Source organism: Spinacia oleracea, chromosome 4, assembly GCF_020520425.1.
Source record: "Spinacia oleracea cultivar Varoflay chromosome 4, BTI_SOV_V1, whole genome shotgun sequence".
Lineage (NCBI taxonomy): Eukaryota > Viridiplantae > Streptophyta > Magnoliopsida > Caryophyllales > Amaranthaceae > Spinacia > Spinacia oleracea.
This window is the reverse complement of record NC_079490.1, coordinates 26,003,638-26,075,726: the sequence shown is the minus strand read 5'-3', so window position 1 is coordinate 26,075,726 and position 72,089 is coordinate 26,003,638. Positions and strand designations below refer to the sequence as shown.

The following is a 72,089-nucleotide window of genomic DNA, read 5'->3' as shown; positions in this document are numbered from 1 at the left end:
CAGCGCCCAGGGCTGGGTGCTGGAATTTTCGGCGCCTGGTCCTGGGCGTTGAAACTGCGCACCAGGAACCGTTTTCTTTTATTATTATTTTTTTATCGTGCCCGTTTTTTGCAGATTTGGCTCGTGGAACGGCTTAGACTTTTGGAAGCTCCTGCCGATCCTAAACATTATCGCCCTATAGCCTTGGGTAACCGAAAATACTTGCACCAAGGCCAGGACGAGGCCGAATGGACCTCCTTTTTTACTTATGGCATTTTTTCTATTAAGTGGGTGGTACCATGGTGGGGTTTGACTACTATGACAGGGGGTTTTGATGTATCGGTTTATGTTTCTTTGTTGGGGCTATCTCGTCCCATTTATATTTACCCTTACCGAGTCATGCGTCAATATGGTTTAAGGCAGACTATCCCTTTTTCTGATACGGTACCACCTAAGGTAGCGGCCTTTTCACAAGCACGGGTTCTAGCGTGGGCTAAGTATTATGATGGTCTCCCGCGTTGGGCCGTAGCTACAAATGGCTTTGTGGGTCTTTCTGAAAATTACAAGTTGAGGATGAGCTCCGATGATAGAGATGTGAGGACCGAGGCTCGAAATGGGGAGCCGGCTGAGCTTTTGATACCTCGTATTCGTGTTAAGTATGAGGGTCCTGATTCTGCCAAACCTCGTACCTATAGTATTAAGACTGTGAAAGCTCGTCCTGATCGAAAGCGAAAGGAAGTTCCTCCCCGTTCCAGTTTCAGGCCTAAAAGGATGCCTAACATGAAGGGGCCTGCTGTTGTTAAAAGAAATGCAAGCTCTCGCGGAGATCGTCGCCGGAACAATGTATGGGTTTGGAAGGCTCAGCCGCCTGTAGAAACAGTGGCTAGTCTAGTTGATGATAATAATCCTTCTCCCACCATTGTCTGTGCCCTTGAGGCTGAGCGGGCTATAACTGAGAATGTTTGTGAAGCCTTGGCATCTTTGGAAGTTAGTGTCCAGGAGCCGGTTCTTATGGAGATTGATATTGGGGCAGCGCAGAAGACTGTGGGGGTGGATCCTGCGAACATTGCCCTCTACAAGACTTTATTTGATGATCCGGAAGAACTAGAGTAGTGTAGTTCTTGCTAGGGTGTAGGTGCCCTTTATTTATTGCAGTTGTGTTTGTTTTTATTCTTAGCACTTTGTTTTCCTTCTTATTATTTTTTTCAATAAAGGAGTATTTTTAATTTTCATTTTCATTTATTTTTGTTTCTCCTCTTTTTTATGTTTTTATGTGTCTAACACTTTGCACAAAGAATATGTGTTTTTTTTTATTGGACCGAATCCTTGGTCAGGATTGCCTACGTATCTTGTCAGAATCAGGTCGCGCGTAGTTCTAGCTTTAGAATAAGTTCTAGTATGCCGGATTTCGGTAGATATGCCCTGAGGTGGAAGCATATTACTTAATCGGTCAAATGAGTGAAGTATTATCATTATTTTCATTTGCCGTTTTTCGCCATAAGTCGCGTAAAAATGAAATTTGACTAATTTGTAGGGCTATATTTTTGGTAAGCCTATTTGGATACGTACTGTACCCCCCAAGTGTTCGTTATTTTTCCGTTGTGTGCGGATAAAATGACGAGCACTTCTGAAAAGAAAATTTTTGGCAGGCAGAGAGTTTCAACGCCCAGGCTGGGGGGTCAGAAATTTCGGCGCCCAGCCCTGGGCGCTAAAAATGATTTCTGGCGGTCGTTTTTGACGCTTTGCTTCACATGTTCTTGCATTTATTTATTTTTTGGGCCTTGATTTTTGCTCGTATTTAAAGTCAATTTCGAGACTATTTTGGAGGCTTTTTTACTGTTAGCGTGAAATGCATTTTTGTCCGGATTAATTTTTTCTATTCGTGACTCGAAACAGTTTTGAAAATGGAGTTAGGGTGCGGAAGTTATGAAGATCTTTGTGTAGGCTTTTGAGGTGGGTTGAGGTGCGTGTCGTTTTTGAAGGATTGGTGGGGGTTATATTTTATTAATTCCCCTTTTAAGCAACATTTGCTTTCGTTTTGGATTTTGATTTCCTTTGACTTCTTTGGGTTGTATGGGTTGATTTTTATGGTTACACTGGTTGACTTATATGTTTTGGGGATATGAATGGGATGGTGCGGTTTATTTTGTGGGTTTCGGGAATTGGCTCCCATGACACTATTTCAAAACCGAGTGGGCTTTGTTTGTTGGGCCTAGAGTGGGCCGCCTCTTTATTTTTGTATTTTGCAAGTACATTAGGTGCTTTATTTAGTGTTAGAATAAAAATTTTAGGAGAAATATTACGCCTTTATTGATTCGGAAAGTAAGGAAACACACTGAAATAAAACTGACCTATATTCTAAGGGGCCTTAGGACCATCTAAAGTCTCTATTATTTTTTTCTACCAATCTAAAGAACTACTAGGCGCTTTTTAATAATGGTGCTCTATGTGGCTCAAGCATGGGGTTTAGTCTCATAAAACTTCGGTCCTTCACCGGTACTCATCTTGAATTCTATTCCTTTTGCATTGACCCACTGATATGTCTTTACCCATCCGTTCTCGATCTCTTCTAGTGTTGATGCAGGAGAGATTAACCGGGTCGGATCGAAACCTTCATCTTGTAAAGCTAGGGTAGTCATCACAGTCTCGTCCTCCATAGGCCTCGATTCGTTAAACAATGTCCATAGAGCCTGGTTGTCCAATATTTCAGCTGTTTTAGTCTTGGTGAGGTGGGGTGCCTCATCCAAGGTGTGGCAGTCATGGAAAATTTCAAATCCGGGTTTTAGCAAGCCATCCTGAACGAAGGGTTCAGGGAAATCGCAGCATGGGTGTTCTTCTCCTTCCCGAACGAACATCCCGTTAAGGGTTCTTTGATACGGGGGAAGGAGGGTGGTTTGTTTGGCTTTGTTAAGGCGTAGCCCAGACAGCCGGTCAGCAATATCTTCCTCCGTTGGTTCATAGCCTAAGCCAAAGGGAGTAGATTTGTTGGGTAAAGGATGGAATGTGCATTCCTTCTTCCTTATGCCCAATGGGGTTTCTGGGAAATAACCTTGAGTTAGCAGCATTCTAGGGATGACCCGGGATGCATGCGGGTCTAGGAATGCTGGATCATAGTCTTCAATGAACTGGATTGCTTCTTCCATTTGAAACCCATAAAGGTCGTCTGCAGTTTCGGCCGTTCCAACCATAGTACAACTGATGTCGAGAGGAGGGGCGCGGATTTCTAGTATTATCCCGTTATGGTTAAGTTTAACCATTTGGTGCAGGGTAGAAGCCACACCTCCTAAGTCATGGAGCCAAGGTCGCCCCAATAGGAGGTTGAAAGTGGGCTTGATGTCGATTATTTGAAACTCCGTGGTGCGTGCCACAGGCCCGGTTTGTATGGTAAGGTTGATCTTTCCCAACACAGGCCTTCGAGAGTTATCATAGGCTCGTACCCCTTGTGTGGAGGTTTGGAAGTCATCGCTTCCTAGTCCCAAGCAATGAGCGGTTCGCAACGGGCAAACGTTAACCGCCGAACCATTATCTACGAGTGCTAGGGGGATGTTTTGCCCTTTGCATCCAACTACTAGATAGAGGGCTTTGTTATGGGCACCCCCCTCTCTGGGTAAATCTTTGTCAGTGAAAACTATGGCCTTTTCTCCAGCGTCTCTCGTGACGTGGTTAACCAATGAGTCAGGTGTGATATCTGTAGGCACTTAGATGAGGTCAAGTGAGCGAATAAGCTTTTCGCGATGTTCTTTTGAGGTACACATGAGATCCCAGATGGAAATTTCAGCCTTGGTTCTTTTCACTTGTTTCAAAAGAGGATTTTCAATGACTTCTGCGACGGTGGTGTGCCGTCCATTCTCAGGAGCTTGTCTGACTGGGATATCGTCCATAGGAGGTGGGCGAATGTCAGGCTGGTATATTCTTCCTGATCTGGTGAGGTTGTCGACTTCGGGTTCTTGGGTGGTGGTGTCGATGAGAGCATACCCGGGCCAAGTTTCAGTAAAGAGGTCCTGGCCCGACACTTGAGATAGGTAGATATCTTCGGCATCATCATCCCACACACCGCACACTTCTCTCTCGATTCGATCCATAGGGACCACAGCGAGTGGTGCACCTTGAGGTGTAATGTACACCGTAGGGTCGAAGTTCTCATTTTCTGGTTGGTCGAGAGAGATGTGACAAGAGCCGAGTGGGGTCTTGTTGTTGTTGGGTTTGCCAACGTTAGGGAGAGGTATCACTTCATCCTCTATCATGTCCTGGATGGTATTCTTTAGGTTCCAGCAGTTTTCAGTGTCATGCCCATTTCCTTAATGGAATTTGCAGTAAGTACCTTCGACCCAATATTTGCTTTTGACAGGAGGGTCACGGGTGGGGCCTATAGGTCTCAACTTTCCTTGATTGGTTAATCTTTCAAAGGCTTGTACCAAAGTCGACCCGAGTGGGGCAAACTTTCGGTCTCGGATCCATCTTCCAGGGCTTCTTCGGGCAGGAGTCTCTTCTACAGCATGGACTTCTTGGGCTTGGGACGTGTTACCCCGATTATAGGTGTTGTTTTTATATGTGGGTTTGCTTTGTATGGTTTTGGCGAGGTCGTCCTCGATCTTTATTCCCACATCATAAACTCTTTTGAAAGTGTCAAGTCCCAGGTACCTAAGGTGTTGTCTGTAAGCTGGGTCCAGGTTGTCAATGAATTTTTGGACCAATTCTGTTTCGGGAGGCCTATTGATTAGCTGGGCCGCCTGGTCCCTCCATCAAGCAAAGTAGGTTGTGAAACCCTCATTTTTCTTTTGGAAGAGAACTTCCAGCTCGCGCATGGTGACTTGGAAATCCATGTTCGACGAGTATTGCTTGATGAAGACATTGACAAAGTCTTCCCAAGTGGGGAAGAGCTTAGGGTCCTGGTGATAGTACCATTTGAGCGGCACAGGTTCCAAGGACAAAGGAAAGGCAGGTAAATACATGGACTTGTCCAAGCCTTTCAAGTTCATGGCATTCACAAAGCTCAGTAGATGATCACAGGGATTGTCCGTGGCCTTGAACTTTGGTAAGTCAGATGAACTGAACTTTTCTGGTAGTTTGCCAAGAAAAGGTTCAGGATCGAGGGAGAAGTATTTGCTCCCCATGGTTTGCTGTAGGACCATTTTTTCATTCCTCTTCTCGTTATCGAGGTCATTTTTGGCTTGGCAACCGCTAAAGTTTCATTTTCCATTTTCAATTGGCCCATAAGTTGGGTCATTTGGACCATCTGGTCTCGCAAATCTTCGATGGACATGTTTGAAGGTGCGAATCGAGGTTGGGGAAGCGGAGATCCTTGGAATGAGGGACGACGGACGGAGCTTGGAGTCACTAAACCTGATGTTGGCGATGTATCTTCGAGACGCACTAACCGTTGATTCCCTGATCGGCACCAAGTGGTAGGACCAGTCCTGGGCATAAGATAAGTTAAAGTTTAGGTTCCCAAAGTTTCAAGCATTACTTAGTCTAGACTTCGACTCTCTCTATTGGTTTTTTTTTGCTCTTTCTTTTATTGGTACACTTTTTGGTTTTTTTTTTGGTCATTCTTTGGATTTTCGAAACACTTGCCCGTGTGACATTCATAGTTATTAGCGTGTTCGGTTCTTAGTGCCGAGCATTGTCGTCGTAGGAGGCCTAACAACGACGCAAAGAGTTATTAATTTTTTACGAGTCGCTTTTGAAACCGAGTGCTTTTCTTACGCCCTCGTAGAAATTCTTTTTACGAACATTTTTTTTGTGCTACGTATTTTCCTTTTGCGTGGGCACCGAGGCTGCTACGCCTGACCAGAAGGCCAAGCAGCAACTTCAGCGCCCAGCGCGGGGCGTGAGAAATTCTGGCGCCCAGCCAGGGGCGTTGAAAATGCGTCCCTGGCTAGTTCTCGTTTTCTGTTTGCGTCTACTTCTGTTTACGCGACTTCGATTTTGCGTGTTTGCCTAATAACGTCCTTTACGCGTTGTGCAGCGTTCGTGGGATTCGTTACAGGCCATCCTGAGCGTCGCTTATTTTTGTGGCGATCGTTCGGGTTTGCGGAACACGTATTTCGGTATAACTCTTTCGCAAATTGGTTTATGAATGTTTGGGAAATTTTTAAGGTCGTTGGTTTTCTAGGATAGTTTGTCACACACAATCACATATTTCGCTACACATAACTAACATTCATCATGAGGCGATAATAACATGTCATGTAGTTTATGATAGGCTTCTATGGGTAGTTATTTGCGCCTGGCTTGGTACCGCTTCTATCGTAGATCCAACACATGCCCCGGTCGAGGTAGTGTCTTCAACAGACGAATTTCGCTCAAGAGGCCAACCCGCAAGTGCAAGCCAAGGGGCCATGCAGGCGAGAGGGACCTAATGAGCGAGCGATTGGGTTCGGGATAGGTGTACTACCTGCACAAGTACCGAGTGGGCAACATGCGCGGCGTATGCACCCCCCTATTGGCGAAAAAAGGTATCCTTAGTCCCAACTCCCGAGGGAGCCGAGATTCGTTATGCTGTTCTGCCCGTTCACATTAATATGTTGATTTTCTGGTCGTCCCAACTTGATGGGGAAATAAACGCGGGATAGGATCGTTTCACCCTTCGGCTATTTTGATTACCTACAAGCACGAGTATTTCCTTCACTATCCCCAGTGGAGTCGCCCCTGTGAGGGGGTCGAAAAAGCACGAGGCTAATGCGTGACCTCGTCCCTCGTGGGTGTGACGATTCTTTTTATTCAATCAAATGTAATTGGATTTCCTGTGAGTTTACACCCAATTGACTAGTAATATAGGAGTCGCCATTCAGTTTTTAACGACAATGAGAAAAACTGACAAAACCCGATTATCGTGACATAAAGGGAGTGCAATTATGTTTGACCACGACGGCCGTAGGTTCCCTTGTGATCCCTGGTGTGGGGATCTCTCAACATACACCCGCAGGGTAGAGATTGAGGGTTCGGGGGACTGTAACTACCGAGAGGAGTACTCGCTCGACAATAACTCCAGAGGCAGGATATCCTTACTAGCTCAGCATAAATAATTGAAGGGACATGCGTTAACTATTAAACTAATCTGAGTTGTTTTTAGCAATATGCAACATATAATACTAGATCGATCGCGATTATCTGATTTAAATAGCATTAAGGGACCTAGCATGATAATCCAATTTCCCAAAAATATTATATTTGTTAGGCGTGATAGAACAATCAGATTTAGTTAGTTTAACAGTTCATAAAAAGGGCGAGGAAAGCAATTAAATCATCGAAAAGGGACACATTACGACGCACCCTTGAGAGGTGCGTCACGGTTCTCAGAAAACTAACCACTTTGACTTTGTTATTTCTCCTTTTATTTAACGAATCTTGAATTATGGGACAGGATACGTTCTGTTCGATTTATGGATCGATTGCGACAGAACGCGTGAGCAATTTCACAACGTGAGGCTTAGGCTAGGGGTTTGGAGTCAATACTCAGAATATGAATTGTGTGTTGTGATTTCACGTCGAACTTTGGCAATATTTATAGAAAAGAGTTTGTGGAAAGATAGAATTGCAGAGCTCTAATCCATAAAGAATTAGGAAAAAACACGTACCCAGGTAATTCCAGCGCCCAGGCCTGGGCGCCGAAGATTTTGGCGCAAAGAGCCAGGCGTTGAAAATAGGGTCTGGGCTGTTTTCTTAGTCAGATTCGGATTCTTGAAATCCATAGTGTTTGAGACTTAATCGAGTCTTTTAGTGCGTATCAATTTCTTGACGGAATGCGTCTGGGCCCGTTACGAACTCTAGGCTCGTTAGGATTTTAATTAATACGTAACTCTTATTTCCGAATCATATTAGGAATAGGATTCTCGCAGTTTTCTATCTCATTTAGGATTTATGTTGGAGTGCAACACCTAATTCTGACAGGTTTCTATCTTTTATGACTTGCCACTTTTAGAAGCTACCCTTTACGGCAGTTACTATTTTTAGCAGGTTTCCATAAATAGCAGGTTTCTATAAATAGCAGGTTTCGGGTGACACGGGAAGGGTGATTAAGATTCGTTATTTTATAGGAGATGCGTTGTCAAGTGGAGATTTATGTTTTAATCATCGAACCTTTCCCTTTCGGGAATGGGGACAAAAGTAGGTGTCTACAACTTCAACATGTGACTACCTTGACCATGGCAATGTCGCACAACAAGACATTTACAAGAAAAGTAGCAAATCACTATTCGAACGTATCTCGCACTAAACGAGTCTGGTTCAAACTATTCATGATCCATGTCACCATGAATGCATAAAAAGTATGCAAAGCATTATATCACCAAGCCAATCCCGTAGCTACAATTGGGGGCTTGAGAAAAACACTCTAAAAATGCTCGAAATGACGATTTTATCGCAAATTCTCGACGCTAATGCTATACATACATCATAGGGGCACAATCCTAAGCTTTAATCGTGTAAAACGAACCCTAGAATGGCTACAACCCCTCCCAAATTCTAAGCACTACTTAGGATATACAAAGTCACCCCACTAACAAGGGTAACTAAAAATCGCGAGTCACCAAAACTCCGATCCAACTACTGCACATAACGATCGCCCTACAAGCGCCCGTTACACAGTCTACGTCGTTCCAAAGCAAAAGCGAAAGAAAAATCAAGGATATTTAAAAAATAAAAAGAAAGAAACAACTATGAATCCTAGCATCGAACGAACCCACGCAGAAGGTGCTACACTTATTCGAGCACCTGAACGAGGCGTGATGAAGTACTCCAATGCAAAAAATAATAATGATATCCCAACACCTGGAGGAATGTTCTAAGACACGCCCTTAGGCCACACAAGCCTACGTCGCACCATAAGTTCAACCGTCCCACGGTACAAGTCTAAAAAAGAGTAAGGCATATTGCACTGATACGGGCATGACCAAGAGCATGTGTAAAGGAGGCAAAGACTACTTATCGCCCAAATTCAAAATGCAAGCCACACGACTTCTACATTAAGGATTGAAGGTAGCAAAATATTACCTACCACGGAAGGGGTAGCTCGCACCTACATGAGCGGAACCCCAAGGCATCTTTCTCGAAAGAACCTACAAAAATCGTACGCCAAAAGGAAGCACCCCAACATGCATACTTGGGGGCTCCAAGCTACGAAACGACCATAGCAAAATAAAAAAAAATCTCAAAGCAAACGTTTGAACGATCGAAAGGGCACGATGCTTGAGCCCACTTCATGAATGGGCCTGACCCCTATCAAACTTCTAAGCAAACTATTCAAAATCAGTCATAGCTCAAAAAAAAAAGATGATTCAAGCAAACTGATTAATGGACCGCACGCAACGGCCATTCTATGAACGCTCGTTCGCACATACATCATTCTAAGTATCGAACATTCACGAACGCGTTCAAAAGGAAAAATATATACGAGCGATCAAAGTCCTACGTCTCAAGGTATGTTCCTCGGGCCATATAGCCTCGCCCAACTATTGCAATAACTGTACGACTTAAGAGCCACAGTTCCTTTAAATAATTGCCCCAAAGCGACAAACACCGTAGTCCACTAATCGGCTACGGCTTCTCGAGAAAATCATCACGTTCTAAAAATAAAGAAAAACAAAAGAGAAGAGAATACGTAGAATTTCCAAGTGAAGTAGACGAACGAACGAACAAGAGGCCAACTGTCATCAAGAAACCTCGCCAGAAATTATTTTCAGCGCCCAGCGCTGGGCGCCGAAATCTTTAACGCCCAGGAATGGGCGCCGAAAATGATCCCAGGCCCAAAAAAACAGATGTGACTTCTATAGGGCCCTGCCATATTGATTCGACTTGAAAATTACCGATTTCTTTACTGAAAGTCGCACCTCACGGCTTTGTTAAGAGTAGCACACCACTACAAAGATCGCTCGCACTTACGAGCACAATCCCAAACACGATCAAGGACATTACAGAATGCGTATCCCCAAGGAACCTCTTTGACAAGAAATGACCGTCAAGCACGAGTGCTTGGGGGCTCGAAGGAAAATATATATTCTGCAAAGTTAAAACAATATTCCCAGACTACGTTGTACGAAGTCCCATGTTCGGATGTCTCAAAAAAAATAAAACCGGATTACGACCTCAAGACAAAGGTCGCCGTTGATACTTATGCATAGTCCCCTAATCAAGGACCCAGGTAATGGAAAAATTGAGCCATAAAGACTAGCTCGAAACCATGAAAGAAGATGACCACAAGACAATGGTCCGTCTAAGCACGTTGTCAACCCACATTCAGGTTGCAACTAAATCCGAGCATCCCTCGAAAGAATTCGCTCCTGCGAAAATGAATAAAAAAGAAATTCTCAAAAGAATTCACGATGAACAAAAGAAATAGGAACTTGCCCATCTTCAGCAGGCAAGATCGCGTCACGAACCACGCGAGTTCCAAATCGAAAAAACGAATTCAGGGACGTCCACCCTCACCGGACAAGGGCTCACCCACCCTCAGCGGGCGGGGTCTGCGTCACTAGCCGCGCAGGTCCTCAGTTTTCGAAAAATAAAATCTTCAAATTCAAAATAGGCTCACCATCTTTAGCCGGCGGGGTCTACGTCACAAACTGCGTAGGTCCTTAGTTTCAAAAAAAAGCAAACAAACTTCAAAACAGATTCGTCCACTTCTTTCGGACGGGGCGTCCACCCTTAGCGGACAGGCTCGCCATCTTTAGTCGGTGGGGTCTGCGCCACTAACCGCGCAGGTCCTTAGTCGCTGCAGCGATAACTTTTTCTGGTTTTCCCATTTTTCCAAAAATTAAAGGATCGGTTTTCCCTTTTTCCAAAAATTAAAGGATTGGTTTTCCGTTTTTCCAAAAAAGAACGATGTGATCGGTTTTCCCTTTTCCAAAAATTAAAGGATCGGTTTTCCCTTTTTCCAAAAATTAAAGGATCGGTTTTCCCTTTTTCCAAAAATTAAAGGATCGGTGTTCCCTTTTTCCAAAAATTAAAGGATCGGTTTTCTCTTTTTCCAAAAATTAAAGGATCGGTTTCCCCTTTTTCCAAAAATTAAAGGATCGGTTTTCCCTTTTTCCAAAAAATTAAAGGATTTGTTTTCCCTTTTTCCAAAAATTAAAGGATTGGTTTCCCGTTTTTCCAAAAAAGAGCGATGTGATTGGTTTTCCCTTTTTCCAAAAATTAAAGGATTGGTTTTCCGTTTTTCCAAAAAAGAACGATGTGCTGGATTTTCCTTCGTTTTACGTCCCATAAAAACAAGGGGGTTTTCTCGTTTAGCTAACCCTGAAAATGAGAATCTTTAAAAACATTTTTACCTCGTGATTGGGCTTGGCCAGGCCCAATTACACTTTATAGCTTTGATTTCGAAAACATCTGTAGCTACTCCCAATGACAAAGTGAGGGAGTTCCTACGCCTCTTTAGATACTTCCAATGAAAAAGTGAGGGAGTTTCTATACTATCCGTTGACAAATCCCAATGACACGTGAGGGATATGTCGACACTTCAAGTGATGACCCTTAAAGTCAAATGTTATCACTCGGGGGCTCGTGAGACCCTCGCAAAACAAGTCACATACACTATGGCTTGTGTGACGCACTCCGTCTAATACTTTGACCATCGTCTTACTCCAAGACTCAGTCAAAGTGGGGGCTGACTATAGACACCTACTTTTGTCCCCATTCCCGAAAGGGAAGGTTCGATGATGAGAACGTAAATCTCCACTTGGCAACGCATCTCCTATAAAATAACGAATCTCAATTCCCCTTTTCATTTCACCCGAAACCTGCTATTTATAGAAACCTGCTATTTATGGAAACCTGCTAAAAAAGTAACTGCCGTAATGGGCAATTGTTAAAAGTGGCAAGTCATAAAAGATAGAAACCTGTCAGAATTAGATGTTGCACTCCAACATAAATCCTAAATGAGATAGAAATTGCGAGAAAATCATGTTCCTAATAAGATTCGAAAATAAGAGTTACGTATTAAATTAAATCCTAACGAGCCTAGAGTTCGTAACGGGCCCAGATGCATTCCATCATAAAATTAATACGCACTAAAAGACTCGATTAAGTCTCATACACTCCAGATTCTAAGAGTCCGAATCTGACAAAGAAACGGCCCAAACATCAATTTCAACGCCCAGTCCTGGGCGCTGAAATTGCCTGGATCCTATTTTCAACGCCCAGAGCTGGGCGCCGAAATCTTTGACGCCCAGCCCTGGGCGCTGAAAATACCTGGGACGTGTTCTTTCCTAATTCCTCATGGATTAGAGTTCTACAATTCTATCTTTCCACGAACTCTTTTCTATAAATATAACCCCAAGTTCGACGTGACACACAACATGCAATTCATATGATGAGTATTGACTCTAAACCCCTAAGCCTAAGCCTCACGCTGCGAAATTGATCACGCGTTCTGTCGCAATCGATCCAAAAATCGAACAGAACGTATCCTGTCCCGTAATTTAAGTTTCGTTAAATAAAAGGAGAAATAGGAAAGTCAAAGTGGTTAGTTTTCTGAGAACCGTGACGCACCTCTCAAGGGTGCGTCGTAATGTGCCCCTTTTCCATGGTTTAATTGCTTTCCTCGCCCTTTTTATGAACTATTAAGCTAATTAAATCTGATTGTTCTATCACGCCTAATAAAGATAATATGTTGGGAAATTGGATTATCATGCTAGGTCCCTTAAAACAATCTAAATCAGATAATCGCGCTCGATCTAGTATTATATGTTGCATATTGTTAAAATCAACTCAGATTAGTTTAATAGTTAACGCATGTCCCTTCAATTATTTATGCTGAGCTAGTAAGGATATCCTGCCTCTGGAGTTATCGAAGAGCGAGTACTCCTCTCGGTAGTTACAGTCCCCCGAACCATCAATCTCTACCTTGCGGGTGTATGTTGAGAGATCCCCACACCAGGGATCACAAGGGAACCTACGGCCGTCGTGGTCAAACATAATTGCACTCCCTTTATGTCACGATAATCGGGTTTTGTCAGTTTTTCTCATTGTCGTTAAAAACTGAATGGTGACTCCTATATTAGTCAATTGGGTGTAAACTCACAGGAAATCCAATTACACTTGATTTGACAAAAAGAAACGTCACACCCACGAGGGACAAGGTCACGCATTAGCCTCGTGCTTTTTCGACCCCCTCACAACTAGATGATCTTACCAGAAGCTTCTAAAGTTCTATAAGCATCGATCTATTCGAATGTCTAGGGACTAGACTCATTCGAGAATTAAATGGAAAAAAGATTTTAGGTTGTTAACCATTGGTAAAGCTGAGCGTTTTAAACTCAATGCTTTATGATCCCAAAACTACATTGTATTTTGAATTCACAAGCACCAATCGATTTGCCATTCGACTTTGATACTCGAAAACAACCATAAAAGTCGCTAAAAGAAACGTACATTTTAAATTGCTCATTTTCTCTCATTTCCGTGAATCGTTCTTGGATTCACTACCAATCGAGGAAATTTACTGTTACCTTTCTAAAAGGATCTTTAAAACAATTCATGGAATTCAAAGCTATGCTTGATTTCCAGTGCTACAATGTGAGTGTTGCTTCTCACTTGTTGCATAGGCTTAGTTATCATGCTTTGCCAATCTAGATATCCTTTTCTCGAATGTTCTTCGAGATATGATGATAAGATCTTCTGAGTATGTTTATTTTGTGATCTAGTCTGTCCAGCTACAAGAGTGGTTCTACGCATTTTTCAATGAAGAATCATCAAGTCAGCGGACATGTGATCTACCTAAGTTCAATGAAGAACTCATTAATACAAACAACTCTGTTTTATTGCTTCTTAGGCAATAAGTACTTCTACTTCAACTGTTTAGGTTTCTAGTGATGCTTTGGTTGGATTTACTTATCCAAGCAGTTCACAGATATGTGGAAGACTTTCCAGCTGTATCTTAGAACATAGAAATTAATATTTAATTTCCCACGCAACAACTCATGGTCTCCAATCCATGTTGCCATTTCAAAACACGATGCTCTATAGCTCGTCCTTGCCAATGGTTAACTCCAAAGGGATCTTGCTTGATCCTTTACCAGTGTTTATGCATGTAGCATAAATATTTAGCATATCTTTATTTCCTTGAATCAAGAACTAATCCTATGTACCTTTTCAAGTACCATAAGTTTTTCTTGATTTCAATCTAGTTGATTTTCACTTAGATCAATAGAGATTGGTATATGTTCGTCATGCCTAAAGTCATACGATACGTTTTTGGCGATCCTCATATTATATCATACATGATAAATTCTTTTGCAGAATAATTCCCAATTGAATTATATTCATGTAACTTTAGCTCATCTAGTTTCAGTAGATACTAAATCCAGCTAAATTCTTTGACATATAATATAGGTTAAGAATCTATTCAGATCCTTTGATGTTTAGCTTAGTAAATGCTTATACATAGTTCAAACATTCTTTACTTAGATTTATTCACACGGGTCGAATATCTCCAATGGAGTCTTTCGTGTTTGATTTAGTAAATGCCATTACTTAATCCAAAACAATATCATAAGATCTTTGTAAATAGATCTTAATACCCAGAATGTACTAAGTTTCTCCTTGGTCCATCATTGATGAATAATTTCAAACCTAAGTCATTAGCATTTGAATGTTATTTCACAATAGAGAGATATGTGTGTGATACACATAGGACCAATTAAGTTTTTATGTACTCCCACTAAACTTCTTATATATCTATAAGAATCATGTACATTTTATGAAACTAAAATACTTATTAGCTTCACTAAAATACAATTCCAATTCCCAATTGCTTGCTTAAATCTGTACTTAGATCTCATAAGCTAGCATTCATTTCAAGCATTATTTGGATCCACAAATCCTATGACATGCTTGGACCAACCAATTCACTGAATTATTAACTTGTTAATTAATATTGAACCGCATTTATTAGACTTAATATTATATGCATACTTGGACCAAGGGCACTATTTCCTTCATAGAGAAGTAGCCATGAACAACCCTAAACATGGTGGGATCTTGAAATTTGAAAACTTGAACTTGTATATTGAAAAATGGAGTTTTGAATCTCAAAAGACTAAACCTTTAAGGATTAAAAGGTGTCATATTTTATTACTCCATGCTTGAAAGTGATTCTAGTTCAAAGAAGTGATTGTAAACAACTTTCAACATCCTTGAATCTTGAAAGTTTGCATTTTTGTATTTTGAAAAGTTTGATTTTTAAAAAACATGTATGATTGTTGCAAGTGGCATTTTTAATAATAAAAATACCAACTTGCTAATCATTTTGAAATCAAAACAACATAATTGATTAGAGTGGGATTCGGATTTACCTATTTAGGTTTAGGCAAGAGCTCCCAATTGCTTTTGAATTAGAGATTTTGTATGTGTTTTGAAGGGTTTTTTATTTGTATTTTGAGGTGTAATGTCGGTATTACGACGTTGTATTCTGTTTTTCTCCTCCCCCTTTTTGATGCTTAAAATGAGGGGTATTTATAGGAGGGATGGGTGCAAGACGCCAGCACACGCCAGCGCAGCACACCGAGCCAACGCTGGGCGCTGGTGACGTGGCGTGAATGCCGCCAAAAAGGACGGAAAGATGTCGTCCTTGATTTGTCTTGAAGTGTTGTACCTTTGTACGAATAGTACTAGGCTTGGCTTTTTGTGTTTTCTTGGAGGTTAAGGCATTATTTTGCGTCTAAAAACAAGCCTTTCTCGGGTTTTGAATTCCGGTTGTACGGGGCGGGGCCCGGCATGCTCGGTTTTGTGGGTCGACGCCCGAATTTGACTTGCCTTATATGATTTTGAGTGGAAAAGGCCTAGTAAAACCAATGGGATGGTCTACTAGATGAGATTGTACTTGGATTTTGAAATTGGATTTTGAAAGTTGTATTTTGTACCAAGTTCCGGGAGGGGAACGGCCTCGGGAATTGGATTTTGGATTTTGAATTTGGAAATATTCTTAGCAATTGGGATTTCCGCCTGGAGTTATTCCAATCACCTAGTAAGGATAATGGTATCGTCATCATCCCAAAGGAGATACACAAATTAGGTGTCTACACATATATATACTAAAGCTTTATTAATATTAAGAGTTCTCAAAACACGAATTGTATTTTTATATTAGAGAGGATAGAGTTATCCTGTAAAGACTTTGTGTTTAAGTCTGAGTGAAAGAGAGGAAAAGTGAGTAGTGATCTGAGTAGGTCACTGTGAGGAACTTGAGTTTGAGTGAAACTCGAGTTGGAGAGTTATTGTAATCGAGGCATTACCATAATATAAAGGAATTCTCTTCTTGATTAGTGTCAAGAAGTTTTCTAAATTATTGCTTTTTGCTTTCCTAATTCTTAGTTCCTTTAATATTTCTAAGTTCCGCAAGAAACTCTCCTAAAGTTGAATTTCAATTCACCCCCCCCCCCCCTTGTGTGTGTTCCTACTGGAATATCAATTGGTATCAGAGCCAGTACTCACTAAAATCGCAGGAAACCCTGTTTGAGTCAAGTTCCTGATAGTATGAACTCACAAGAGAAACTGGAAGAAGGCTACTCCACGCAAAGGCCACCTATGTTCAATGGCAAGTTTTACTCATACTGGAAGAACAGGATGGAGATATTCATCAAAGCTGAAAACTACCAAGTATGGCGTGTGATAGAAGTTGGAGATTTTGAGGTAACAAAAACCAATGCAGAAAATGAGGTAGTTCCTAAACTAATATCTGAATTTGCCAAAGAAGATTTTGAAAAATATGAGATAAATGCTATGGATGTTAAAATCTTACATTGTGGACTTGGACCCCATGAACACAATAGGGTAATGGGGTGCAAGAACGCAAAATGGATTTGGGAACTACGAAAAGTAACCCACGAAGGAACTAATGAAGTTAAGCGTTCCAAAATTGATCTTTTGATGTCTAAATATGAAAGATTTGAAATGCTTCCAAAAGAAACTATTCAAGAGATGTTCACTAGATTTACTAACATAACTAATGAATTAGTTTCTCTTGGTAGAATCATTCCCACAGATGAACAGGTAAGAAAAATACTAAGAAGCATGCCACAAGATGATTGTTGGAGAACAAAGGTCACTGCACTATTTGAGACCAAGGACTTCACAAAGTTTAACATTGAACAACTTGCTGGTTCCTTGATGACACATGAATTACATCTTGGAGCTTCTGTTCCTGAGAGCTCCAGAAACCGAGGACTTGCTCTAAAAGCTGAGGAACTCGATGAATCTGAGCCGGATGAGGAAGAAGCTGCCATGCTGGTTAGGAGAATGAGAAATCTCTACAGGAACTTCAAACCAGGCAACCAGAAAGGAAGGAACTTTGCAAGGAAAACTATCAGTTCCAAAACTGAGCAAGGTTGTTTCAAATGTGGAGAAACTGATCATCAAATCCGTGAATGCCCTCTGTGGGAAAATGACAAAGCCAAAGGAAAAGGAAAGGAACAGGTCAAGGAACGCTACAACAAGTCTACCTTCAACAAGCCAAACTTCAAAAAGGCTATGATAGCTGTATGGGGCTAAGCAACAGATTCAGAAGATGATGAGGAATAGCCAAATGAAGAAACTGCAAATCTTTGCCTAATGGCAAGGACAGATGGAACTGAACAAGTTCCATCAGAAGAAGTAAGTTCCTCCACTCTTCAGTGTCTTTCAAAGTCGAAGCTAATTGAACTGTTGTTAGAAACTCTAGATGATTATAAAAAGCTAAGTATATTAAAAGCCCAAAGTGATAGAGCCTTGGAACTCAGTAAACACCATATGAGTTATCTAAACAATGTTAGATCTGATGTTCAAAGTAGGTTCTTTGAATTCCTAGATAGGAATACCACCATAAATGAATCATTCGAAAAAGTTAGGAATGAAAACATCATTCTTCAAGTAGAACTCAGTCAATACAAGATGTTTAACTTAAGTCTAGACCCCACAAAATCCTTAGATATTAACATGGGAATTTTCAATGTCGACCTAGAAAGATTAAACAAAGACCTGATCACCACAAAGGAACAGAAAGAGAAACTAGAAAGGGAACTAGCCATGGCCAGGGCCCAGAAACAACCACCTAAGGTTCCTCCCAAATGGATTGAGAATGCTCAATCCAAGAGAACAGAAGGTTTAGGTTTTAGCCACAAAACTAGTCATAAGAAACGATATGTGGAACTCCCTAGTGTAAAAGTCTGTTTCTCATGTGGAAGTGGAAATCATGTAAATACTGAATGTTCCAAGATGAAGGAACAGGATCAAAAGAACATGAATTATGTTAAGCAAAAAGGGTTAAGAAGACAGATATTGTGGTTGAAAAGGAACTCGAGGAAACCCAAGTTCCTGTAACTAACCATTGATTTCTTTACAGGTTCTAGTGAGAGGGAACAGCTCGTGGTACCTCGACAGCGGGTGTTCCAAACACATGACAGGAGACAAATCTAAATTTATCTCACTAGAAGCCTACAATGGAGGAACTGTGACCTTTGGAGACAACATGAAAGGAGAAATTGTTGGAATTGAAAAAGTCGGAAGGTCAAGTTCCTATACCATTGAAAATGTATTTTTAGTCGAGGGCTTAATGCACAATCTACTAAGTATTTCCCAATTTTGTGACAAAGGGAACTCTGTAAGTTTCACTTCTGAAAATTGTCAAATTATTAACAATAACACTGGGAAGGTTATTTTGGAAGGAACTCGTAAAGGGAACACATATTCTGTGGATCTCAATACGGTTCCAAGGAAAAACTTAACCTGCCTCAGTTCCATTGAAGAAGATCCCCTACTATGGCACAGGAGGTTTGGACATGCTAGTTTCTCATTGCTCGACAAACTAAGATCAAAGGAACTGGTTCGAGGACTCCCCTCAATCAAGTTTCTAAATGATAAAGTCTGTGATGCATGTGCAGAAGGCAAGCATGTCCGAAGTTCCTTTAAGCCTAAGAAATTGGTAAGCACAACAAAGCCTTTGGAACTCATCCATATGGACTTGTGTGGACCAATGCGAATCCAAAGTAGAAGTGGGAAAAGATATATTTTAGTTATTGTTGATGATTATTCTTACTTTACTTGGGTCATTTTTCTAACAAGCAAAGATGAAACATTTGATGAATTTGTTACATTTTCAAAGAAAATTTAGAAAACAACAGGTCATCAATTGATTCACATAAGATCTGATAATGGAACAGAGTTTAAAAACTACAAATTCGATGAATACTACAAGGAACGAGGTATGGATCATAATATCTCAGCTCCTAGAACTCCACAACAAAATGGAGTAGTTGAGAGGAAAAATAGAACCTTAGAGGACATGGCAAGAACCATGTTAATAACCAGTTCATTGCCCAGGAACTTCTGGGCTGAAGTAGTTAATACAGCTTGTTATATTGTTAATAGAGTTATGATTCGAGCAATCCTAAACAAAACTCCCTATGAACTGTTAAAAGGTATAAAACCCAACATCTCTTACTTTAGAGCTTTTGGTAGTAAATGTTTTGTTCACAACAATGGCAAAAGGAACTTGGGGAAGTTTGATGAAAGAAGCGATGAGGCAGTGTTCCTAAGATATGCTTTAAATAGCAAAGCTTACAGAGTCTATAACAAAAGGTCAATGTGCGTTGAGGAAAGTGTACATATATTATTTGATGAATCTAACAAAACTGATACAGTACAGGAACTAGAACATTTCGAAATTGGTTCGTCTCGTGCTGCAGACAATGATGAGGAGTTCCAACCAAGCAAACAACCAGTCAGAGGAACTGTTCAACAAAATCAAGAAGCTCCTATACAAGAGGAATACGAAGAAATCCAAGAAGATCCAGAAACAACTGCAGAACCTGAGGAACTCCACACTGATCAACAAGGAACTCAAATCACAGAAGGAAATGAAGAAGCTACCTCAACACCAGCAGCTCAGTTTCAACCTAGACCTTGGAAACATCAAAAATCTCATCCAATGGAACTCATTATGAGTGACATTAGAAAAGGAACCTAGACAAGGTCACAGCTAAGGAACTTCTGTGTATTCCACGCGTTCCTCTCCATATTTGAGCTAAGAAATCACATTGAGGCTCTAGAAGATGCTGACTGGATCATAGCCATGAAAAAAGAATTGAATGAATTCAAAAGAAACAAAGTGTGGCACTTAGAACCCAAACCAAAGCACCAGAAAGTGATAGGACTGAAATGGGTGTTCCGGAACAAGAAAGATGAACATGCAACAATCATAAGGAACAAGGCAAGGTTAGTGGTCAAAGGCTATAACCAACAGGAAGGTATTGACTTCGAAGAAACTTTTGCACCTGTTGCTAGATTAGAAGCCATTAGAATTTTAATCGCCTTTGCTGCCTTTATGGCTTTTAAACTTTATCAAATGGATGTTAAATGTGCTTTCTTAAATGGTTTCTTAGAAGAGGATGTCTATATGGAACAACCTCCTGGCTTTGAAAATCCCGAATTTCCACATCATATTTACAAACTAGATAAGGCTCTCTATGGATTAAAACAAGCCCCTAGGTCTTGGTATGAGAGATTATCAAAGTTCCTTCTACAAAATGATTTCAAAAGAGGTAGAATAGATAAAACCTTATTTCTAAAATCTAGAGGAACTAACCTGTTAGTAGTTCAAATCTATGTTGATGATATATTATTTGGAGCAACTAATGAGAACTTGTGCAAGGATTTTGCAAACTTAATGAGCAGTGAATTCGAAATGAGCATGATGGGGGAACTCAACTTTTTCCTTGGTTTAAAAATCAAACAAACTGAGGAAGGAATCATGATACACCAACAAAAGTATGTGAAGGAACTCCTAAAGAAATACGAGCTAGAATCAGCCAAAGTGAATCATACTCCCATGGGAACAACTACCAGATTAGACACTGATCCAAATGGAAAAAGTGTAAATCAAACAAAGTATAGAGGTATGATTGGATCACTATTATACTTAACAGCTAGTAGACCTGACATTTCTTTTAGTGTAGTATTATGTGCAAGGTTTCAATCAAATCCAAAGGAGTCCCACTTAACTGCTGTAAAAAGGATACTAAGATATCTCAAAGGAACTGATGACTTATGCCTATTCTATCCAAGAAGTGGATCATTTGAATTAAAAAGATATGCTGATGCTGATTATGAAGGTGACTTAGTGAATAGAAAAAGCACATCAGGTATGGTACAGTTCCTAGGTCCATGCATGATTTCTTGGGGTTCCAAGAAACAGAACACGGTTGCTCTATCCACAGCTGAAGCTGAGTACGTAGCTGATGCAGCTTGTTGTTCACAAATACTATGGATAAAACAACAGTTAAGAGACTTTGGTATTATCTATGATTGTGTTCCTATCTATTGTGATAACACAAGTGCTATTTGTATTTCAAAAGATCTGGTTCATCATTCCCGGGTCAAACACATCCACATTAGACACCATTTTCTTAAAGATAATGTTGAGAAAGGATTAATTAAGTTAGATTTTTGCCAAACTGATCACCAAATTGCTGACATTTTGACTAAGCCTTTAAACAGGGAGAAACATGAGAAAATGAGGATGGAACTCGGAATGATCAAGCTAAGGTAATTGCAAATTGAAGTTCCTCCAAGATAAAGACAAAAATTATGGTACATATAGACTATTACAAACACAAAATCTTGTGTGCAAACATAGTTGAAGCTTACCATCGTGGCAAACAGACTCACACTACAAATAAGCTAGGTAAGCAGTTCCTTTCAAACTAGTTAATTCTAAGATGCAAAATTAGGCAAGTCAAAATCAAGTCAAACAAGTTTTATTTTATTTTCTACTTAATATTTTTCTTTTAAATTTTTTTTAACAAACTTTTAAAATTCAAAATCAAATACCCACATTCAAAGAATATTTGGAACGGTTCCATTGGCAATAAATAGGAGAAACTCTTCACTTCCCGCATTCATCCCACACAACCCCTCTCTTCCACTCTCACACGCTTTCTCCACTGACACCACCTCTTCTCCCACCTATAAAAAATCCTCACCATGGTTCTCACCAGCAACAACACCGATCTCACCTCTCTCAAACGAAAAAGAAATCCATCTTCTCCAGTTCCCATGGACACCTCACCCATGCAATCACCAATTCCCCTTCGATCTCACAACCCCATACTCGCAATTACTCAGGGGGAACCAATCGACAGTGACATTGAAATGAAATCCCCAATTTCAAACCCTAGATCCTCCACAAGAAAATCCAAAAAGCGTCGAGTAGAAACTTCTGGTGAACAAATTGAGGAAACTGAGGAACTGCAGAAGAGTGCTCAAACTCATGGGGAAGGAAAGAGATCCAAGAAACTCTCTGCAAAGGAGAACAATCTGGTCGAAGGGTTTGCAATCAACTCAACATGGTGTGAAGCTACGAAGTTCAATGAGTTGATGGAGATCCTCGAACACCAAAAATGGGTAAGCCTCTTGAGTAACTATGCCAAATCGCCTTTAATTCCTGAAGCTATGAAAGAATTTTGCAAAAACTTTACTTGTGTGGATAATGTATGTTCAAGTAAAGTGAATGGAACTCGCATCGAATTTGATGCCTCTTATCTGGAACAGCTGTTTAGTACACCCAATAGGGGTTTTGATATGTGGTTGAAAGGTCAAATTACAGTGACAATTGATAATGTAGATGAGAATGATATTGTTGGTTCCATCGGAGGAGACTCCAAAGTTTCCACCTCCACAACATACAACTACTTCTCTCCCCTTCAAAAATTATTATTCAATATTGTCTGGAGAGGTGTAGTTCCTCGAACTCAGAAAAGAAACATAGCCAGTCTGTTTGATGCATGCCTCATGTATTGCCTTGAAAGAAAAATTCTCATAAACTTTGCAGCAATCATGATCAAACATCTCTCCACCTGTATTCCCAAATACAAAATCCCATACTCTTCCCTTCTCACTGAAATCTTCAAAAGCTTCTCTGTGGATCTTAGTCCCTACTATGTCATCCCTCTAAAATCGACCCAAATCCTACAACTTGAAATGCTCAATCTGTTAAACCTTAAGGTGGTTCAGGGCAAAGTCATTAGGGCTGGCAAAGAAGAGAAAAAGGATGAAGAAGATCAAGAGGGCATCGAAGTTAAAGAAGAAGAGGAGGAGGAACTCGATCACTTGGAGGTGACTTTGTCTCGAGTTCCTAAAGGGGAAAAGAAGAGTGTAGGATCCCAAGGAAAAAGGAAAAGCATGAGGGTGGCTATGCAAGAAAACAAGAAGAGAGGCCCTATCTTTATGGAAATTAATGAGGAAGGGGAGGTTAAGGAGATGCCCATAGAAGAAGATGTTGTTCCCATCAAGCAGGAGGAACTGCCTGAAGCTGCTGTGCCAAGAACCAGGACACCTAAATCTTCCAAGAAATCCAAATCTCGTCGTGTTCCATCTACACAGGAACATATTCAAGATCATGGGGGTGTCTGGAACACAAAAGATGATCAGATATTGGAGCTCAAGGCAACAGTTGCTCATCTGGTGGAACTGCAGGAAGGAACAAACCACAGGATCAGTACAATTCAAGCTCACATTGGTGCCTTGGTTGACAGTGTCAAGACCCTTCAAACCAATCTCCAACACTACTCAGATCAAGCCAATGCCACTCGTGCCACCATTCTCACCAAAATCAACAATCTAGAATCCTTCGAGGAGACAGTGGTCGAAGAAACAGCTGGTTCTGGTTTACCATCCCAAGCCTAATCACCCTCTCCTATGTTAAATTTCTTTTGCCATGGAACAATTTTTTTTCTTTTGGTCTGTATAATTTTTAAAACTTGGGTATTTGTTCCATCTTATCTTGACTTGCTTGATTAGTATCTTTGTGTTTTCTGGTCTTGATCATTACTGCTTGCTCTCTAATTTATTAGTCTAATACTTTGAGGCTATCTTAACTTGCCAGTTGATCGTGGGGCACTGTATTTGGAATGGCTATATTTCGTGCTATGCTTTTTGTTGATGTCAACAGGGGGAAGTCAAGGTGCAAAACTTCCAAGGTAAAATCAATCCAGTTCCTGATTCACCTTCTTGTGTACTCTCTGTAAGTTTTTGTTTTTCTTCATTAATTTTTTATTCAATTGAAGTCTGCATCAGTTCCTGTTTGTGTTTACTCTCATTGTAAAAAATTTGCAAGTGTTGTCATCACCAAAAAGGGGGAATATTGTTGTTCCTAGGTTTTGGTTGATGACACACATATTGCAAACTTTCTGATTGTGGTTGCTAGTGACTTTAGACAGGTAAGTGCCTGAGTTCCTATTAGATAGGAACTTGAATCAGATGTTGAAGTTCCTGATATGCACTTGGAACAGCTACTGGATTTCCTGAGCTGGAAGCAGTATAAGCTTGAGTTTCAAAGTCACAAGAGGAGCAACACATTTTGCAAATCGAGAGTTCTTCATACTCATAAGAAAAGCTACAGACTCATAGCCACGAGTTCCTCTGATAGCATAAGGGGAACTCATCAGTGTTCCAGAGCAGGAACAAGTGAAGCTTCAGAGCTGAATGCCTCACAAAAGGAAGATATAAAAGTCTAGGTAGTTTACTATACTTAGAAGTTTATGTAAAGTATTAATTCTGCTTATGATATATAAGGAACTCAAGGAACGTAGGAGTGTCTTAGTGTGTTTATCAAATATCTGGCTACTAAGTTTTAAGGAAATTATTTAGTTAAATAAATGATTCTTTTCTTTTAATAAAAATCAGATTTTCCTTTAGATTTTGTTTCCTAAATAAAAACAGTTTTGATATTCCTAAAATCTCTCCTAATATTTTGTAAAAGCTGCGAACTGATTTCTGGTAAAAACCTAGTGGTTGATTTGGTCTAAACCACGTTTATTGATTAAGAATGTTGAGGAAGAAGTGGTCTTCCCTTGATCCTCAAGTTAAGGAACGTGGAAACCTAAGTCACTGGCAGTTGGCAGTTGCGTTTTTGAAGGGAACTAACCCTAGGGATAAAAATCTATAAAAGGCCAGATATCTTATTGGAAAAATTACACAAACATTCTAAGAGTATTACATTCCTAAATAGTTTTGTTAAAGCTTTTCTAAAACAGTTTGTGTCCTAGCAAAATCTGAGTTCCTAAGTTCCATATATATACTAAAGCTTTATTAATATTAAGAGTTCTCAAAACACGAATTGTATTTTTATATTAGAGAGGATAGAGTTATCCTGTAAAGACTTAGTGTTTAAGTCTGAGTGAAAGAGAGGAAAAGTGAGTAGTGATATGAGTAGGTCACTGTGAGGAACTTGAGTTTGAGTGAAACTCGAGTTGGAGAGTTATTATAATCGAGGCATTACCATAATATAAAGGAATTCTCTTCTTGATTAGTGTCAAGAAGTTTTCTAAATTATTGCTTTTTGCTTTCCTAATTCTCAGTTCCTTTAATATTTCTAAGTTTCGCAAGAAACTCTCCTAAAGTTGAATTTCAATTCACCCCCCCCCCCCCTCTTGTGTGTGTTCCTAGTGGAATATCAGATCTGCACTAGAACATCAAGGTTTTATTCAGTCCAAACATGATTACAGTCTTTTCATTCATAGACAAGATGATGATATCAACATAGCAGCAGTGTATGTTGATGATGTGATCTTAACTGGCACAAATATACAAAAACTTGATGCTTTAAAGGCCTATTTGAATAAGGAGTTCAGCATCAAGGACTTGGGTTAGTTACATTACTTTCTTGGAATTGAGGTTGGATACACTGCAGATGGGATAATTCTCAGTCAAAAGAAGTTTACTAGAGAGCTTCTACATGAGTGTAACCTTGATCTTTCAAAGAAAGCTATAACTCCTTTACCTCTCAATGTCAAACTGACTAAAGATGATGGAGAACTCTATACTGATACAGAAAAGTACAGGTCTCTGGTGGGCAAACTGAATTTCTTGACTCACACCAGACCTGACTTATCCTATGCAGTTCAGTCACTAAGTCAATTCTTACAAGCTCCAAGACAACCATATGTTACAGTCTTGCATCACACCTTGAGATACTTGGCTCATACAGAAGGTCAAGGCATTTTATTGAAGGCTTCAGATACCATCTGCTTACAAGCCTTCTCAGATTCTGATTAGGCATCATGTCCTTATTCTAGGAGATCAATCATAGGATATGTTCTACTGTTGGGTGGTTCACCTATTTCCTGGAAGTCAAAGAAGCAGAGTACATTCTCTAAATCCTTTGCAGAAGCTGAGTATAGAGCTATGGTAGCAGCAGCTTCAGAAGTCACTTGGATGGTTAATCTTCATGCTGATATGGGCATCATTAATCTCAAGCGCGCCTATCACTTTGCACTGTGACAATCAATCAGCTTTGCACATTGCAAGAAATCCTGTGTTTCATGAAAGAACTAAACACATAGAAATCGATTGCCATTTTACTAGAGACAAAGTTCTTGAGGGATTACTGCACTTGTCCTATTTACCTACCCAAGAACAGTTGGCTGATGTGTTCACTAAGCCTCTACCCTCAAGTAAATTTCATCATTTGTTGTCCAAGATGGGTGTGAATGATTCTCCTCCCCTCCCATCTTGAGGGGGGCTGTTAGATTACTTGCTTAAGTCCTAAGTCTATGCACGATTAGTTCATTATATTAGCAGCATCATTTCAACAACCATTGCTGAGTAAGCATGCTGATGTGGCAGCAGTTATAACCAACTCCCTTAATACAAGGAGCTTGTACTAACAACCTTAAGAAGGTTCTAGATTATTAGCTATTATATATATTGTAATCTGCTAATTTCAACTTAATACAACATAATTTCTTGGATTTTTTTGTCATTTAACACCTTAAAAAAACCAACTTTTGTAATTAAACACCTTACTTAATTTAAATTATATTTAAACACCTTAAAAATATACTAAATTTAGAATTCAACACCGGTTAACGAATCCCGTTAGAAAAAACAGAGGTGGGGCCCACACTTGCATATTAATCCAACTTTAGAGTTTTATCTAATCCTTCCATGGTTATTTTTATTTTCATTGTTTTCTTCGCCCTGCTCCCTTCTTTATTTTTGTTGTTTTCTTACCCTTGCCCCCCTGCTTCCTCCACTCTACCCAGTCTCAATATCTCAAAAAAAAATTGCCTAAAACTTTCTGAAATTGATAGAAGGATTAAGTTTCTGCAACTTGCGATCAATCAAAGGGAGAAAGAGAATAATCAAGCTACAATATCAGGTATAAATTAAGAGTATTTAGTTATTAATTGTTTATGAATATTGATAGTTTAGTAATTGAAATTGAGGTGTTATTCGGTGAAAATTAAACGAATTTTTCTGTATAATTATTTCTATTTTATGATTTATAATGCTTGAGTTGCTAAAATTCTATTGTAATTGGTGAAATAATCCTAATTTGAATTGGTGGAAAATTAGGGTTCATATGAAAATCGAATTGGGGATTTTGTGAATGTTAGTTGGTTTATCAAATTAACCTTATTGAGTGGTATTTACCTTGATTATCACCTAATACATACCGTTTTATTTGACAATTATAGGGAATATGCATTCATAAGTTCGTCTCAAAGAGAAAAATGCTACTCACGGTATGTCATGTCGAATGTTATAGTGTAGTGTCTGTATGTTGGGTTTGCTGGTATGTGTAGATGCACTACAATCACATGGGCCAGTTCCCCTTTCACTCAACTCTTTGAGTTTCTGTGTAAATTATCATATTGTCTATTACTTGCCCAATTATATTATATTATGACTTTAGATGCCTATTAGCTCAAATGGTAGAGCAGTGTGCGATTGCACATAGATGTAGGTTCGAATCCTACATAGGTTGTAATTATAGTATTTGATACGGTAAAAGATATATGTTGATCTTGATGTTTGGAAGTATTGCTTGTCTTTAAAGTGTTAATTTTGGAGATGATATGTCCATATCAGTGCCATCTGCTTCCCTGGCTCTAACCACCGGTTGTTTTGGTTAATGAGTAGATACAAAGACCTACATGTTAGATAGATTTTGATCTTAGTTTTCTGGTTTAATCTTATCAATTGTGCATCTGCATTCTGCACAGGCTTTATAGGAGTTCTGCACAGGCATTCTACACCAGTACAAGTATAGGCATTATGCACCAGTAGAGACACAATCATCTGATTCCAGCTTTTGATGTTTGTAATTTCTTGCATTTGAGATGATTGAGGCTTGTGCACAGTTCTTCTAAGATTAATATCTTGTTTAGTAGATAAAATGTACTTTCTGTTGCAGCTGCTAGAGTCTAGGCAATGGGAGATTGTCGTCATATGGAGGAGCCTCTGCTTATTCTTAACAGGCGATCACGAACCAGGGTCTATTAATATTAGCCGTCGTAGGAGTTTGTAGCTGAACACAAAAAGACCTGCCAAGTAACAATAGCCAAAGCAACTAACCATTTTTTTACTCATGTTGACTTTGTTAGTTACGTCGTGGCGACACGATAGCTTTTTCTTTTACCGTATCCAATACTCTAATTACAACCTATGTAGGAGTCGAACCTACATCTATGTGCAATCGCACATTGCTCTACCATTTGAGCTAATAGGCTTTCAGAAACTATTATAGTAGTACTTTTTTTGAGTAACAACCAAACTATTATAGTAGTACTTTTTATTTAGTAACAACCAGTCGAACCTACCCAGGTTTTGTACAGTATGGATGTCCACTCTACAGCATAAGTTCTGGGAAAGACAACTTCTTCAAACAACCCCTTAGGAGTAAGAGCAGTCTGACGTGCTATGGAATTTATGTTCATGGTATCATGATATATAGTGAGGATGCAGATGTTTGTAAACTGGGTGAAGCAAACTCATCTGTCTATGTGTTGCTATAAAAAATGGTTCCATGACTGCGTGTGTGTGTGTAACCTGTCAAAAAGAAAATTAAAATTCCCACCACAAGCCAGAGCTTGAAACATGACTATCAGCTAGACTGTAAGCTAAAAAAAGCTCTAACAGGATAATCTAGTACCAGTGATTGATAAGCTGATGGTAACCCGAGTTAGAAACAACCACATAAGCTTTAGCCAACTGCCAAAGGGAGCTTTCAACACCTTCTTCAGCTGGTCTGTATACTACGCTAATAACACCAAATTCATCCCCCTCTGGATGTGGTAGGCTTAACTCAATTGCCAATGGCGTCAATGTACCATCATCTTTTAAGAAGAGGATTGTCCTGGTGTCATAAACTTTTGAAGGAGTGTTCGTGTTAATTTTTCTTATAAATGGCATCATTGTATCATGGTGTCTAGTATGAATAGCCTATTACTCTTGATTGCCTGTTTCAGGGGGAAATTAAAACAGAAGTTACATGATGAAGATATGATTTGGTGCAATATGATGGAAACTTGACGTCGAGAAAGCTACCTCGTCTATAGTAACCCATCTAGTTTTTCTCTAATATGGTCCTCGGAGATTGAGCTTCTTTGGTTTCTGTATGCTTCAGGATGAATCGTGCTGACTGGAGGAAATTCCTGTATTTCAAAGGTAAACCTTTTAAAACAGTGTGTTGTGCATAACTTTGATTCATATGACAGTCATCTTGGTGTAATTCCTAACTAACCAAACCAAACTATACCGTCAATGGTATCCAAGCGCAGACCATTCTAGGCACGATTTTCAAAAGCAAACACGAAGAAATTCCCAACAATGCCTTCAACTAGCTTATTCTTGAAAAGGACTTGTGAGCACTTATAAATTGCATATTCCCTATAATTGTCAAATAAAACGGTATGTATACGTTAATAATCAAGGTAATTACCACTCAGTAAGCTTAATTTGACCAAACAACTAACATTCACAAAATCCCCAATTCGATTTTCTTATGAACCCTAATTTTCACTAAATCAAATTAGGGATTTTTTCACCAAATACAATAGAATTTCAGCAACTCAAGCATTATAAATCATAAATTCGGAAGAATTATACAGAAAAATTCGTTTAATTTTCACTAAATAACACCTTAATTTCAATTACTAAATTATCAATATTCATAAGCAATTGATAACTAAATACTCTTAATTTATACCTGATTGTAGCTTGATCATTCGCTTTCTCCTCGTGATTAATAGTAAGTTGCAGAAACTTAATCCTTCTATAAATGTCAAGAAGTTATAGGCAATTTTTTTTTTGAGATATTGAGACTGGGTAGAGTGGAGGAGGAAGCAAAACAACGAAAATAAAGAAGGGAGCAGGGGGAAGAAAACAATGAAAAAAAAAATACCGTGGAAGGATTAGATTAAACTCTAAAGTTGGATTAATATGCAAGTGTGGGCCCCACCGTCGTTTTTTCTAACGGAATCCATTAACTAGTGTTGAATTCTAAATTTCATATATTTTTAAGGTATTTAAATATAATATAAATTAAGTAAGGTGTTTAATTTCTTAATGCAGAATTATAAATGACCAAAATACCCAAAGGAAGTACTCGGTAACAAAATAATTGTCGGGTTCGTATTTTCTAGCCACAAAACCAGAGTAGGAGCTGATCATCTACACTTGTTAATGGAACCTTCTTCACATGACATTCAATTATTCAATTTGATACCTTTCGTTTTTTTAAATAAATTAATTCTTCAGCCATGGCCATTGAGAACTGATGCCTAAGCACTTTGAAAATTGCCCTCTTTGTTTATATATCGATCTCATGAAGTCAAAGAGGATGTTTTCTGTGGTTGTGATTGTACACTAATGTTGCCACTGTCGACCCGCTTTTGCCGACTTGTCGTCAGTCGTTGCTGCCATTAAAGACTCGAAGAACTTTATCTTACGAAGTTGATATTTGTTGAACATATTGGAACAAAAAGTTGTATAGAAATACTACTGTGAATTATAAATTGAATAACTAAAGGTTAGATGAAGGTTGAAGATTTTGTTTTCTCATGAAATGGTGCGTTCCGAGTGGAAGAAGGAGAAGGGTATTAATGGTTGCGGTGGAACTATCAGAGGGAAGATAATGATGGTATTTTAATTTATTTTTTTAAGAATATAGAAGGGTATTTATGACCTTTTTAATTTTGCACAAAGAAAATAAATTCTGCATTTAGAAACTATGAAAAAAAAATAACAAAAAATCCTAATTTCTTTCCCTAAATTCTGCATTCTATCAGAAGATTATGTAGCCTTTTGTTTTTGGCCGAAAGATTATGTAGCTTTAACTTTTGCTATCTATTCCATTATACTCAAACCGATATTATGAGTGACACGTGTCACTTTCTGGTATGAAATTTTACTGTTAAACTACTTTTCCAAAAAAATCTCTAGTTTTTTCCCCCCTGTCTTTTTATATTAACTGTTTGTGTGTAATCCCCCGTAAATTTATAAATTTTATTAATATATTATAACATATATTATTTATATTTAAATAGAACTTATGAATTTTAAGTAATAAATATGTAATTAACGTATATTTATTTTATTTTAAGTACGTTCTAAATATTTAACGATTTTGAACTTTATTATATTTATATATTTAATGTATATTTAATTTTATTTAATAGTAAAAAAAAAGCTTTCTTCTCTCCCACGACTGAGCAAGGGTGTACGTTAAGGGTGACTCACTAACGTGCGCCCACCTCCATTGATGGCGAAAAAGAAGAAGGCAAACACAAATGGGACTTCACCAACACCTTCGACTGGTGATTCCACTAAGAATCAACCTGGAAATGCTACGTTTTTAGGGCGTAATGATGTTGAGAAATCGTACCCAGATAATCTAGATGCAGATGCGAATTTTGACAATGAGGAGCTTGTTCATTCAAATATGGTGCACCCTTCAGTAGGTATGATCTCAAGAGAACTCCATAATGCTATTATTGTCCTTAATCAATCCTTGGGTCTTACTGGGGAGGGTAGGATTATTCCGCAATGTAGTACGGACCCTGTTTTGAGAAACTCTGTTACTGCTGATGTTGGTAATACTCAAGAGAAAGCTCAATCTCCTGTGATTTGGAATGATGAGACCTCTCATACTGAACAAACTGTGGCCCCTCCAGAACCATGGAAAAATCTGTTTGTTGGGGCAAAACTTGCTTCAAAGGGGGGGGCATTGGGGTTTGTCTCACCAGTTGTAAAGGAGGGTAAGAAGGTGGCACAATTGCAGCAGACTGATTTAGATGCTATGGCTGATAAATGGCAAGCTTCAATTGTCATGTATGTAGTAGGAGAATCCCCAACTATAGCATCTGTTAAGAGATTCATGGCTGCATTTTGGGGGGATGTTGCCCAACCCCAAGTATTTTATCATGATGATGGTTACTTTCTGATTCGATTTGCTAGAAATAAGGAGAAAAACAAAGTAGTTGCAGGTGGCCCTTATACATTCTATGGAAAACCAGTGATTATCAAGCCATGGTCACCTGATTTTAACTTCTATGAAGAAGTGCTTAAAGTGATACCTCTATGGGTTAAATTTCCCAATTTACCTCTTCATTGCTGGGGTTCTGACTCTCTTAGCAGAATCAGCAGTCTGCTGGGGGTGCCTATTTGTGCTGATGAGTGTACTACCAGACAAGATAGGGTTTCTTTTGCTAGGGTGTTAGTAGAGATGGATATCACTACTACATTGCCTGACCATGTGTGTGTTGAGGATGCTTATGGTACTATGTTTAAACAAGAGGTGAAGTATGACTGGAAACCAGAATATTGTAAGAAGTGCAATATTGCTGGACATGACTGTGATAAAATTTCTAAGGCAGCTCCTCTTCCTAAGCCAACCAAGAAAGTTTGGGTGGCTAAAGTTACTCATAAGCAGCAGGAGACAGTACAACAACCACAACAAGTGCCAGAAGGGACTCTTACACCTCCTCATGTCACACCTGCTATTCCCCAATCGGGTGATCAGGATTGGAAAATAGTCACCAGAAGAACAAGAGGGCCTAGCAGAATGAGAGTTATGAGTCCAAACAACCCCTATACTGTGCTCATAGAAGATCTGGGATTCAAGGAGATTACTGGTGATGGAGTTGTTGAGGAGATGGTAACCTACAACTGTCTCATGATGAAGGTTAATTTGTGCACCTGGAATGTGAGAGGGTTTAATGATCCTCTTAAAGCTGTTGAAGTTAAGAATGTCATTAAAAAGAATAATGTACATATTATTGCTTTGTTAGAAACTAGAGTAAAAGCTTCTAAATTCTCTAGTGTTGCAGGTAAACTTGGTAGGCACTGGAGTTGGGAAAACAACTACAATTCTAACCCTAGGGGTAGGATTTGGTTGGGATGGCAACACCTTGAGGTTGACCTCTCAATTCTAGCTAATCATGAGCAATTCATTCATTGTGAGATTAGAAATAGAACTGGTAATTTCTCCATTTTGTTCACTGCAATCTATGGCTTACACACTGTGGAGACTAGGAAGAGCTTATGGCAATCTTTGACCCATATTCTTCCTAGTGTGGGTACTCAACCTTGGCTGCTGGCTGGTGATTTCAACTCTATCCTATCTAATGAAGATAGGATCAATGGTACTCCTGTAACTACTGCTGAAATCCAGGATTTTAGTAACTTTATTGTTAGTACTGGCCTTTGTCCACTTCAGAGTGTTGGTCACTATTTTTCTTGGCACAAAATGTTAGGTTATGATACATATGACAATACATAAATCATGCGGAAAAACCATAAAGCCAGGAAAGCATATTATTTACACATAATCATTTATCATAGTATAGATGCATACACTTTGTAGCGTGCCTTCCCTAGCTGCGCCCGAACCGAACAAAAACAAGTCTTTAGGACTCCAAGTGTCGTCCCTCCGTAGATAGTCCACAGTACGTCCGGATCCGCCTCAAGATTGACCAACTAGAATCGCCCTTAAGGTGCTAGGAATTTTCAGCTATTGTTGTGCAAGTGTATGGCTGAATTTTCTTTCAAAAATTACCCTTTGAATACTTCAATCGTGTTTATAAATTATGACCCTAGGCCCTTATTTATAGAGGTTTGGAAAGGGAATTGGAATCCTAGTAGGATACGATTTAATTTAAACTTAGAATCCTACAAGGACTCTAATTAATTAAATAATCCTAATAGGAATAGGAATTTAATCATACACCAAATCCTAATAGATTTAGGAATTATGCATGGACACAAACACACGCACGGAGCCACAAGGGCGCCCGCACGCGTGAGCTCGGACCACGCAGCCCACGCTGGGCAGCCTTGCCTTGGCGCGCTGGGCCTGCCTTGCGGTGGGCCTGGCGCTGCCTTGGGCTGGGCGTTGGCGCGCGTCTTTGCTTGCTGGGCGATGGCCTGGCTTCGTGTTGGGCCTTCGTCCGGCAGGCCTCGTCCGATGCTTATTCGTACGATACGCTTCCGATTAAATTTCCGGTACCGGAATTCATTTCCGATACGAACAATATTTAATATTTCCGATTCCGGAATTAATTTCCGTTTCGAACAAATATTTAATATTTCCGTTTCCGGAACTATTTTCCGATTCCGATAATATTTCCGATTCTGACAATATTTCCGTTTCCGGCAATATTTCCGATTCCGGCAATATTTCCATTTCCGATAATATTTTCCGATACGTACCATGTTTCCATTTCCGGCAACATCTACGGCTTGGATAATATTTATATTCCCGATACGATCCATATTTCCGTTTCTGGCAATATCATCGTTTCCGGAGTATTCATTTCTTGCTTGTGACGATCTCAGCTCCCACTGAAACCAAGATCCGTCGATTCCGAATATCCATAGATGGAGTATTTAATGCCATTAAATACTTGATCCATTTACTTACTATTTGTGTGACCCTACGGGTTCAGTCAAGAGTAAGCTGTGGATTAATATAATTAATTCCACTTGAACTAAAGCGGCCTCTAGCTAGGCATTCAGCTCACTTGATCTCACTGAATTATTAACTTGTTAATTAATACTGAACCGCATTTATTAGACTTATCATTTAATGCATACTTGGACTAAGGGCATTATTTCCTTCAGTCTCCCACTTGTCCTTAGGGACAAGTGTGCATTTCGTAATTCCTTTGTCGCTCGATGCTTGCTCTTGAACATAAGGTAAAAGTTGCCATCCTTATTATGTCCAGAGGTGTTTCTCGGTTTCAGAGTTCAACTGATCAAATAAACAGATAATCATAGCCTATGATTCATCTGAGCACGACCATGCATTTCACAGTTTCTAGCTCTCCGAGTGGCCTTGTACAACTTTTAAGCATCTCATCCCGATTTATGGGAGGACAATCCCAATCTTGCGATCTTGAGATTAGACTTCGTTTAATAGGTGATTACCTGAGCGTTGCCTTTATAGCCTCCTTTTACGGTGCGACGGTTGGTCAACGTCAAAGTAACCAGTTCTCAAACAAGTAATCTCAAATCACTCAGGTATTGAGGATTTAGTGTCTAATAATTTTAATGAAATTTACTTATGACAGATTTTCATCTCTTACAGTAAAGTTTCATAGGTCTGTCCGATACTAGTCTTCCCAAAGTAAGTATCTATGCAAATGATTATGACATTGCCATGTCCACATAGTTCAAGAAACAGAACTACTAGTTATTTTGCATTCTAGTCGTCTAACGTTTTCTATGCGTCCAATTTTATAGAAAACTCCGACCAGGGACCATTTTCAACTTTTGACATTCAAGTTCACTTGATAGACATTTCTTAGTCACAGGACTGGTCCTGACAGTCTATCTTGAATATATCGTCAAATTGAAGGGACTCATCATTTAATAAACCACAAATTAAATGGAAAAATGAATTCTATTCATTTATTGTGAATGATTAACCAATAATGTTTTACCAAGATTTAAACTCTAAAACTTTAAAACATTAAATAAGGACATCAAAGCCATTCTCCAATATGCTTGATTCCCATGGCTGCAGTGTGCGAGTTGTGCTTCGCCTGCGGCAGAGGTTAAGTCAATGGATATGATATGTTGTCATCAGTTCCAATCTTGCTTATCTCGACTTCTTTTCTTTCAACGAACTCTCGTAGAAGGTGAAATCTACGAAGTACATGCTTGACTCTTTGGTGGTGTCTAGGCTCCTTTGCCTGTGCAATAGCTCCGTTATTATCACAATACAGGGCTATTGGTCCTTTAATGGAGGTGTAGACACCTACTTTTGTCCCCATTCCCGAAAGGGAAAGGTTCGATGATGAAAGCATAAATCTCCACTTGACAACGCATCTCCTATAAAATAAATGAATCTCAATTCCCCTTTTCATTTCACCCGAAACCTGCTATTAATGGAAATCTGCTAAAAATAGTAACTGCCGTAAAAGGTAGCTTCTAAAAGTGGCAAATCATAAAGGATAGAAACCTGTCAGAATTAGGTGTTGCATTCCAACATAAATCCTAAATGAGATAGAAAACTGCAAGAATCCTATTCCTAATATGATTCGGAAATAAGAGTTACGTATTAATTAAAATCCTAACGAGCCTAGAGTTCGTAACGGGCCCAGACGCATTCCGTCATAAAATTGATACGCGCTAAAAGACTCGATTAAGTCTCAAACTCTACGGATTTCAGGAATCCGAATCTGACTAAAGAAAACAGCCCAGACCCTATTTTCAACGCCTGGCTCTGGGCGCCGAAATCTTCGGCGCCCAGGCTTGGGCGCTGAAAATACCTGGGTTGTTAGGTTATGATACATTTGACAATTCATAAATCATGCGGAAACAACCATTAAGCCAGGAATACATATTATTTACACATAATCATTTAGCATAGTTTAGATGCATACTCTTTGTTGCGTGCCTTCCCTAGCTGCGCCCGAACCGAACAAGAACAAGTCTTTAGGACTCCAAGTGTCGTCCCTCCGTAGATAGTCCAATGCACGTCCGGATCCGCCTTAAGATTGACCAACCAGAATCGCCCTTAAGGTACTATTATTTTCGGCACTTTTAGGCAAATGTGTGACTGAATTTTTCTCTCAAAAACTCACTTTGAATACTTGAAAACTCTTTGTAAATATGTGACCCTAGGCACCTATTTATAGAGTAATGGAAAAGGATTTGGAATCCTATTAGGATACTAATTTATTTAATTATAATCCTACTAGGACTCTAATTAAATAAAATAAATCTTTTAGGATTAGATTTAATCATATGACGAATCCCGGTAGCCTTAGGATTCGAGTAACACACTTCGAGTAATACGCTAGCACCGCACGCAGGCCTTGCGGCCCACGCACAGCGCCAGCCCACTCGTCGCAGCCCCGCGCGCGCGCCCAAGCTTCGGCTGGGCCTGGCTTTTGCGCTGGGCCTGGTCGCATGCTTGGCGTGTGGTTGTTGCGCTTGGCTTGCTGGGCGATGGTCCGGCTTCGTGCTGGGCCTTCGTCTGGCAGGCCTCGTCCGATGCTAATTCGTACGATATGCTTCCGATTAAATTCCCGGTTCCCGAATTCATTTCCGATACGAACAATATTTAATATTTCCGATTCCGGAATTAATTTCCGTTTCGAACAAATATTTAATATTTCCGTTTCCGGAATTATTTTCTGATTCCGGTAATATTTCCGATTCTGACAATATTTCCGTTTCCGGCAATATTTCCGATTCCGGCAATATTTCCATTTCCGATAATATTTTCCGATACGTACCATGTTTCCGTTTCCGGCAACATCTACGACTTGGATAATATTTATATTTCCGATACGATCCATATTTCCGTTTCCGGCAATATCATCGTTTCCGGAGTATTCTTTTCTTGCCTGTGACGATCTCAGCTCCCACTGAAACCAAGATCCGTCGATTCCGAATATCCATAGATGGAGTATTTAATTCCATTAAATACTTGATCCGTTTACGTACTATTTGTGTGACCCTACGGGTTCAGTCAAGAGTAAGCTGTGGATTAATATCATTAATTCCACTTGAACTGAAGCAGCCTCTAGCTAGGCATTCAGCTCACTTGATCTCACTGAATTATTAACTTGTTAATTAATACTGAACCGCATTTATTAGACTTAACATTGAATGCATACTTGGACCAAGGGCATTATTTCCTTCAGTCTCCCACTTGTCCTTAGGGACAAGTGTGCATTTCCTAATTCCTTTGTCGCTTGATGCTTGCTCTTGAACATAAGGTAAGAGTTGTCATCCTTATTATGTCCAGAGGTGTTCCTCGGTTTCAGAGTTCAACTGATCAAATAAACAGATAATCATATCCTATGATTCATCCGAGCACGGCCATGCATTTCACAGTTTCTAGCTCTCCGAGTGGCCTTGTACAACTTTTAAGCATCTCATCCCGATTTATGGGAGGACAATCCCAATCTTGCGATCTTGAGATTAGACTTCGTTTGATAGGTGATTACCTGAGCGTTGCCTTTATAGCCTCCTTTTACGGTGCGACGGTTGGTCAACGTCAAAGCAACCAGTTCTCAAACAAGTAATCTCAAATCACTCAGGTATTGAGGATTTAGTGTCTAATAATTTTAATGAAATTTACTTATGACAGATTTTCATCTCTTACAGTAAAGTTTCATAGGTCTTGTCCGATACTAGTCTTCCCAAAGTAAGTACCTATGCAAATGATTATGACATTTCCATGTCCACATAGTTCAAGAAACAGAACTACTAGTCATCTTGCATTCTAGTCGTCTAACGTTTTCTATGCGTCCAATTTTATAGAAAACTCCGACTAGGGACCATTTTCAACCTTTGACATTCAAGTTCACTTGATAGACATTTCTTAGTCACAGGACTGGTCCTGACAGTCTATCTTGAATATATCGTCAAATTGAAGGGACTCATCATTTAATACTAAACCAAGATTAAATGGAATATGAAAATACATTTCATATATGATAAATGTTCAACCCCATTGTTTTACAACCATGGGCCTCAAACCCATCTTTAAAACAGTTCATGGAATTCAAAGCTATGCTTTATTTCCAGTGCTACAACGTGAGTGTTGCTTCTCACTTGTTGCATAGGTTTAGTTATCATGCTTTGCCAATCTTAATATCCTTTTCATCGAATGTTCTTCGAGATACGATGATAAGATCTTTTCGAGTTTGTTTATTATGTGATCTAGGCTTTCTTACTTTGATGGTGGTTTTACTCATTTTGCAATGAAGAACCATCAAGTTAGCAGACGTTTTTCTTGCTTCAATGAAGAACCATCAAGCCAGCAGATAGGTGATCTACCCAAACAACCCTGTTTTATTGTTTCTTAGGCAATAATTACTTTTACTTCAACTGTATAGGTTGCTAGTGATGCTTTGTTTGGATTTACCTATCCAAGAAGTTCATAGATATGTGGAAGACTCTCCAACTCTATCTTAGAACATAGAAATTATTATTTTAATTTCCCACGCAACAACTCATGGTCTTCAATCCATGTTGCCATTTTAAAACACGATGCTCTTTAGCTCGTCCTTGTCAATGGTTAACTCCAAAGGGTCTTGCTTGATCCTTTGCCAGTGTTTATGCGTGTAGCATCAATATTTAGCATATCTTTATTTCCTTCAATCAAGAACTATTCCTATGTACCTTTTCAAGTACCATAAGTGTTCTTGATCTCAATCTAGTTGATCTTCACTTAGATCAATAGAGATTGGTATATGTTCGTCATGCCTAAAGTCATACGATACGTTTTTGGCTATCCTCATATTATATTATATACATGATAAATTCTTTTGCAGAATAATTCCCAATTGAATTCTATTCATGTAACTTTAGCTCATTCAGTTACAGTAGATATTGAATCCAACTAAATTCTTTGACATATAATATAGGTGAAGAATCTTATTAGATTCTTTGATGTTTAACTTAGTAAATGCTTATACATAGTTCAAACATTCATTACTTAGATTTATTCATATGGATCGAATATCTCCAATGGAGTCTTTCGTGTTTGATTTAGTAAATGCCATTACTAAACAATATCATAAGATCTTTGTAAATAGATCTTAATACCCAGTATGTACTAAGTTTCGCCTTGGTCCATCATTGATGAATAATTTCAAACCTAAGTCATTAGCATTTGAATGTTATTTCACAATAGAGAGATATGTGTGATACACATAGGACCAAATAAGTTTTACGTACTCCCACTAAACTTCTTATGTATATTTTATGAAACTAGAATGCTTATTAGCTTCACTTAAAATACAGTTCCAATTCCCAATTGCTTGCTTAAATCTGTACTTCGATTTTATAAGCTAGCTTTCCTTTTCAAGCATTTATTTGGATCCACAAATTCTATGACATACCATGTACATAGTTTATTCCAACATTTGATTGAGGAATACGTTTTTGTTATCCAATTGCTATATGTACCAATATGCAATCATTGCTTGAATTATAGACTTGAGCATTACGATTATGCATGAGGTTTCAACACAATCCACACCGTGAATTTGCTTGTAACCTTTTAGCAACTAATCTAGCTTTGTGTTGTGAACACAATTTCATGTTTGATGGTTTTTATCCTTAAAACAAACTTGCAACCAATAGGTGTGAAACTATTCTTGCAAATCAACAAAATTTCAATTTTGTCATCAAAACATTGAGTATGTTTTATGGCCTCTAACCATTTAAAACATTTGAGTCTATATATGGCCTCTAACCATTTTCGGGAATCTGGGTTTCGTCATAGCTTTCTTACAGGTCACAAACTCATTAATAGTTTGACTGCAAGTTGTAGGTTTCTTCACTATTAATAGAAGAATCTCATAGTTTCATTGACCTGAACTCTATGCCTACTTGGGTATCAAACAATAGAATATCAACAGGCACTTTGAGAGTCCTTTGAATATTCTGTTCTCCTTGAAGCACTTGTAAAGTCTTCTAAGAGATGTCTATTCTTTAAAGCCACTTCTAAAGTCCTTAAAGAATACGTGTTCGGATTTTCTAAAGAACTTCGAAAATCCTCCGGAATGCCCGTCTATGTTTGTTGTTCGCCTCGAAGACTTTCAAGGTCTATTTTCTCCCACTTGTCATTTTGGAAACGAATCTCCAAAAGGACATCATTTCGAGCAAACAAACATTATGTTCTCAAAAATTCGTGGTAGAAACAATACCCTTGTGTCTCATTTGAATAAATCACAATGAAACATATATCTATACTTGGGCCTTAGTTTGTTGAATAACAAACACTAAGCTCCCACTGAGTTTAGGAACTCTTTAGATATATTATGAAAAGATATTCTGAAATTACTTTTCAATAGCTTTGACGAATTTGGTTTAGTTTGGTGGTAGTATAGCATTTTGTTTTAGAAATTATAGGAAAAGTCTTTATGATTCATCATTAATCGAATCAAGTACTAATTGACTTCGATTATTCCAACTAAGATATGCCATATCTTATGGACCTAGATTGTGAAATTACAACACACAATCATTGATGATCATATTTGGTCTCAAGTAATCATGATCTAACCTAAATCTTTATGATTTCTTGCCAAGTGGATTTTATACTTCTGAATCTTTGAACTAGCCAAACAGATTCAACTTATATCACATTTGAGTAAATAAACCTATATTCACTCAAATCCATGTGAAATAATAAAGTCATAAAATCTTTCTTTAGCTTTGAACTCTATTGTCTAGGCGTTCTAACAATAGTTCATATCTTTTGTTACTTTCAACAAGTAAGACTAGGTTGTCTTGAATTGATCTTGAAATCAATCAACTTTCAAAAGTCCATCAAAATAGAGCTTATGAATGTTAACTTGTTGATATGGTCTAAGCAACAATGCTAAAGGTTAGTGGAACTCAAATCAAGAGATTGATTTGAACCTAGTAAAGTTCTTATTGTTAAAGAGTTGTTTGTTTTAATCAAGCATATTGACTCAACCCGTAATTGACCATTTCATTCAAATAAACAAACAAACAAGCATTGTTTTTGTTCTTCTGAATGTGAGTCTTTCTGTGTTTGAAGCAGAACTTTAGGTATGCTGATTATGGAACAAAATAGCCATTAAGTTCCAGCCTTTGAAAGGACTTAAAACAAACTAGATGACCCTACAACTAATGTAGCATTGCCATGCTTCATTTCCCACTTGTAGGTTATTAGTGTAGCCTAGCTTCCATTGTTTGAGTCATTACCGAAGTAAGAACCTCAAGCGGTATATGATACCAAGGAAGTTTGATTGCTAGGTCACTTCTCTTTAAACATAAACTTACAGGTAGAAACGGAATCGTAAATTCCTTTCATATGTTCCTTGTTTTCCTATTTCTTGTACCCTTTCTTATAGTCTTAAGAATTGAATTCTATAGTGTTGACTTTTATACTTTGTTAGACATGTCCGATGTCATTCCAACAGAGTTCTTACCATTTTATTTATGTTGAATATTATTCTGTTTCAACAAGATGATCTTACCAGAAGCTTGTAAAGTTCTCTAAGCATCGATCTATTCGAATGTCTAGGGACTAGACTCATTCGAGAATTAAATGGAAAAAAGATTTTAGGTTGTTAACCATTGGTAAAGCTGAGCGTTTAAACTCAATGCTTTATGATCTCAAAACTACATTGTATTTTGAATTCACAAGCACCAATTGGTTTGCCATTCGATTTTGATATTCAAAAACAACCATAAAAGTCGCGAAAAGAAACGTACATTTTAAATTGCTCATTTTCTCTCATTTCCGTGAATCGTTCTTGAATTCACTACCAATCGAGGAAATTTACTGTTACCTTTCTAAAAGGATTTATTGCAGTGCAAGATATTTAATTATAAACAATAATTAAAACATACATTGAAGCATGCAAAGTCTAAACATTTATCATGAATAATAACTTGAAAATGAAAGCAATCATGCAATTTAAACAAGTCATTAGCATTTTATTCGAATTATGTGTTCCGGCAGGTGTGAATAAAATGATTCCAAGATCCTAAAATCATTGAAGAACTAAGCACAGTTTGTCGACTTAATCCTAAAACATCTTAGGTAAGCAAAAGCCTTTTGCTAATAGTCTAGAAACTATTCTTGGTTGATAGGTACGTCTAAGAACTTGTTAGGTAAACCTATCGATTTTGCCAGGACATAAAAGGACTCCTTACTTATATCGTTGAGTTTCACCAAAACTAACATGTACTCACAATTATTTGTGTACCTTGCCCCTTTAGGACCAATAAGTAACACATCGCTGAGCGAAAACTATTACTAGATTGATGTAAAGGATATCCAAGCAAGTGTATATTTTGGCATGGCACCTTTTAACTCAATTTTTAAGTTTGGAACTTAAGGCTCTTACTATGTTGGTTAGATTTTAAGTGAACTAAAATCCTTAATCATGCAACATAATCAAGCTTTTGATCTCATGCATTTTAAGACATATTTAAAAGCAATAAATAACTTAAAACATGCATAAGATAAATGTGATCTAGTATGGCCCGACTTCATCTTGAAGCTTTAACTTCAAAGTCCGTCTTGAAAATCTCCGTGGGAGGCACCATTTTCTTCAAATAGGATAAGCTATAATTAAAACTAATTACAACTATTTGATGGTACGCAGACCATATTTGAATTGAAAAACAACTTTGGTACTTTAGACCAATTACATTCAAATTAATGGTACGCAGACCATATTTTCTATCCTATTTGGGCCATACTAGTCACTTCATAACCTGCAAAACAGTACATATACAATATATACCATTCACCCATTCATTATCATGAATGGCCCACATAGCTGGTTAATAAAACACATTATGCATCACGTAAACATTTGCAGCAATTAATCAAGGGCACCAATAATCTACCAATTATTCAGTCCTTATTAATTCTAATCAAGTTGTTTTAACCTTAAGGATTTGTAGACCTAATCAAGAGTTTATGACTAAAAGGGCTCCCACTTAAACCAATAAATTCATATGCTTTACTAATTTTAAACATAAAAATGTATTTCTAGTCTAACCGGAAACATACAAATTTAATTAAAATTTAAAGCTCATATAAATTTATAATTGAATCCAAAAAGTTTAATTTAATTTCAGTCGTATTTAAATTAATTCATGATTTTAATTTTAGTAAAATAATTAGAATAAATAAAATTTATTATAATTACAATATTCAAAATTAAAATCCAAGAAAATAATTTAAATTATTAATTTTAAAATTAATTAAAATTACGTAAACAGAAAATTTCTTATTAAAATTTCAAAACGATCTAATCGTAACGCAACAACCCCACGCAACGTACGCCCATGGGCCACACGCACACAACCATCGCTGGCCATGTGCGCGCAGCCCATGCGCTGCGTCACATAGCTGCTGCTGCTATCCTTCGCAAGGCTCCACGCGAGCTTGTGCTCGCTGCGCGCGCGCCAGCGCTCGATGTGCGCGCTCGCCAGCGCTCGCTTGATGCGAGCCAGCGCTCGCTGCGCGCGCTCGCCAGCGCTCGCTTGATGCGAGCCAGCGCTCGCTGCGCGCGCTCGCCAGCGCTTGCTTTGTGCGAGCCAGCGCTCGCTGCGCGAGGCATCGACGCTGGGCGCAGCACTCGTGGCACGCGAGCTTGCGCTCGCTGCGCGCGAGGCTGCGCGCGCTTGCGCGAGGAAGTGCGCGTTGTGGCGCAGCTCGCTTGCTGCCCACACGCGACTGTCGTGCCTTGCCTTCGCCCATGCCCATTCGTCCATTGCTCATAGCCCACGACACAAGGCAGGGCTGCTGCCTTGTGCTCGTGCACCATGGCCTTGCTCATTGCATTCGTGCCGCATGGGCGACGAGCTCCCTTGCTCGTCGTCACATGCCCGCACTATACAACACACCTTAAGGGTAACACGTAGCGTCCATTGCTTTGTGCTTGCAAGTTATATGAGCGAATCGCATAAAATTTAAAAAATTTATATTTAAAATTAATGACAAATTAATAAATAATATTAATTTCATAATTTTAGGGCGAAAAAATCGAAAAGTTATTATTCAATTGATTTCCGATTAACATGGATTCAAGTCTAGGTCATAAAAATTTAAAATTTAACATAAATTTACAATTTTTATGGTGGTTTTTAATCATAGGTATCTAATTAAATTATAATTAATTATGAAAATCAAATTAATTCTAAATTATTCTAATTTTCAACAAATTAATCATAATTACAAATTAGATTGCATAATTAACAAGGCTAGGCATTCAAACTTGTTAAACATATACAGTAGGTCAATCAAAAATTCAAGATTTATCAACAAGAATCGCAAATATTTAATTTTACATCTTAAATTTACGAAATTTTGCATTCGAAAAACTAAAACCTCCGAAAAGTCATAGTTAGGCTTCGAATTTGAGAATTCTGGGTTCGGCAGAAAAATTTTAGAATGCCTTTTACATGCGGAATTTACACAAAAATCACTCGATTTGGATGAGTAACGAAGAAACTGCCGAAAAACTGCGTACGTATAATTAAATAAACGCAATTTGCAATTAATTAACAATTACGAAAATTAATCACCCCTTTTAATTCTTGCAAATTTGTAATATTTAACCATGTTCATGCAATTTAGATTATGAAAATAATAAGAGGCTCTGATACCACTATTAGGTTATGATACATATGACAATACATAAATCATGCGGAAACAACCATTAAGCCAGGAATACATATTATTTACACATAATCATTTAGCATAGTTTAGATGCATACTCTTTGTTGCGTGCCTTCCCTAGCTGCGCCCGAACCGAACAAGAACAAGTCTTTAGGACTCCAAGTGTCGTCCCTCCGTAGATAGTCCAATGCACGTCCGGATCCGCCTTAAGATTGACCAACTAGAATCGCCCTTAAGGTACTATTATTTTCGGCACTTTTAGGCAAATGTGTGACTGAATTTTTCTCTCAAAAACTCACTTTGAATACTTGAAAACTCTTTGTAAATATGTGACCCTAGGCACCTATTTATAGAGTTATGGAAAAGGATTTGGAATCCTATTAGGATACTAATTTATTTAATTATAATCCTACTAGGACTCTAATTAAATAAACTAAATCTTTTAGGATTAGATTTAATCATATGACGAATCCCGGTAGCCTTAGGATTCGAGTAACACACTTCGAGTAATACGCTAGCACCGCACGCAGGCCTTGCGGCCCACGCACAGCGCCAGCCCACTCGTCGCAGCCCCGCGCGCGCGCCCAAGCTTCGGCTGGGCCTGGCTTTTGCGCTGGGCCTGGTCGCATGCTTGGCGTGTGGTTGTTGCGCTTGGCTTGCTGGGCGATGGTCCGGCTTCGTGCTGGGCCTTCGTCTGGAAGGCCTCGTCCGATGCTAATTCGTACGATATGCTTCCGATTAAATTCCCGGTTCCCGAATTCATTTCCGATACGAACAATATTTAATATTTCCGATTCCGGAATTAATTTCCGTTTCGAACAAATATTTAATATTTCCGTTTCCGGAATTATTTTCTGATTCCGATAATATTTCCGATTCTGACAATATTTCCGTTTCCGGCAATATTTCCGATTCCGGCAATATTTCCATTTCCGATAATATTTTCCGATACGTACCATGTTTCCGTTTCCGGCAACATCTACGACTTGGATAATATTTATATTTCCGATACGATCCATATTTCCGTTTCCGGCAATATCATCGTTTCCGGAGTATTCTTTTCTTGCCTGTGACGATCTCAGCTCCCACTGAAACCAAGATCCGTCGATTCCGAATATCCATAGATGGAGTATTTAATGCCATTAAATACTTGATCCGTTTACGTACTATTTGCGTGACCCTACGGGTTCAGTCAAGAGTAAGCTGTGGATTAATATCATTAATTCCACTTGAACTGAAGCGGCCTCTAGCTAGGCATTCAGCTCACTTGATCTCACTGAATTATTAACTTGTTAATTAATACTGAACCGCATTTATTAGACTTAACATTGAATGCATACTTGGACCAAGGGCATTATTTCCTTCATGGGTACGTGTTTTTTCCTAATTCTTTGTGGATTAGAACTCTGCAACTCTATCTTTCCACGAACTCTTCCCTATAAATAGACCCCTAAATTCGACGTGAAAAGAACACACAACACACAATTATATTCTGAGTATTGACTCCAACCCTTAGCCTAAGCCTCACGCTGCGAAATTGTTCACGCGTTCTGTCGCAATCGATCCATAAATCGAACAGAACGTACCCTGTCCCATAATTGAGATTCGTTAAATAAAAAAGGAGAAATAGCAAAGTCAAAGTGGTTAGTTTTCTGAGAACCGTGACGCACCTCTCAAGGGTGCGTCGTAATGTGTCCCTTTTCGATGATTTAACTGCTTTCCTCGCCCTTTTTATGAACTGTTAAACTAACTAAATCTGATTGTTCTATCACGCCTAACAAATATAATATTTTTGGGAAATCGGATTATCATGCTAGGTCCCTTAATGCTATTTAAATCAGATAATCACGATCGAATTAGTATTATATGTTGCATATTGCTAAAATCAACTCAGATTAGTTTAATAGTTAACGCATGTCCCTTCAATTATTTATGCTGAGCTAGTAAGGATATCCTGCCTCTGGAGTTATCGACGAGCGAAGTACTCCTCTCGGTAGTTACAGTCCCCCGAACCCTCAATCTCTACCTTGCGGGTGTATGTTGAGAGATCCCCACACCAGGGATCACAAGGGAACCTATGGCCGTCGTGGTCAAACATAATTGCACTCCCTTTATATCACGATAACCGGGTTTTGTCAGTTTTTCTCATTGTCGTTAAAAACTGAATGGCGACTCCTATATTACTAGTCAATTGGGTGTAAACTCACAGGAAATCCAATTACACTTGATTGAATAAAAAGAATCGTCACACCCACGAGGGACGAGGTCACGCATTAGCCTCGTGCTTTTTCGACCCCCTCACGGGAGGGGACTACACCTAGTTCACCTATGAACTTCCTTAGCCATATAGCTTCCTTTGCTGCTTCATGTGCAGCGATGTACTCCGCTTCAGTTGTAGAATCCGCAATGTTGCTTTGCTTAGCACTTTTCCAGCTTACTGCACTTCCGTTGAGGCAGAAGACAAACCCAGACTGTGATCTGAAATCATCTTTGTCGGTTTGGAAACTTGCGTCCGTATAGCCTTTAACAATTAATTCATCATCTCCACCATAGACCAAGAATTCATCTTTGTGCCTTTTCAGGTACTTCAGAATATTCTTGGCAGCAGTCCAATGTGCCTCTCCTGGGTCTGACTGGTATCTGCTCGTAGCACTGAGTGCGTACGCAATATCCGGGCGTGTACATATCATAGCATACATTACTGAACCAATCAATGATGCATATGGAATCCCATTCATTCATCTACGCTCATCAAGTGTTTTTGGGTATTGAGTCTTGCTTAGAGTTATTCCATGAGACATGGGTAGGTAGCCTCGCTTGGAGTCTGCCATCTTGAACCTATCAAGTACCTTATTGAGATAAGTGCTTTGACTAAGTCCAATCATCTTTTTAGATCTATCTCTGTAAATCTTGATGCCCAATATGTACTGTGCTTCTCCTAGATCCTTCATCGAAAAACATTTCCCAAGCCAAATCTTGACAGAGTTCAACATAGGAATGTCATTTCCGATAAGTAATATATCGTCGACATATAATACTAGGAAAGAAATTTTTCTCCCACTGACCTTCTTGTATACACAAGATTCGTCTGCGTTCTTGATGAAACCAAAGTCACTGACTGCTTCATCAAAACGTATATTCCAGCTCCTGGATGCCTGCTTCAATCCGTAGATTGATTTCCTTAGCTTGCATACCTTTTTAGTATTCTTTGGATCCTCAAAACCTTCAGGCTGTGTCATGAACACAGTTTCTGTTAAAACGCCGTTTAAGAAAGCGGTTTTGACATCCATCTGCCATATTTCGTAATCGTAATATGCAGCGATTGCTAACATTATCCGAATAGACTTTAGCATTGCAACTGGTGAAAAGGTTTCATCGTAATCCACACCGTGGACTTGCCTGTAACCTTTTGCAACCAATCTAGCTTTGAAAACTTCAAGTTTCCCATCCTTGTCCTTTTTCAGTTTGAAAACCCATTTGCTTCCAATGGCTTGGTAGCCATCTGGCAAATCGACCAAATCCCATACTTGGTTTTCAGACATGGAGTCTAATTCAGATTGCATGGCTTCTTGCCATTGCTTGGAGCTAGGGCTCGTCATAGCTTGTTTGTAAGTCGCGGGTTCATCACTTTCAATTAATAGAACGTCATAGCTCTCGTTCGTCAAAATACCTAAGTACCTTTCCGGTTGAGATCTATATCTTTGCGATCTACGCGGGGTAACATTTCTAGATTGACCATGATTCTCACCAGATTCTTCTATAGATCTCTGAGTTTCATCCTGAATGTCATCTTGAGCATTCTCTAGAGTTTTTTGTTCGACTCGAATTTCTTCGAGGTCTACTTTTCTCCCACTTGTCATTTTGGAAATGTGATCTTTCTCCAAAAAGACACCATCTCGAGCAACAAACACCTTGTTCTCAGATGTATTGTAGAAGTAATACCCCTTTGTTTCCTTTGGATAGCCCACAAGGATACATTTGTCAGATTTCGGATGAAGTTTGTCTGAAATTAATCGTTTGACGTATACTTCACATCCCCAAATCTTAAGAAAAGACACATTTGGAGGCTTTCCAAACCATAACTCATATGGAGTCTTTTCGACAGCTTTAGACTGAGCTCTATTTATAGTGAGTGCAGCTGTATTTAGTGCATGTCCCCAAAATTCTAATGGAAGTTCGGCCTGACCCATCATTGACCTAACCATGTCTAGCAAGGTTCTGTTCCTCCGTTCCGACACACCATTCCATTGTGGTGTTCCAGGAGGAGTCAATTCTGATAGAATTCCACATTCTTTCAGATGGTCATCAAATTCATAGCTCAGATATTCACCGCCTCTATCAGACCGCAGTGCCTTAATCTTCTTGCCTAATTGATTCTCTACTTCACTCTGAAATTCCTTGAATTTGTCAAAGGATTCAGACTTATGCTTCATTAGGTAGACATAACCATATCTACTGAAGTCATCAGTGAAAGTGATAAAGTAGCTGAAACCACCTCTAGCATTTGTACTCATTGGTCCACATACATATGTATGGATTAAATCCAATAGTTCAGTTGCTCTTTCTCCAACTTTAGAGAAAGGTTGCTTTGTCATTTTGCCAAGTAAACATGATTCGCATTTACCATAATCCTCTAAGTCAAATGGTTCTAGAATTCCTTCCTTTGAAGTCTTTCTAAGCGTTTCAAGTTTATATGGCCTAATCGACAATGCCACAGATAGGTGAGATCTGAATCATCCTTTTTGGCCTTTTTGGTATTTATGTTATAAACTTGTTTGTCGTGATCTAATAAATAAAGTCCATTGACTAATCTAGCAGATCCATAAAACATCTCTTTAAAATAAAACGAACAACTATTGTCTTTTATTAAAAAGGAAAATCCCTTAGCATCTAAGCAAGAAACTGAAATGATGTTTTTAGTAAGACTTGGAACATGGAAACACTCTTCCAGTTCCAAAACTAGCCCAGAGGGCAACGACAAATAATAAGTTCCTACAGCTAATGCAGCAATCCGTGCTCCATTTCCCACTCATAGGTCGACTTCACCCTTGCTTAACTTTCTACTTCTTCTTAGTCCCTGTGGATTGGAACATAAGTGTGAGCCACAACCTGTATCTAATACCCAAGAAGTTGAATTAGCAAGTATACAGTCTATAACGAAAATACCTGAAGATGGAACGACTGTTCCGTTCTTCTGATCTTCCTTTAGCTTCAAGCAATCTCTCTTCCAATGCCCCTTCTTCTTGCAGTAGAAGCATTCGGATTCAGAAGTGGGTTGACTGACCTTTCTCTTTTCAGACTTGGCGCCAGTTTGCTTAGTTGGGCTGGCCTTGTTGCCACCTTTCTTAGCATTCCTCTTCTTTCCAGATTTCTTGAACTTGCCCCCACGCACCATAAGCACATCTTGCTTATCACTTTTGAGCGTCTTTTCAGCGGTCTTCAGCATACCGTGAAGCTCAGTGAGCGTTTTGTCCAGACTATTCATACTGTAGTTCAGTTTGAACTGATCATACCCGTTATGAAGAGAATGGAGGATGGTGTCTACAGCCATTTCCTGAGAGAATTGCTGATCCAGCCGACTCATATTCTCAATGAGTCCAATCATTTTGAGAACATGTGGACTTACGGGCTCGCCTTTCTTAAGCTTGGTCTCAAGAATTTTCCTATGAGTCTCGAATCTTTCGACTCGAGCCAGATCTTGGAACATGTTCTTTAACTCACTGATGATCGTGAAAGCATCTGAGTTGATGAGCGTTTTCTGCAGATCTGCACTCATGGTGGCGAGCATTAGACATTTCACATCCTTGTTGGCATCAATCCAACGATTGAGGGCTGCCTGAGTGACCCCGTCGCCTGCGGCTTCGGGCATCGCCTCTTCCAGGACATACTCCTTTTCTTCCTGCATAAGAACTATTTGCAAGTTCCTTTGTCAGTCAAGGAAGTTTTTCCCGCTCAATTTCTCCTTTTCGAGAATTGATCGAATGTTGAATGAATTGTTGTTTGCCATAATTAAAACTACAATTGAAAATAATAAACAAATAAATAACCATTCACAGTTTCTCTTAATAAATTTAAATTCTAGCATACATGCATAATTCAATGTTCATTAAGCATTTTATTCAAGTTATGTGCTCCGGCAGGTGTGAATAAAATGATTCCAAGATCCTAAAATCCATTGAAGAATTAAGCACAGTTTGTCGACTCAATTTTAAAATATCTTAGGTAAGCAAAAACCTTTTGCTAATAGTCTAGAAACTATTCTTGGTTGATAGGCACGTCTAAGAACTTATTAGGTAAACCTATCGATTTTGCCACGACATAAAAGGACTCCTTACTTATATCGTTGAGTTTCACCAAAACTAACATGTACTCACAATTATTTGTGTACCTTGCCCCTTTAGGACCAATAAGTAACACCTCGCTGAGCGAAAACTATTACTATATTGATGTAAAGGATATCCAAGCAAGTGTATATTTTGGCATGGCACCTTTTAACTCAATTTTTAAGTTTGGAACTTAAGGCTCTTACTATGTTGGTTAGATTTTAAGTGAACTAAAATCCTTAATCATGCAACATAATCAAGCCACAATCTCATGCATAATTAAGACATATTTAAAGCAATAAATAACTTAAAGCATGGATAAGATAAATGTGATCTAGTATGGCCCGACTTCATCTTGAAGCTTCAACTTCAAAATCCGTCTCGAAAATCTCCGTGGGAGGCACCATTTTCTTCAAATAGGATAAGCTATAATTAAACTAATTACAACTATTTGATGGTACGCAGACCATATTTGAATTGAAAAACATTTTTGGTACTTTGGACCAATTACATTCAAATTAATGGTACGCAGACCATATTTTCTATCCTATTTGGGCCATACTAGTCACTTCATAACCTGCAAAACAGTACATATACAATATATACCATTCACCCATTCATTATCATGAATGGCCCACATAGCTGGTTAGTAAAAACACGTTATGCATCACATAAATATTTGCAGCAATTAATCAAGGGCACCAATAATCTACAAATTATTCAGTCCTTATTAATTCTAATCAAGTTGTTTTAACCTTAAGGATTTGTAGACCTAATCAAGAGTTTATGACTAAAAGGGCTCCCACTTAAACCAATAAATTCATATGCTTTACTAATTTTAAACATAAAAATGTATTTCTAGTCTAACCGGAAACATACAAATTTAATTAAAATTTAAAGCTCATATAAATTTATAATTGAATCCACATATTTAATTTATTTTCAGTCGTATTTAAATTAATTCATGATTTTAATTTTAGTAAAATAATTAGAATAAATGAAATTTGTTATAATTATAATATTCAAAATTAAAATCCAAAAAAAATAATTTAAATTATTAACTTTAAAATTAATTAAAATTACGTAAACTGAAAATTTCAAATTAAAATTTTAAAACGATCTAATCGCAACTCAAGGCACGCAACATCACCACGCAACGCACAGCCATAGGCCACACGCACGCAGCCATCGCTGGCCATGTGCGCGCAGCCTATGTGGTGCGTCGCATCTGCTGCTGCTCACCATCGCAAGGCGTGCGCCAGCGCTCGTCGCACGCGAGCCAGCGCTCGCTGCGCGCGAGGCTTCGATGCTTCGTAGCGCTCGCTGCGCGCGAGGCTTCGATCGCTGCGCGAGGAAGTGTGCGTTGCACGCGACTGCTCGTTGCCTTGCTCTCGCCCTTGCCCACTCGCCCATCGCACACAGCACACGAAACAAGGCAGGGCTGCTGCCTTGTGCTCGTGCACCATAGCCTTGCTCATTGCATTCGTACCGCATGGGCGACGAGCTCCCTTGCTTGTCGTCTCATGCCCGCACTATACAACACCCCTTAAGGGTAACATGTAGCGTCCATTGCTTTGTGCGTGCAAGTTATATGAGCGAATCGCATAAAAATTAAAATTTTATTTTCAAAATTAATGACAAATTAATAAATCATATTAATTTTATAATTTTAGGGCGAAAAATCGAAAATTTATTAATTTATTGATTTCCGATTAACATGGATTCAAGTCTAGGTCATAAAATTTTAAAATTTAACACAAATTTACAATTTTTATGGTGGTTTTTAATCATAGGTATCTAATTAAATTATTAACTAATTATGAAAATCAAATTAATTCTAAATTATTCCAATTTTCAACAAATTAATTATAATTACAAATTAGATTGCATAATTAACAAGGCTAGGCATTCAAACTTGTTAAACATATACAGTAGGTCAATCAAAAATTCAAGATTTATCAACAAGAATCGCAAATATTTAATTTAACATCTTAAATTTACAAAATTTTGCGTTCGAAAAACTAAAACCTCCGACAAGTCATAGTTAGGCTTCGAATTTAGGAATTCTGGGTTTGTCAAAATTTTAGAATGCCTTTTACATGCGGAATTGACACAAAAATCACTCGATTTGGATGAGTAACGAAGAAACTGCCGAAAAACTGCGTACATATAATTAAATAAACGCAATTTGTAATTAATTAACAATTACGAAAATTAATCACCCCTTTTAATTCTTGCAAATTTGTAATATTTAACCATGTTTATGCAATTTAGATTATGAAAATAATAAGAGGCTCGTGATACCACTGTTAGGTTATGATACATATGACAATACATAAATCATGCGGAAAAACCATAAAGCCAGGAAAGCATATTATTTACACATAATCATTTAGCATAGTATAGATGCATACACTTTGTAGCGTGCCTTCCCTAGCTGCGCCCGAACCGAACAAGAACAAGTCTTTAGGACTCCAAGTGTCGTCCCTCCGTAGATAGTCCACAGTACGTCCGGATCCGCCTCAAGATTGACCAACTAGAATCGCCCTTAAGGTGCTAGGAATTTTCGGCTATTGTTGTGCAAGTGTATGGCTGAATTTTCTTTCAAAAACTTACCCCTTGAATACTTCAATCGTGTTTAGAAATTATGACCTTAGGCCCTTATTTATAGAGGTTTGGAAAGGGAATTGGAATCCTAGTAGGATACGATTTAATTTAAACTTAGAATCCTACAAGGACTCTAATTAATTAAATAATCCTAATAGGAATAGGAATTTAATCATACACCAAATCCTAATAGATTTAGGAATCATGCATGGACACAAACACACACACGCACGGAGCCACGAGGGCGCCCGCACGCGTGCGCTCGGCCCACGCAGCCCACGCTGGGCAGCCTTGCCTTGGCGCGCTGGGCCTGCCTTGCGGTGGGCCTGGCGTTGCCTTGGGCTGGGCGTTGGCGCGCGTCTTTGCTTGCTGAGCGATGGCCTGGCTTCGTGCTGGGCCTTCGTCCGGCAGGCCTCGTCCGATGCTTATTCGTACGATACGCTTCCGATTAAATTCCCGGTTCCGGATTTCATTTCCGATACGAACAATATTTAATATTTCCGATTCCGGAATTAATTTCTGTTTCGAACAAATATTTAATATTTCCGTTTCCGGAACTATTTTCCGATTCCGATAATATTTCCGATTCTGACAATATTTCCGTTTCCGGCAATATTTCCGATTCCGGCAATATTTCCATTTCCGATAATATTTTCCGATACGTACCATGTTTCCGTTTCCGGCAACATCTACTATTTGGATAATATTTATATTTCCGATACGATCCATATTTCCGTTTCCGGCAATATCATCGTTTCCGGAGTATTCATTTCTTGCTTGTGACGATCTCAGCTCCCACTGAAACCAAGATCCGTCGATTCCGAATATCCATAGATAGAGTATTTAATGCCATTAAATACTTGATCCGTTTACGTACTATTTGTGTGACCCTACGGGTTCAGTCAAGAGTAAGCTGTGGATTAATATCATTAATTCCACTTGAACTGAAGCGGCCTCTAGCTAGGCATTCAGCTTACTTGATCTCACTGAATTATTAACTTGTTAATTAATACTGAACCGCATTTATTAGACTTAATATTGAATGCATACTTGGACCAAGGGCATTATTTCCTTCACAAAAGTCCTGGTGAGGGGTAAACTACAAGCAGAATTGATTGGTGTTTCGGCAATGCTGCATGGGTTCACAAGTTTAGTGATGTTCCTGCTGAATATCTTAATCCATCCATCTCTGACCACTCTCCTCTGTTGATTAACTGTTTACCTGATAAAGCTGAAGGTGGTAGCCCTTTCAGATTCTTGAATTACCTTAGTGAGCATAGTCAATTCTTACCTCTGGTGGAGGATGTTTTGAGCTCTACTGAAGTTAGGGGTTCCTACATGTACAAGCTATGGTACAAATTGAAGATAGTCAAGTCAAAACTGAAATGTTTGCATAAAGAGGAATTTGCTGGTGTGAAAGAGAGAGTTGACAAGGCTAGAGTTTATCTTGATAATATGCAAAATGCTTTACAAACTGCCCCAACTGCTGATTTGTTTGAACAGGAAAAAGTTTGCATTGCAAATCTGAAGAAATGGCTCAGAGTGGATGAGATTGCTTTGAGACAGAAATCTAGGATCCAGTGGCTTCAAGTGGGTGATTCTAACCATCGGTTTTTCTTTTCTGCTATGAAGGAGAGAAATCGGCAGAACAGAATTTCAGTGCTCTATGATGAGAATAATAATAAACTGGTGGAACCAGATGCAATTCAGAGTGAGATTGTAGGTTTCTACAAAACCTTGTTGGGTTCAGCTGCTAGCTCTCTTCCTGCTATCCACATCCCTACTGTAAGAAATGGCACTAAACTTAGTAACTCTGCTAAGAATTGGCTAACTAGAGAAGTTACTACTCTTGAAATTGATCAAGCTCTTAAGGGTATTGGTGATGATAAAGCACCTGGTCTTGATGGACTTAATGCTGTTTTCTTCAAAAAGACTTGGCACATTATCAAGATGGATGTCTACAAAGCAGTTATGGAGGTGTTTACTACCAACACTATGCTGTCCTAGTATAGTTGTACCTCTGTTACTCTTGTTCCAAAAGTGGCTAATCCCACTAAAGTCAAAGACTTTAGGCCTATTGCCTGCTGCAATGTTGTATACAAGCTTGTCTCCAAAATTCTCACTGCAAGAATGCAGCATATAATTGGTGATGTTGTTAGTGATGCTCAATCTGGTTTCATTCCTAAGAGACAGATTTCTGATAACATCTTGCTTGCTACTGAATTGATTAAAGGCTACACCAGGGCCCATATCTCTCCTAGATGCCTACTTAAAATGGATCTAAAAAAGGCCTATGACTCTATAGAATGGAGTTTTCTCAAAGAGGTGATGACTGAACTAGGCTTCCCTGACAGATTTGTGACTTGGGTGTTTAGCTGCATCACAACTGTTTCCTATAGCATCCTGATTAATGGCAAACCCACTAAGACTTTCAGTGCAAAGAAAGGGCTAAGGCAGGGGGATCCTATGTCCCCTTTCCTTTTTGCAATTGGCATGGAATATCTTACTAGGCATCTTCAACAGCTCCAAACTCAAACTGCTTTCAACTTTCATCCCAAGTGTAAAAAGCTGGCTATTACTCATCTCATGTTTTCTGATGATCTACTTATGTTCTCCAGAGCAAACATTCATTCTGTGCAGATGCTGCTTTCTGCTTTCCATCAGTTCTCTGTTGCTTCTGGCCTTGAGGCTAATCTTGATAAAAGTAACATCTATCTTGGTGGGATCTCTTCAAGTGAGAAAGCTGCAATCTTAGCTGCTATTCACATTCCTGAAGGGTCCTTCCCATTTAGGTATCTTGGTGTGCCCCTTGCTACAAAAAAGCTAGCTTATAATCAATGCAGGCCTTTGATTGAGAAAGTAGTTGCTAGAGCCAAAACTTGGACAGCTAGGAATCTCACTTATGCTGGTAGGCTGCAACTGGTGCAAACTATTCTTCTAAGCATGCAATCATTCTGGTGTCAGATCTTCATTTTGCCTAAGAAGGTAATTAAGGAGATTCAAAACTTCTGTAGAATTTTCTTGTGGACTGGTCACACTGATCCATCAAGGAAGTCTTTGGTTGCTTGGTTCAATTTGTGCCTCCCTAAAACTGCAGGGGGGTGGAATATTAAAGAGATGAGTCTTTGGAACAAAGCTGCAGTAGCTAAGCTATTATGGGCCCTGACACACAAAAAAGATAAGATGTGGTGTAGGTGGGTGCACACCTACTACATTAAGGGAAGATCTCTTGATACTAAGTGGCCTGCTGCTATGTCTTGGCCACTTAAGAAGATTTTATCTTCTGTTCAAATGATTGAAGATGTAGGAGGTTGGGTTACAGTTTGCAGGAATGGCAAATTTTCTATCAAAAAGATGTATCAGTGTCTTCTTGGTGATCATGTGAAAGTTCCATGGAGAAGGATTGTATCCAATAACAAAGCATCCCCTAAGAGCTTGTTTATAACTTGGCTTGCTCTTTGGAATAGGCTCCCTACTAGGGATAGGTTGGTGGCTTGGAAGATCACTACTGTGGAGGATTGCCCCTTGTGTACTACAAAGAAAGAATCTGCAGCACATTTGTTCTTTGAGTGTGATTATTCTGCTGCAGTCTGGAATACTATTCTGCATAGCCTAAAGTTTACCAGGAAAGCTTCTTCTTTTGATCAAGAGTTAGCATGGATTCTGAAAGCTGCCAAGAGAATTGGGGACAGATACAAGCTGCTTGTTATGTATTTTGCTGAGTGCCTGTACAGCATCTGGTTGCAGAGGAATGAAATGGTGTTTAACCACAAATGTAGGAAGCCTGCTGATATTGTTCCGGATATCATGTTTAGAGTTGCTTATAGGGCAACTGCTAGCCAGCATATGTTTCTGCTTACTTAGCCTATGTTGTAGTTGATTAGTTATTGGATGTTGCTTTGCTGTTGATTATGTTGTACTGGTGGTCTGGCTTAACTGCTTCCTAGTTCTGACTAGGTGTACTTCCCTCTTTTGGTAATAAAATATCTTTATTTACCAAAAATAAAATTTTATTTAAATAATTCTAAATATTTTAGCGATTGTGCAATCAAGAATAATTTTAGAATTTTATGTTGAAAAAATTTGAATTAGGAAAACTCGTTGAATTCAGAAAAACAATCCTATTCTATTTTGACTCAAACACTAAAACTCAAATCCTAATCCTATCCCACATGGGAAAAGCCCAAAATATAAACCCATAACCCATTACTCTATTCACGTAAAACCAAAACACAACTCCTCTCCCTTATTCTATTTCACGTGAATTTCAAACCCTCAAGAACTCCCTCCCTCTCGCTGCCGTCCACCTCCTGCTCTCCTCACCGTCGACCTTGCGGTTGCCCAGCCGCCGCCGGTAACTCCCTCCTCCCTTTCGTTCTCCTTTCTATTCTCTCTTGTTGCTTTCGTTCTTTCTTGTTGGTTTTACTCTCCTCCTTATTGGTTTTGTTTGCGCGAAGCACCGCCAGTCACGCAACCACGGACCACCTTGACCGACGTGCTACAGCCCCCTCGCCGGTAACTTCCCTCCTTCCTCTTCTGTTTTTCTTTTTCTGTTGGTTTTGTTCCTCCCTTCGTTCTTCCTTGTCCTTGAGTGTAGTTCTTTTCGTCAGCTTTGCGCGAGCCTCCTCACCCGTCGCGCCACCAGACACGCTGCACCACCGTCGCGCCACCGCCCAAACCTGCCGCTGTCGTGCCCTGCTCGCCGACAGTCTCTCTCCTCCCCTTCTTGTTTTGGTTATTTCTTAAACCCTAAGTTATTTAAATATTTTGATTTAAGTTTATTGATTTTAATTTATGTTTCTTGAATTAAATTATTAATCTTTATAGTTAAATTATAATTTTCAAATTTGATATTGATATTGTAAATTAATTAATTTCAGTTTTGGTTGATTAATATGTAAGTTAGGGTTTTAAATTAGTTTAGTGATTTAATTCGTGTTTATTGAATATAAATTACAAGTTATTATGATTAAAGTATATTTTCAGATTTTATTTTATGTTTAAGTAACAAATTTAATTTCCAGATTTATTAATTTGGTTAAATAAGTATTTTAAACTATTAAGCATGAATTTTTAAGGTTTTATTATGTTTAAAATCATAATAGAATGATTATACCTATTAAAGTTATTATTTTTATGATCTTTAGGATGTTGAATATATTTTGAGAAAGTTTTGAATTATTTTATATTGCTGGAAATTTAAAAAGGAATGTTTGTTGGAGTTTATGATAATTAGGGATCGTTAGGGAATTAATCACTATTCTAGGAAGTTAATTAATTAAGTTTCGATATTGGGGAATGTTCTAAATATGTTTAGGATGTGTTTAGAGTACGTTAGTGTTGCTGTAAATTATTAGGAATTGATTTAGGTACGTTTCTTGATTATTTTATGCGGAGAATTCTTTGTGGGCGACTTTTGAATTCGTTAAAGTGGCCTATCAGTTTGTTTACACAAAGTACGTACATACCTGTGTGCTTGGAATGTGTGTGATTTGTTGAAACTATGTTGAAATTGTTGATGAACTTGGTTATGTTGAAAGTGCATGTTTAATATTGTTGGATGGACATGTTAAGCATATATATTTCGTTATGAGAATTATAACATGTTAGTATGGATGATTGTTACAAACATGTTGGTTGGGAACGCTAGATTATTCTATATATGTTGGTTGTTGTTCCCTTTTTAGCTTTTCACTACTTTATGAGGGCGGTGGACCTTGTTTAGTAAGTTGAACTTTATACCCATATACAAGGGTTGATCATGGTTAAAGGAAAGGTTGGATAAATTGGAATGAGTCTTTATTGATGCCTTTGTGATCACTTACTTAATTCCAAGATAAAAACAGTTGTGAATAAATGTGGATTGTATGCCTTATGTGATTGTTGAGTCATAACAGGGTTTCAATTTGTAAATCATGTAAAGTGAAACTGAGTAGCAATAGCTTTAGACTGTGCACGTCTAAAGTGACGGACAAACAGGAGTTGGAGTTCATGGTGGTAGCCCATGGCCTTTATCTCGGACCGGATTGATCACTGTGTCCTATTTTTATTCAAATGTTCCTCGATATCGCAGGTCTCTGAGGTTACGGAGTCGCGCCCGTACCTCGTCTTCCTTAGTGAAGACTGCCGGACGAACAACTCGGTCCATTGTCTATTTCAACTAAAATAATATTATTGTTATAAGTCTAGCCTAGTCTAGTCAAGTATGGTCGTCAAATTAACATGTTTTGTCTGCCCTTACTCGTGTTTTATTAGTATCATGTTAGGGTTGTTCGTTCAATAGTATCATGCTAGGATTATTATTGTTTCAGTATGTAGTACTCAGCTTTGCTGATTACGTGCTTTGTTTGTGTGTGTTGATCATGGCTATGGCTTATTGATCCTGTGATGACCCATTTTGGTGAGCAGTCTCTAAGGATCAATAAGCGTTGTCCATCTACAGGTTTGAAGATGATGCATCATGGGGATCGGGATTAGAGAGCTTGTATTGATTTTGTCTTGCTATGTTATTTGGGTTTTGTTAATTGGGACTTTAAACCTATCGTACTATTTATACTTCCTTATTTTCGTTGGTTGATTTTTGGGATTAAACCTGTAATCGATTATTTATAAACCTAAAGTTAGTTTTATGTTTTCCGCTGCAAAATTCTGAATAAGCCGTTACGTTTTCACACGGGCGATAATGCCTTGATAATTCTCTATGTTTTATATTAAAAGATTATTTTAGAAAAGAGAGAATTGTCGGGGTGTTACAAAGTGGTATCTAGAAGCTAAGGTTTTACTTTAATAAATTTTTAGGCGCCTAACTATCTAGTTATTTAAAATAAATTTCTTAAAAATCGAGCTTCTAGGATTATAGTGTTCAAAAATTGGTACTTTTTTTTTGGGGGGGGGGGGGGGCAGATTTCCTTTTATCTTGTTTGAAAGTATATAATATTTCTTATTTAAGTTCAAAATCAAATTATTTATTCGAATTAAAGTAACTTTCGAAATTTTTATTCTTTTTCTTATTATTTATAATTCAAAAAAAATGAGTACAATTTTTTTAGAAGTTCAAATTTTTTTTTAAGTTGTTGCAAGAGTTAGAATTCGTTATTTAGGAAATATAAATCTTTTTCGAATTAATAACTTTATTTTCGAATTTATTCGCTACGCATTTCCTTTATTTATTTTACTTTATTTATTTCATATTTATATTTATGTTATTATTTTATGTTATAAATTTCTTATATTATCGTTCTTTTACTTTGTCATTTAAATTATTTCAATGCTTTAGTTTATGAGAGATGGGTAGTATAAGAAGGGCATATAAGATAGAATTATATGTGCATTAGTAGCTAGTCAATGCTAGCATAAGAAATTGATTGTTATGTACGTGCGTGTGCTAATTGTTTAATGTTACATTTAAATGTGCATAAAGAATTGTTTGCTTCCACCAAACTTATTGCATTATTGAACTTTGTTTATGATTTGGTTGGAAAATCGTTAGTGAGACATGGAATTGTTTATTTCAGGAATAAAATGTTTCTTTCCAAGTATACCAACATAGGATCCTTCGAGAAACTTGATATAGAAACCCCTGACATTTACGTGAAGAAAATTGTGTTTGGATGTGAATATCATTCTAAAGTTCAAGGGCAACCTATCTTAATGAGAAAGGATACCATAGCAGCCACTATCATTAATTACTTACCTAACAAATTTCCATACCTAGAACTCAAGGAAAAGTTTAAAGACATGCATTCTGAAAATGGAACTCCAAACTTGGCTAAGTATGGGACTTGGGATGGCAGATGGAAATATGACTCAGAAATTCTGACCACCATTATTGAGGCGGCAGAAAGTGGGTTTAGAGACGGTAAAATCGTAGGGAGTCATGTTGGAGATGCAGTTACAGAAGAACCTATGGGAGTAAGTGTAAATAATGACATAGAGGAAAATGATGTAGCCGTGGAGAATGCGAATGTAGGTGTTGAGGCAGAGAATCCTAACCCAGTGGCCTATGAGCCAACCATTGAGATTTCTAGTGATTCAGATGCAGACCTTGAAAGTGAACAGGAGATTGCAAGTGAGCCTAATCAAGATGAAGACATAGGAGAAGATGCGAACCCTGAGGAAGACCCCGATGAAGACCCTGAAGAAGAGTTCGATGATCTTGAGATCTAAATGTCACTCCGCAAGTTTCAGGAGCAATGGATAGGCAAGAGGCCACAAATATTTTGAAGTCATAAATAGTTAATTAGCTCTTTTATGTTTTAAAGAATAAGTAGCAAAGCTACAACAGTTTAAGGTTAAAGTTTATTGAAGTTTGAAATGTTCTTTATTATTTTGATGGATGTAATAAACCTTTATGGAGTTAGCAATAAAAGTTAAAGTTTTCAAGGAATTGTTCTTTATTCTATTTTGAGGATTCCATAATACCCCAACCTTTAGGTAACACGTCATGGATTAATTTTTCTATTGGTTGCATACTCAGTGTGAATTGTGGATCAATTTAATTGCCACAATAATATTAAATGATTTGAGTACATAAAGGAAGTGAGGGCCAATCTAGACCCTTATGACCAATATGATTCAAAATGTTATGCCTTATGTGCAGTGTGTGAATGTCTTTCATGAATTATTGAGGATGATTATTTTTCAATGATTATTGCATCTTGTAGACGATCGTTGCACCTTCGTAAACGATTGTCGTGCCTTCGTAAATGATGTGTATTAATGTGAACATTGTTGGTTGAGGCGATCTTTATGGTCAATTCAAGTATTAAATTGTATGGGATAACGTATAGGTGATGTTTCAAACCTAAAGTAGAGTATACTAATTGCAGAATGGCCAACAACAATGATCTAGCCGTTGTTATTCGCCTCTTGGCGGAAAAGCTAACTCAGGAAAGAACTGAGCGCCCCAATTCTGCAGGGGAAATGTTTGAAAGACTTGCTAGGGTTAAACCACCATACTTCAAGGGGCAATCAGACCCTACCTTCTTAGAAAATTGGATTAGGGAGTTTGAGAAACTGTTTGAGGCTGTGGGTTTCCCTAGGAGTATGAGAGTAGGTCAAGCTGTCCTTTACCTAAAAGATGAAGCCGATCTGTGGTGGAGAGAGAATGAAACTAGGCTAAGTACTGCCGAGGGATTTAATTGGGACTCATTTGTTGTTGCATTGAGGGAAAAGTTTTATCCTCCTTTTATAACAAAACGAAAAGCGCGGGAATTCATAAACCTTGGCATGGGGAGTATGAACATCGTTGAATATTATAGCAAATTTATAGCGCTGTCGAAGTTTACACCTGAGGTTGTAGCCACAGAGGAGATAAAGGCTCAGATGTTTGAGCAAGGGTTGACCGATGAGATCCAGTTGGGATTAGGTGGAGAAACCTTTACACCTTTAGAGAATGTGTATGAGAGAACCGCCCATATTCATGGTTTACATTCTAGAAGGGACAAGAAAAATGTTGTTGGGGAGAAAAGAAAAGAGTTTAATGCTGGGAAAAACCGAGGGAATTTCAAGAAGAATAGAAACGTGAATAGGAATGAGATTGGAAATGGAAATTTTCAAGGAAGAAGCAATCAGGGGCACCACAACAACTCGAACCAATCTAAGAGAGTGCATCATTGCAAGATGTGCAGTAACAATCACCCTGGTAAGAACTGCAAAGGAGAATTAATGACCTGCAACTATTGTCAGAAAAGGGGGCATACGGAGTATGAGTGCTTCACTAAGCACAGAAAGGAACAAAATAGTAATGGAGGTGGAAACCAAGTGAGGTTTAACCAATCTAGAAGTCAAATTCAAAGCCTGAAGGGGCACAAAATAATCAAGAGAACTATAATAAGCCTGCAAATCATAACAACAACCCGAATAAGGCTCCAGGAAAATTGTACGTGATGAATCAGAATGAGGATGAACGATCTGCTGATATAGATTCTGGTACTTTTTCTATTAACTCCGCGCAAGTTAAGCATTATTTAATTCGTGGTGACTTGTTCTTTTGTTTCGTCATCTGTTGTGAAAAGTCTAAAGTGAGTAGTTTTAGTGAAATAGGAATTTTGAGGATAGAATTCGTCGAAAGAGAATTTTGATTAGCTATTCCCTGAGGTGAGTTACGAGGGCGTAACTCGTTTTCTTTAAGGGGGTAGAATGCGATAAAAATTCGCGCTTTTTACCTATTTTATGGCATTTTTATGCATTTTATTGCTTATTTTAGAAAATTTTACAAGTTGATGCAAAGCAAATAGATTCTCCGCATAAGAAAAGGTGTTCATGAGTAACACAAACAGCTTTGAGTTGGCAAAAGAGTGCACATAGATGGCACAAGTACTTCTCTAGTAAGAATAAGTTAAAATCTTTTGGGGAAAATGTGGGAAATTTCGTGTCAAGTTTCGGGACGAAACTTCTTTTAAGAGGGGTAGATTGTAATCCCCCATGAATTTATAAATTTTATTAATATATTTTAACGTATATTATTTATATTTAAATAGAATTTATGAATTTTAAGTAATAAATATATAATTAACGTATATTTATTTTATTTTAAGTACGTTCTAAATATTTAACGATTTTGAACTTTATTATATTTATATATTTAATGTATATTTAATTTTATTTAAATATATTCTAAATATTTTAGCGATTGTGCAATCAAGAATAATTTTTAGAATTTTATGTTGAAAAGAATTTGAATTAGGAAAACTCGTTGAATTCGGAAAAACAATCCAATTCGATTTTGACTCAAACACTAAAACCCAAATCCTAATCTTAGCCCACATGGGAAAAGCCCAAAATATAAACCCATAACCCATTACTCTATTCACGTAAAACCAAAACACAACTCCTCTCCCTTATTCTATTTCACGTGAATTTCAAACCCTCAAGAACTCCCTCCCTCTCGCTGCCGTCCACCTCCTGCTCTCCTCACCGTCGACCTTGTTGTTGCCCAGCCGCCGCCGGTAACTCCCTCCTCCCTTTCGTTCTCCTTTCTATTCTCTCTCGTTGCTTTCGTTCTTTCTTGTTGGTTTTACTCTCCTCCTTATTGGTTTTGTTTGCGCGAAGCACCGCCAGTCACGCAACCGCGGACCACCTTGACCGACGTGCTACAGCCCCCTTGCCGGTAACTTCCCTCCTTCCTCTTCTCTTTTTCTTTTTCTGTTGGTTTCGTTCCTCCCTTCGTTCTTCCCCGTCCTTGATTGTAGTTCTTTTCGTCAGCTTTGCGCGAGCCTCCTCACCCGTCGCGCCACCAGACACGCTGCACCACCGTCGCGCCACCGCCCAAGCCTGTCGCTGCCGTGCCCTGCTCGCCGGCAGTCTCTCTCCTCCCCTTCTTGTTTTGGTTATTTCTTAAACCCTAAGTTATTTAAATATTTTGATTTAAGTTTATTGATTTTAATTTATGTTTCTTGAATTAAATTATTAATCTTTATAGTTAAATTATAATTTTCAAATTTGATATTGATATTGTAAATTAATTAATTTCAGTTTTGGTTGATTAATATGTAAGTTAGGGTTTTAAATTAGTTTAGTGATTTAATTCGTGTTTATTGAATATAAATTACAAGTTATTATGATTAAAGTATATTTTCAGATTTTATTATATGTTTAAGTAACAAATTTAATTTCCAGATTTATTAATTTGGTTAAATAAGTATTTTAAACTGTTAAGCATGAATTTTTAAGGTTTTATTATGTTTAAAATCATAATAGAATGATTATACCTATTAAAGTTATTATTTTTATGATCTTAAGGATGTTGAATATATTTTGAGCAAGTTTTGAATTATTTTATATTGCTGAAAATTTAAAAAGGAACGTTTGTTGGAGTTTATGATAATTAGGGATCGTTAGGGAATTAATCACTATTCTAGGAAGTTAATTAATTAAGTTTCGATATTGGGGAATGTTCTAAATATGTTTAGGATGTGTTTAGAGTACGTTAGTGTTGCTGTAAATTATTAGGAATTGATTTGGGTACGTTTCTTGATTATTTTAGGCGGAGAATTCTTTGTGGGCGACTTTTGAATTCGTTAAAGTGGCCTATCAGTTTGTTTACACAAGGTACTACATACCTGTGTGCTTGGAATGTGTGTGAGTTGTTGAAACTATGTTGAAATTGTTGATGAACTTGGTTATGTTGAAAGTGCATGTTTAATATTGTTGGATGGACATTTTAAGCATATATATTTCGTTATGAGAATTATAACATGTTAGTATGGATGATTGATACAAACATGTTGGTTGGGAACGCTAGATTATTCTATATATGTTGGTTGTTGTTCCCTTTTTAGCTTTTCACTACTTTATGAGGGCGGTGGACCTTGTTTAGTAAGTTGAACTTTATACCCATATACAGGGGTTGATCATGGTTAAAGGAAAGGTTGGATAAATTGGAATGAATCTTGATTGATGCCTTTGTGATCACTTACTTAATTCCAAGATAAAAATAGTTGTAAATAAATGTGGATTGTATGCCTTATGTGATTGTTGAGTCATAACAGGGTTTCAATTTGTAAATCATGTAAAGTGAAACTGAGTAGCAATAGCTTTAGACTGTGCACGTCTAAAGTGACGGACAAACAGGAGTTGGGGTTCATGGTGGTAGCCCATGGCCTTTATCTTGGACCGGATTGATCACCGTGTCCTATTTTTATTCAAATGTTCCTCGATATCGCAGGTCTCTGAGGTTACGGAGTCGCGCCCGTACCTCGCCTTCCTTAGTGAAGACTGCCGGACGGACAACTCGGTCCATTGTCCATTTCAACTAAAATAATATTATTGTTATAAGTCTAGCCTAGTCTAGTCAAGTATGGTCGTCAAATTAACATGTTTTGTCTGCCCTTACTCGTGTGTTATTAGTATCATGTTAGGGTGGTTCGTTCAATAGTATCATGCTGGGATTATTATTGTTTCAGTATGTAGTACTCAGCTTTGCTGATTACGTGCTTTGTTTGTGTGTGTTGATCATGGCTATGCCGTATTGATCCTGTGATGACCCATTTTGGTGAGCAGTCTCTAAGGATCAATAAACATTGTCCATCTACAGGTTTGAAGATGATGCATCATGGGGATCGGGATTAGAGAGCTTGTATTGATTTTGTCTTACTATGTTATTTAGGTTTTGTTAATTGGGACTTTAAACCTGTCGTACTATTTATACTTCCTTATTTTCGTTGGTTGATTTTTGGGATTAAACCTGTAATCGATTATTTATAAACCTAAAGTTAGTTTTATGTTTTCCGCTGCAAAATTCTGAATAAGCCGTTACGTTTTCACACGGGCGATAATGCCTTGATAATTCTCTACGTTTTATATTAAAAGATTATTTTAGAAAAGAGAGAATTGTCGGGGTGTTACATTGTGTATGGTAAAAAATATTTTTTTATACATTTCCTATCCTTTTTTATTAACTGTTTGTGTATGTGGAAATAATATATGCCACATACTAGTATTTTGTTAAAAGTGATTTTTGGCAATATTTTAATTAAATCTTTATATTAATAATGAAAAATGGTCAGATTACTCAATATTTTGGTCAAATCAACATATTTGTAAATCGAAGATTTTGGTCAAATTAGAGTATCAAGCATATAGAATATGTATAATTGGACAAAAATTACATACTCTGTATAATGATTAAATGAGTATATTCGATATTTATTAATTATGCAGTAAGTTTAGGGAGAGACTGTATTAAAAAGTTAGTCAAATAATTTTAGAATATTAATATTCGTGCGTGCACGAGACTTAGTTTGGTCCTCCCTTCTTGGTGACGGTTTTTGAACAGTAATGTTGCCAAGTGTCTCAATATTCAATGAGATCTATATGTTTGCGTCCATAAAATATATGTACAGAGTAGGACACGCTACACACTTTTTTTAAAGGTAAGAAGAATAGCACATTAGAAGCCCCTCCACAAGAGGGTTACTCCTAAGTAATTATTGCTTAAAATGGAAAGTAATTGGGGACTTCTGACAAGATTCGATACTCATAGTAATGCTGATTAAGTGACCAACACTTGCGATCCAATCTACTGCTAGGTTAGCTTCTCGGCAGACGTGCTGAATGTTCCAATTGTCGAAGAAGATGAGAATATCCTTGATATCTTGAATGATGACTTGAAGCTTCTGCGAGATTTTCCAAATTGCTTTTTACCGTATTGATGGCCATCAAATTGTCTCCTTCAATACGTAGATGCTTGATGTTGAGGCGTTTTTCTTCTTGAAGACCTTTGTGAAGAGCACAAACTTCTGCCACGAACGCTTGTGTACGTAATGCCCAAATTGTGAGTATGAGCACTGATAGAGGCGCCACTGTTGTTGCGAATAATAAATCTAACTGTTGCTGATAAAGTTTTGCAGGATCCGTCAAAGTTGAGTTTGAATGTACCGGGCGGAGGAGGGTACCGTCGAACTAGAATAGGAGAATGGTTAATTGTTGTGTGTGTGTGAAGTGAAAGGGGTAACCTGAAGTTGGTGTAGGTCAATATCATTTCGAAGATGTTATTCTCTATGGGCTACACTAGCATTAAACAAAAGCTCTAAAAGAATTAAAAATACTATGTTTTCCCTCTGTCTCTTTTTGTTCTTTACGTTTTCCTTTTATATTATTACATAAATGATTTAATATTCTATCAAAATGTGTGTCCAATTATTATATTAACCAATTAAATCCATTGAGTAATTTAATCTTTCACACTTTTCCATAGGGATATTAACTTTTTCTCATTTTTCCAATATCCGAATTTTGATAAGAGTGAAAACACTATAAATAAAAGTAATTCTCCTCGTTTACATGAAAAACTTAGAAGAATCTCAATGCGCGTTAATTACTCGTTAAAACGCGTGCAAAATACCAAACGTAAAAAACAAAAAGAGACGGAATGAGTATTATTGAAAATGCAGTCATTCCTCTCTTTTCATAGAGCCCTAACGGTAAATAAGAATTTACAGAGGGTTGTATGGAAGCTTTTTAGATACCAATAAAAAGGTAATTAATAGTTTTGATGTAAGCGTCACAAAGATGACCTATATCGAAAGGAAAAATATATCTCTTAAACAGAGTGTCTCCAATAGGGATACTTTTGTGACAGATTTTCCAGAGGAAGATCTGGATCTTTTGTGGTAGATCTAGCTTCCAGATCCATCGATATTCCGACTGGGGTTGATTATCTGGGATATCGTGGGTTAGCCAGGTTGCTGATTTTACCGAGAAATCATATGAGCGCGTGCACCCATATGGGAGTATCGCGTATGTCAAGGAGAGGGATAAGGATTTGCTGGATATTTTGAACCATACTTTGGGGAATGACATTAAAGAGTTTGGGGATATCCCAATCATTTGAATAGAGAATGAAATCAAATACAACAAGCTAGATTTGTGTTTTCATTATTGATGTTTCTGTTGAGAAAAGTCAAGAGGTCGATTTGAATAGCCCAATTGTCGAGCCTGAAGTTTAGAGATTTTCCATTTTCAATTTTATCAATTGAATTCCCTTCTTAAGAAGCTCTCTTTACTTTAAGATATCGTACCAAATTTGTAAGTCTAATTGTTTTGGTTTGCATTCAAAAAATGAAGTGTTGGTAAGATATTTGTTTCTATTTATTGAAACTCATACCTACTTAAAAAAAAGGATCAAGTAAAGTATTAAGGTGTATTTAAATACATCCAAATGTGTCAAATATATGACTATGTGTGAATGTCCGATAAGTGACATGCACAAGTTACTTTAACATTGTCAATTAAATTAATTGTGTACGCAACCTAGACCAATATTTTTTTGGAACATCGTCACAGAACATGTGGAATATACAAGACCTCGAATGAACCTGAATTTACCTAAATTGTACACCAGACTGGATGATCCGACCCGCCCATGAACCCGTCCTGAATTGACCAGACGTCCAGACCGAAATCACACCAAAATGAATTTTCGATTGAGCCGATCAGAATGGACTCTTATACGTATTATTTAGTCTTTAGGCGGTGTCAGGAGGAAGATTAGCGCGAGAGTACATTTTACCGCTCAAAAACATATTTCAATCTCTTGTTCTCAGAAAAACACTCAACCAAAATCTGTGTTGTAAATTGCCTTGGAAGAGACGACGAACATGGAAGACGAAGAATATGGAAGACGATCTGGAGGGCACCCAGGTTCTGATTCAGAATCTGGAGAGAACTCTGATTCTGATGAGAACCCTAGGGAGCATTCTGAAATTGATGAGGAATCTGGAGAATCCGAATCTGTTGTAAGATTTTCTACTCAATCTCATTTCTTAGAATCTGGGTTTGTTATTTTTAATCCCATTTATTAATGGCTTATTGAGAAGATAAAGATAATGATTGTTCACTCAACTCGGGATACTGTAGAACAGCTGCTTGGTGAATTCTTTTTTGATTTTCTTTAATAACCTCTTGTATTATGAACTTGTTGTGTGCTCGATTTTCTGGGTTAATTGTACCTTCTTACCGACTTACTAATGGCGGGGTATGAGAAAGAAATTAATGCGTGTTAAATTCTTGATTATAATGTTGAAATTGATTTGAGGGGTTTTTATAATTAATTTAAAATTTTGAATACCATGATTCTACTGAAATTGAATTTGTACTCTTTGATTTGATTGTATTTGTAAAATTTCTGTGTCTTTCAGTTGAATCCTGTGGTTGTTGATGAAAATATTGGGTCAGTAGTAAAACACTTAAGGAAGAACCCCATTCTGATTGATAGAACTTCAAATGGAATTGAGCCTATGACGAAGAAACCCAGACATAGATATGCTGGCACTTCAAATAACAATACCCCTCCTGAAACCCATCTGAACCGTCCAACAAATCAGCAACCCCGTTTTCTTGGTCTGGAGATAAAGTTATGGTTCCCTTTGGTGATGTCCGCCCAACCATATCAGTTGCAGCCTCGTGTCATGGCCATTCTTTCAGAAAACCTGAGGCCGGTTCCTAGTTTTAACTATCGGTTGAGTGAACGACCTGCAACATGTACCAGGGCCATTGTACCAAGAAGCCAGAGGCCAATTTCTAATTTGGGCAATCAGGTTGGATCAGGTATGCTTAAGAACCTCAGTTGTTTGTGTAAGACTAGGACTTTGTTACTCAGATTCCACTATTTGTCATCGTTTGTTGTAGTTGCATATATAGGAGGTTGTATTTGCATATTATCAGTTTTTCTCATATGCTTTTTGCCTTCATGGGGCTGTTTAGAATTTGAAATCACGGTGTATCATCTTGATTTGGGATGGAGTTATCGAATAATAACTGAAGGTAACTTCTTTCTGTAAGTTTTTGTTTGGGAATCATGAAAAGTAAAAATTAATCTAAATGAACTAGCAAACCTATGCCTGACAAAAAATGTTAATGTCGTACCTCAAAGTGAGTGGACTGATATGTTTTCCTACATGTGTTTGATAACTCTAATGCTCTCTATTTTGAATCAATCTGTTGAATTGTTCCCTGCATTCCTAATTGCTTCTGATGATTTTGTACATATGTCACGAATCTGATTGTATTGGGTAAAATGTGTAGCTCGACAAGGGCAGCAAGTCCCTCCTCCTAGAGCCCCACCAGCAGCTGCTTCACTTCAGTCATCTCAACGAAGTGTGGGACAGTCATATGATGAGATTCTTCGGGAAAAAAAACATGTATGATTCTTATTCTTGACAGGCAAATTTCTTTTACAATTGGTTTAATTCTAAGAAATAATTTGAATATGGATCTATTGTTGGGAAAGATTTCCTTGAGTTTTTCTGACAAGATATATAGAGCATGTGGTATTGGTGCTGGACACT

General features: G+C 38.2%; 3 protein-coding genes and 1 long non-coding RNA gene across 5 annotated transcripts in view; 3 read left to right on the top strand and 1 right to left on the bottom strand.

Moving 5' to 3' along the window:
* The first annotated feature begins 24,772 nt into the window (after window positions 1–24,772).
* Window positions 24,773–26,226, top strand: LOC130471406 (uncharacterized mitochondrial protein AtMg00810-like). Its single transcript, XM_056841503.1, has 4 exons — window positions 24,773–24,852; window positions 25,467–25,591; window positions 25,637–25,787; window positions 26,022–26,226. Exons 1-4 carry the CDS (start codon window positions 24,773–24,775, stop codon window positions 26,224–26,226), a joined length of 561 nt encoding a protein of 186 aa, XP_056697481.1.
* A 1,921-nt stretch (window positions 26,227–28,147) lies between these two features.
* LOC110780516 (uncharacterized) lies at window positions 28,148–30,365 on the bottom strand. 2 transcript variants are annotated; one of them, XR_008918834.1, is made up of 5 exons: window positions 29,939–30,363; window positions 29,489–29,619; window positions 29,278–29,384; window positions 28,883–29,189; window positions 28,148–28,779 (listed from the first exon to the last, which is right to left on the bottom strand). It is a non-coding gene; the product is annotated as an uncharacterized lncRNA (long non-coding RNA). The 2 variants fall into 2 exon arrangements; XR_008918833.1 differs by having other exon boundaries at window positions 28,148–29,189; window positions 29,939–30,365.
* Window positions 30,366–31,492: 1,127 nt separating this feature from the next.
* LOC110780710 (uncharacterized) lies at window positions 31,493–56,307 on the top strand. Its single transcript, XM_056841502.1, has 2 exons — window positions 31,493–33,480; window positions 55,410–56,307. Exons 1-2 carry the CDS (start codon window positions 31,493–31,495, stop codon window positions 56,305–56,307), a joined length of 2,886 nt encoding a protein of 961 aa, XP_056697480.1.
* Window positions 56,308–70,119: 13,812 nt separating this feature from the next.
* The window catches only part of LOC110780835 (uncharacterized), a 3,125-nt gene continuing 1,155 nt past the window's right edge, over window positions 70,120–72,089 (top strand). The window contains exons 1-3 of the mRNA XM_021985140.2: window positions 70,120–70,538; window positions 70,941–71,349; window positions 71,827–71,942. Coding sequence (XP_021840832.2) covers window positions 70,401–70,538; window positions 70,941–71,349; window positions 71,827–71,942 — 663 coding nt within the window. The 5' untranslated portion in view covers window positions 70,120–70,400. The remainder of the gene's footprint in view (window positions 70,539–70,940; window positions 71,350–71,826; window positions 71,943–72,089) is intronic.

Excerpts from the sequence above, each read along its gene's own strand:
- LOC130471406 (XM_056841503.1), top strand. The coding sequence starts at position 24,773 with ATGTTGAGGAAGAAGTGGTCTTCCCTTGATCCTCAAGTTAAGGAACGT. Across the intron at positions 24,853-25,466 it reads CACTGGCAGTTGGCAGTTGC|ACAAGATGATGATATCAACA; the intron begins GTTTTTGAAGGG and ends TTTCATTCATAG. Across the intron at positions 25,788-26,021 it reads ACTGATACAGAAAAGTACAG|GAGATCAATCATAGGATATG; the intron begins GTCTCTGGTGGG and ends TCCTTATTCTAG.
- LOC110780710 (XM_056841502.1), top strand. The coding sequence starts at position 31,493 with ATGGCGAAAAAGAAGAAGGCAAACACAAATGGGACTTCACCAACACCT. Across the intron at positions 33,481-55,409 it reads TATTTTTCTTGGCACAAAAT|AATTGATTGGTGTTTCGGCA; the intron begins GTTAGGTTATGA and ends AACTACAAGCAG.